General features: G+C 54.0%; 3 protein-coding genes and 1 long non-coding RNA gene across 5 annotated transcripts; 3 read left to right on the top strand and 1 right to left on the bottom strand.

The window, feature by feature from the left end:
• The first annotated feature begins 561 nt into the window (after positions 1 to 561).
• On the top strand, positions 562 to 4385 carry INAFM2 (InaF motif containing 2). The gene is made up of 2 exons (XM_058738202.1): positions 562 to 3161; positions 4071 to 4385. Exon 1 carries the CDS (start codon positions 1732 to 1734, stop codon positions 2188 to 2190), a length of 459 nt encoding a protein of 152 aa, XP_058594185.1. The 5' UTR covers positions 562 to 1731; the 3' UTR covers positions 2191 to 3161; positions 4071 to 4385.
• Positions 4386 to 10078: 5693 nt separating this feature from the next.
• Positions 10079 to 18442, bottom strand: CCDC9B (coiled-coil domain containing 9B). Of its 2 annotated transcripts, XM_058738200.1 has the most exons (11): positions 18290 to 18442; positions 17345 to 17458; positions 16966 to 17073; positions 16136 to 16288; positions 15919 to 16044; positions 15075 to 15274; positions 14739 to 14797; positions 14094 to 14147; positions 13894 to 13993; positions 13270 to 13312; positions 10079 to 13186 (listed from the first exon to the last, which is right to left on the bottom strand). In XM_058738200.1, exons 1-11 carry the CDS (start codon positions 18299 to 18301, stop codon positions 12647 to 12649), a joined length of 1509 nt encoding a protein of 502 aa, XP_058594183.1. In that variant the 5' UTR covers positions 18302 to 18442; the 3' UTR covers positions 10079 to 12646. The 2 variants fall into 2 exon arrangements, with proteins under 2 accessions (XP_058594183.1, XP_058594184.1); XM_058738201.1 differs by lacking the exon at positions 18290 to 18442 and having other exon boundaries at positions 16966 to 17131; positions 17345 to 17452.
• An 8805-nt stretch (positions 18443 to 27247) lies between these two features.
• LOC131516755 (uncharacterized) lies at positions 27248 to 33614 on the top strand. Its single transcript, XR_009264220.1, has 3 exons — positions 27248 to 27569; positions 30421 to 30468; positions 33284 to 33614. It is a non-coding gene; the product is annotated as an uncharacterized LOC131516755 (long non-coding RNA).
• Positions 33615 to 34836: 1222 nt separating this feature from the next.
• DISP2 (dispatched RND transporter family member 2) lies at positions 34837 to 51741 on the top strand. Its single transcript, XM_058738199.1, has 8 exons — positions 34837 to 35431; positions 40669 to 40998; positions 41268 to 41297; positions 41446 to 41569; positions 41833 to 41948; positions 42127 to 42254; positions 42615 to 42712; positions 44247 to 51741. Exons 1-8 carry the CDS (start codon positions 35319 to 35321, stop codon positions 47505 to 47507), a joined length of 4200 nt encoding a protein of 1399 aa, XP_058594182.1. The 5' UTR covers positions 34837 to 35318; the 3' UTR covers positions 47508 to 51741.
• The last annotated feature ends 4184 nt before the right edge of the window (positions 51742 to 55925 follow it).

The following is a 55925-nucleotide window of genomic DNA, read 5'->3' as shown; positions in this document are numbered from 1 at the left end:
GGGAGGAGGGAAAATGGGTAGGGCAAAGAGGGTCCTGCCCCACAGAGGCAGAAGCCAGGAGTCAGGTTCACACATGCTGGGGAGGGGGAGGTCACCCACAGGACCCCCGCCACCACCACAGTCCTCTGCCCACTCACCAGCACACAGGCACAGTCTCACATACCCATTAAGACACCCAAGCAGTTCGCTCACCCAGCTCTGGGAACACAGGAAGTAGAATTCAAGGAGGAGGGAAACAGAAATTCTGGAAATCCTTACCCAGAATGGGGGAAACAGAAGGCAAGAGAGGAAGACAGAAGGACGGGGAAGGCACAGGGGAAAGGGGCTACTGAGGGTCGAAGCTTGGCTAGGGGACGTTGGCACCGACCAGACCGTAGGGAGGACAAACCTCACAAGAGAACGGGCACGTTGCGGGGGCGGGGGGGGGGGGGGGGGGCGGCGAGAAGGGGACAACAGCCCAGACTCTGAGGCCCAGAGGGGATCAGAGAGGAGTAAAACTCTTGAGAGCCATACTCCAACGGGTTCAGTGCAGCCTCTTGAATCCAAATCAAGCCCAAAGCTGGGAATCGGGCACCCCAAAAAGCGGGATCTGGAACCTGTTGCAAACTTCAGGACTAAGGCGAGTCTGGAGAGCCCCGCTCAGCACGTGGTTCCCAGAAACTTCGAAAGGTCTCGCAGTCTGACTCCGGGCTCTAAGAGAATAAGAGAGGAAATCGGGAAGATTTCAGCACCGCTCCAAAGTCCAGCCCCGGCCGGGGGCTGGGGAGCAGGGAAGGGGCGCGACCAGCTGCGACCACAGTGAGTGTTCAGGGACGCTTAGCTGCCTGTGCAGGACGTGGGCCAGGTTCGCTAGGAGTGAAAGGGTTCAGGAAAACCGCCCGGAGGGCACGTGGAGCGGGACGCCGGCCGAGAGCATGAGCATGAGAGTGGTATCACCCCGACTTTGGGGGGTATACTGAGGCCTGGGGGCCGCAGCCTTTATTGCTGTTCCACCTGTCACTTCGGACACTGGGGAGCGAAGGACAGAGGCGCCAGAGTTGACAGCTCCGTGCTCTGACCACCCCTCCCCGCCCCCTTTCCAGTTCCGCTCCCCGCCCCAAACGGCGCCGTTCCCCTTTTAAAGAAGCGCCCGGGGCTCCCATCTTCTCCGCGCCAGTTCGCGCGGGGCTGCAGCGACGTTGCCCTTTTAAGAACCAGCCTCCTTTAACTCTCTCCTAACGGGGCGTCCCGGAGGGGCTTGCGGCGCCCAACACAAGCCCGCCTCCCCTCGCGGCACTTCCGGACCCCGGCGTCGCCCTTTTAAGAGGCAGCCCCCAGCAGCGCTCCCCCCGCCCCCTGTTGCCGGCGCGCGAGGTGGGGGAGCCGGGCTGGAGCGGAGCGCGCCGTCCGCGCGGCCACTGGAGACCGGGCGGCCGGCGGCCGAGCAGGCGGCGGCGGCGGATGGGGACGCGGAGCCGGGCGGCTGTGGCGGCTGTGGCTGTGGCGGCGGCAGGGAAGCAGCTGACGGGCCGGCGGCGGCGGCGGCGCTGGCGGCAGTGACTGGTCCAGGCCCCGGCGGCGGCTGCAGCGACGCGGTGGAGGGCTGCGGGCGAGCGGCGTGAGGAGCAGCGGAGGAGCGCGGAGCTGCCGAGAGCCGGGGGCGCCGGGCCGCCCCTTGTCCAGTCCTCGCAGGCCGCCAGGCCCCCTCCAGCCGGGGCCGTGGAGCACCGGGGCAAAGGCCGGGGCCCCCCCATGAAGGAGCGCGACGCGGCCCCGGCCGAGCGGGGCAAGCCGGCCACCTACACCGGGGACAAGAAGGCGAAGATGGCGGCCAAGACCAACAAGAAGTGGGTCCGGCTCGCCACCGTGTTTGCCTACGTGCTCTCCGTGTCGCTGGCCGCCATCGTGCTCGCCGTCTACTACAGCCTCATCTGGCAGCCGGTGGGCGCCGGGACCTCGGGGGGAGCCGCCGGCCCGCCCCCCGGCGGCTCCAACGCCACCGGCCCGTCCGGGACTTCGGGGGCGGCGGCCGGGCCCAATGCCACAGGGTCGTCCCGCCGCGAGGCACCGCGCGACGCGCCCCCGCTGCAGGCGGCGCGGCCCATGCCTCCGGAGCCCTCTGCAGACAGTCCCCCGGCCGGGCCGCTGGAGCGGCCGCGGGGACCGGAGGAGGACGAGGAGGAAGCGGCGGCGGCGCCCGGGAGTCGTTGAGCCCCTCCGCGCCAGGGGCGGCCGGGAACCATTCTCCCCTCCCCACGGCCGGAGGCAGGACTTTGCAGCAGGACGGGGCGGGGAGCCCGCGGGAGTGACCCCCACGGGAGTGAACGCCCTCTCTCCCCGCAACGATCGCCACCTCGCCCGGGGAGCCAGGGGCCTGCATCCCGATCTTCAAGCCAAGGGACCACGATTCGCCGGGGGCTCGGGGTTTGGTCTTCCCAGGACCGTGCTGCGCCAGGGCTCTGAGCCATAAAGGGAATGGGGGGAGGGGTGGGGAGATCCCAGCTCCGAACCCTTTTTCGCCGCTAGCTCTTGTGTATCCTACGTGCAGGAGTGACTCGGGCTTTCCCCCAAGACTCAGGGGAAGGAGGGAGCTGTAGGGGCTCTTTAATAAGCTGAAGCTCTCACAAGGAGGAGGGCACCAAAAGTAGTGGAGCTCAGGTACGTCAACCTAGTTGCAGTGGCCACAGATGCATTTAATTTATAGATCCCTGTATATAGATGTTGACATATGCACTAGAAGCTATAATTACACAGAACTATATGTATCCTCCCACAACCCTGGTTAGCTTCTGACCGATGGGGTCACGCAAGGGCTATTTGCTGGCCCCCAAAGTGCAGCTAACCAGAAGGGCACAAACACTGTTTTTTTTTTTCATCATCCACTCTCTCCTTTACCCCCTCCTATTTCAGAAAGATAGGTTTATGGCCCAAAAGAGTATAATCATTCTTAGACTTGAGAGGACAGTGGGAAACCTTAGAAGAAGTAGAAGCAATTTAGGGAGGGTGGAGAACAAACTAATCCCCTCCTCTTCCCACCCTAGTGCCCCCACGGAAGAGGCTTCCTGTTGCGGCCCTAAGTATCTGGATATGGGCCAGGGAAGAAGGAAGGGAAAGAGCAATGCCTCTGTGCTTCAATCCTTGGCCTTCTCCTCACAGAGTTCTTTTAGGAAGAGCAAGCTTTTGTAAGTAGAGTGGCTCACAAGTGTTTTTATTTTATTTTCTGCTCCTCAAGATCTTGTCTTGTTCCAGTAATCACCCTTGCCTTCTTCCCTCTTTGCTGAGCCTGTGACAATGTAGCCCTGCAATTAGGGCCAAATTTGTTGTGAAACCAGAGCGTTGAGCACGTTTTCTGGTTTTGACTTGTATTATAGAACCAGAAAGGCTAAAAAGTGAGCTTCAAACTCAGGATTGTGCTTTGATAGCCGGTTAATAGACCAGCCGTGGGAAGGTTACATTGGCTTGTCTTTACGTCTCCTGATAAACCTACTTATTTGCAGCCTATACTTTGAGATGAAAAACACCAAGAGAAATGACATCTGTATAGTTCTGGGACAGCAAGAATTCTACATACTCAATTTGGATTCCATTTCCTTCTGCCACTTGCTTTTAGGCAATTGAGTGTGGGTAGTGACAAGATATCAAACCCCTTAGTGTTTCCTTTTTGGGAAATGAGGCACTTTTTAAAAAACAAAAACAAAAACTTATCCACCTGAGTCCTGAAACAGTTGGTCTCTCCAGTTTTTTGGCCTCCACTCTAGTTAGCTCTGATCCAAGTTTACAGGACAACAAGCCTTGCTTTAAGCCATGTTCTGTTGTGGGCAGGATAACAGCAGCTGAGCTGTCATAGCCTGGGAGCAGGCTGGTCGCACCCCCAAGGTGTCTTGGCTGGAGGAGATTTCTGAGCAGCTGATGTGACTTTGGTCGTTAGGAAGCCTTTGAGGCCTTTTTAAATTTTCGGTGGGGTGTCTGGGGGTGGGGAAGAAACATAAAATGCCACTTTATAACTTCAATAATAGCCTGTAATTTATATTTATTGTGTGAATTTTTAGTCCTATATTTTAATAATTTGTAAATTGATCTCTTATTCCAAGAATCCTTTGAACTTGCCGGAGAACATCTGGGAATCCAGTCCCCTGTCCCCATCCCTGCATTTTGGACTGTTTAATCCACTTTGGGATGGATCAAAGAGTCTAGAGAGACCACTCATAGGTCCAGCTGCTGGCCTCCAGACTCTAAAGCCTTCACTGGAATTGGGACATTAGCTCCAGCTCTAGCTGTGAACATGACCAGAGACATTATTTATAATTCAGCCATTTAAGATATACCTGTACTCAAAAAGTCCTGTATATTTTTTAAAAGTTTTATTTTTCAGGTGAACAAAAATACATTCTAAGAACTCTACATAAGCCTGTGTAAGTTGACCATTTCTCTTTCGTACTCCTTGGGGAAGGAGTAGAGTTTGGAAGAAGACATGGTCTGAGATGTGGCGGACAGACGTTGATGAATAGGTGTCAGAGGAAAAAGCAATTGCCCTACTGTACTTTTGTGCCTGATGGCTTCACTGAATTGATTGGTTAAGCGTGGCAGGGATGCATCTTAGTCGGGAAGCAGTCATGGGGTCGGATGAACAGTGATACCTAGCTCAGCCGCCTTTTACCAACCTTAAAAAGGTTCAAAACAGTTCTGCTCTTAAGAGATTCTGAGCAGATACCTAGCTGAGGATGCTCAAGGACCAGTAAGCCAACATATTAAGAATTATGACAAACACTGAGCTGGCTGAGAGCTGCGGTGAGGATAGGCCACCTGACAGCACCACTGTTCTCACCTTTAAACCACTGGCCCCTAGATAGTTCGAAAAGTGCCAACACTGGGAAAGAGGTGCTGACACACCTGCAGTGGTTGGCCAGAGCTTTGTCCACAGGGGAGCAGGTGAGAGAGCCAAATGGCTCAGAGAAGGTGTAGGTTGCTTCAAAGGTGAGGCTTTTTCACGCCCTAAAGCAAACAATAAAAGACAGGTGGGTGAAAAGCAAAATAAAAGGGATTAGCAATGCTGCAAAATACACGGCACACAGTTGAACTCAGCTCATTATTAGACAATGCTGCCCAGTACAAAGTGGAGTGAGAAGCCGTGTTGGTGGGGCCCCCTGAGGCCTGCACTTCTCCAGAGCTGTTGGGGGTAGCTTCTGTGCTTTTACATCACCTTGTAGTCTGCAGGGGAGCATGGAAAAAGTCCGCCCTTCTTTTATTTCCCTCTTCAGCCTACACAATGGCTTTTTGTGAGAGGGCTTGGTAAGGCAGAGCAGAAGGGAAGTGAAAGAGTTTCCAAGGTTCTTCTAGTTGCCCCCCCACCTTTGTGTAGACGGTGACATGTGGCTTTTGCAGTTGCATACAGCTTCACGCATTAGGCACATACAGCGGAGTATGCGGCAAGAGCCTGCTGGCTGATAAGAAGGGCACTGTTCGGCCAGAACAGGGCTGGGTTGGTGGGGAGCAGTGGCCAAACAGCTTTATTTTCATAGGTTAGAAATCAGCTGCAAAAGTGCCCATCAGGAAGGAGAGGTCTGTGCAAAAGGGGGTTACTCTCCCTTAACTGCTTCCACCATTAGGGTGATTTCTAGGTGTTTACTTCTATTAGAAGTTATTGTGCACATTTATGCCCTGGCAGCCTGAGTTTGAAGGAGGAGATAATCCTCTTTTGAAAGTGAAGTTTTGGAGGGCGAAGGATCAGGAGTTTGCTAAGCTGTTCAGACTGAGTTTGTGTTGGAATCGTTTCTTTCCCCCATGATGCTGAGGTGCAGAAAAATGTGTCTCTGAAGTTTTAATCCTAAGAAAGACTTTTCTGCCTAACAGCTCTAGATTTCTGCACAGTATGAGAGCGCAGCTTTGGAAGCTCTTCGGTCTACCTTGTTTTCCAGTTTTCACTAGGGAATTCTAAGATGCTGTGTTCTTCAGTTGAGTATTTATATCCTGTTTTGAAAGGCTGGGTGGAGAGCATCTACTTGTTTCTACATGTTTCTTTAAGGGGAACCAAAAGGTCAGGTCCTGAGCTTTAGGGCTACCACAACTATTTAAAAGGGGTAATAATTGTCCTCCCCTTCCTGTCTGCAGAGAATGGAGGTATTTCTGGAATTGCAATGCAATAACAAAAGGGCCACAGCTGTATACTTTTTCCCTTTTTTTTTTTTTTTTTTTTTGTCTCTCAATGGAGGGCAGGACCACAATAGCTTTGGTCATTTCACTGGACCAGCGCTAAGCCCGGTGCCTGGCACATAGTAGGAAGTGCCTAGAGTTGGTTGATCATCTGGTTGATCACTGCGTTAGATAGAATTGGCCCTAGTATCAGTGTGGTGTCACTGTCATAATCCACTTGGATACCCACATCCACAGCCCATAATCTGGTTCGAGGGAGTAGAAGGCTAAAGAGAAGCCCTGCAAATCACAGCTGTACCAGCCATTCTGGCCACAGTTTCTTTACGTCCAAGTTAAAGGACATGGGCTCAGCCTGCCTCTTCTTTCCAGGCACAAGACATACACAGCTGTAGTCCATGTAGCAGTCAACAGACACAACATAGACTATGTGGCCCATTCGTTGCCCCCTCTGTCCCGACCCTATGGCCTAATGTTGAGCTATAAAAATACCTGCTTTATTGACAGTTTTGGGTCACATCTGTTTTAATTGCTGACCTAGCTTGTGGGTTTCTGCTGCCAGAAAACCTGTGTTATACTCTTTGTTCCCTCCAGTAGCTAGTTTAAAAAATAAAAAAACAAGGACTTTTTTTTTTTCACCACATGCGCAGGCTCTACCAGGCTCTCCATCCTAAGTGTACAAACAGCCGTGACTCCCAAAGTCATGCACTGTGTACGTGAGCCACCTGGTCAGTGGGGAGCACCTGGGCCAAACCAGCTCCATATAAACATTCTATAAACATTGGCCAAGATACTACTGAGGGACCAGAAAATTCCCACCGAATTCTGGTCCTCAAGAAATTTACAGACATGCCAATAAGAATCTACCCTTGTCACTGCCCTGTTTTCTTAACTTCAATAATCTGCTTTTAAAATAGTTTATCAGTTAACCAGCAGTATGATTTTAACTCCCTGTAGAATATTTTCCACAAATCACTACCATTAATTCAAGAACTATTTATTTAGTGCCTGCAGTGTGCCAAGACAGCCTCAAAAGTCCCCAAGCCAACGTGTCCAGAGAGGCAATTATGTTGATTACCAAGAAATTCCTTTTAAATATACCTCTCTCAAAAATAAATAAACAAGCAAACAAACCTCTCTCTGCTAACCTCAGTGTTTAGAGTCATGAGTTGAGGTTTCTGCCCAGCTTATGACCTAGAGGCCACCTGGCACCCCCCCGCCCCCAGCTCTCTACTGGTAGTTGGGGCAGTATTGTGTCATGGCAGTCGGCCTCTGTGCATGGGCAGCTCACAGCATCATGAGGACCTGGTGAGGGGAGGCAGTGTGTTCTTGGAAGGGACCCTGAACTGGAAAATAGGAACCTTGCGGACTCCATAATAGCACTGGTTAGGGCCTTGACCCTGCTTTTTCCTCCTAACCAAATAGGAATTCATGAGAGCAACTGGAGGTAACAGATGTGAGAGGGCTTGGAGATGTTGGGAATAAAAGTGCAGCATAGACATAGGAGGTAATATATTTTCTAGGGAGTGTCTGTCCCCTTGGGCATAAGTGATGCCTGGAAAGAAATGCAAAGGGGCAGGTGATAAACATCATAGCAGGGCCCAGACCATCAGCGTCAGCATCACCCGGGGCCTTGTTAGAAATGCCATGTCTTAGGCCCCATCCCAGGCCAACTGGGTGAGAGATTCAGAAGCTAGAGCCCGCCTTTGTGTTTTAACTAGCCTTCCAGGTGATTCTGACTCTAAAATCAAAACCATCGGCCCAGACTTTGCCTCCGATTCTGTAACTTAGGGTTTAGGTGTTTCTGTTTTGACAGATGGCTACAAGGTGACTTTTGACCTTTCTTCTCAGTTGAAGCCAGCTGCCCTGCGGGGAGAAAAGCAAACACTGTATCCCCAGAGTTTGTAAGAAAAAGGGGGAGAGCCTGCTGCATTACTGGTTATCTTTTGAAGGTGCCAGGAGAACTTGCCCTGGAGAACTGGTAAAGGAGGCAGGCCTGAAAGAGTCCTCCCTCCCCCTCCCACTGATGGTGTTTGCCTCACCTCCTGCCCTGGGGCCTGCTGCTCCTGAGTCAGACCTTAAAAGGAGCAGTGGGTGCCACACTTGTTCTTTCTGGTGCCAGGTCTGTGCTATTTCACTTCGTCGGCGTCAAGTGGATGCTTAATGAGGGACCATGACGTAGGCAGGCCGACTTGAGAGAAAGCAGCCTCAGTCTGTGCTTCTTGCCGCTCTTCTCCCTGCCTACCCCGCCTCGAGTCCAACCCTCAGTGAGGCCGTGGCCCCCCCTGCGTCAGCCCTTCCGAGTCCTCCCCTCAGTGAGGCCGTGGCCCCCCCTGCGTCAGCCCTTCCGCAAAAGCACCAGCAGTCCTCACTCAGAGCTGCTTGCTGGGTCTGTGGACACTGATAAGTGGCTGGAGAGGCAGAGTGAAGTGGTATCTTTAGTTTCTCCTATTCCTTTGACCACACCCCCCTTCCCAACTTAGTCCCCAGAATAAGAAGATATGGCCATGTGGGGATTTTTGCCATTTCCTTTGGGTTTTTTTTGGGGGGGGGGGATAGGAGAGGTTGTGCCATCTTTTCCTGTTATTCCTGTCCCTGAAGCCAGGGTTGGGACTGAAATTGACTGGTGGTCAAACTCTCCAAACTTGTGCCTTGTTAGATAGCTGGCTCTTCCTTGACTGTAAGAAAATACAGTCGTGCTGCTCCTTTGGGGGGGAAAAAACCCCTTAACTCCAGGAGATCTGAGGAAACCCCACAAGGGAGTTTGTTTCTGAGGAAAATATTAAGCAAAGACTGTGGCGGGAGTTCATGAGAGTGCCACTGATGGAAACAGAAGAGGGAATGCGCTGACCTGTGAAAGTCGGTGTGCAGAGGTAGGGGCAATGCTTAGGAATCTCGGTGACCCAGCTCGTGAGGCTCTGAACTCCAGTCAGCTCCTCCAGGACAGTAAAGGAAGCTCACAGTCCTGGAAGGCTGGGGAAACTTTACAAACCATCCCTTGTTTCCCTGAAGTGTTCTGATCCTAGTGAAGATGAGACTGGAAGAGAAGGTAAAGGAGAGGATAGGAAACAAAGTAGACAGAGATCAAACCAAATAGCTATCCATTTATTTAACACACAATGACTGAGTGCCAGGCTACTGATGATAGAGTGCCTGCTGTGGGCCGGGGATATTTTGCATTCTCTTTCATTTTCTTGACAACCCTTCAAGGTAGGTGTTACTGGCCCCATTTTTCAGATAAGAAAATCAAGGCCTTAGAGGTTTAACTTGACCAAGGTTACCCAGCTAGCTGATGACAGACCTAGCCCATGTCTTTTCCTACCCTGCTGCCTCTCCTCAAAAAACATACCTCCCTTGCAATATGGTCTGCTGCTCCCCTCTGCCCAGGTGACAGGGGCTCAGGATGGAGAGATATTCTGCCCCTTCTGCCCTCCGTGTTATGAGGCCCTAAGTAAAGCTGTCATTGCTCTACTATTCTGCAGGCACCTTCCTTCTCAGTTCCTCCAGCTCTGTGCCTGGGTTCCCAATAGTGCTGTCTCATGAAGAGGAAAATCTTGTCAGCTGGTTGGAGAGGAAAGAGGCATCTAAGAGGAAGTCTCCCAGCCAGGCCTTTAGACAAAGGAGCCAGGAATTGTTGCAGCCAGGCTCCCATGACCCTGAGGTTTATGGAGGGGTGTCTATGCTTCCCTCCTTCTCCACCGCTGGTTCCATCCCAGGGGAGGAGGGTTCTCGCCCCCTGAGCTGCTGCCCTGAAGAAGGCTCCCCCTTTGTTGAGAAAAGCTGTGATACTTTTCTGGCACTACAGTCTTCCTAGAGTGAAGACCGCCTGTGCTGGTCTCTGCACTCTCTAACCCCTAGTGACTCCCATGACATCCTTTCTCCTAATGTCCTTCTAGATGTTACCCTCAGAGAGAGAAACCCTATTTTTCCATAGCCCTTCTGCCCAGCTTTCTTTTCGTTTCTTTCTTTTTTTTTTTTTTAAGTTCATTTATTTCGAGAGAGGGCATGTGAGCACGGTAGGGGCACAGGGAGAGAAAGAGAGAGAAAGAGAATACCAAACAGGCTGTGCTCCAACTTGGGGCTTGATCCCACGAACCGCGAGATCATGACTTGAGCTAAAATCAAGAGTCGGACGCCCACCCGAGCCACCCAGGCGCCCCTTGCCCAGCTTTCTCTACTGCTTAGGTTCTGTTTGTAAGGGCCGAGCCAGATTTCTGCCTGAATTCTACATCCCCATCCCATAGTCAGACATACCTTGACATATACCCTCTAACGAAGGCCTGTCTATACGGTTGGTACCATGGAGGCGGGGTGGGGGGTGGCCGTTGGGAGCAGTTTGTGAATCTTAGAATTCAGATTCTTGATGATGATGGTGATGATAATGATGATTACTGTTATTATTATTTTGAGACATCTGAATTCAAGGGCTCTGCCTGAATCTGCTCTTCCCCACCTCTATCCTTTGGGAGTCATGGGTCAGGCCCAGGCCCCTGCTCCAAATACATATATGTATGACTGGAGAGAAAGAGGAAAACTTCAGTTGGAATCATTCGCCCTTACCTATTCATGTCTCAGAGGGGTCTTCCCACACGCATAAGAATATTCCCAAGCCTTTTCAAAATTCCACACCAACCTCTTCCATCCCCTTCACCTTATCCCATTCCCAACCAGCTAACCAGTCTCCTCACTCCCCGCTACAGGAAGTTGGCACCACCCACTCACTGGCCTCTCTGGCACCTTCCCAGGTGCCTCAGCTGCCCACCCAACTCTGAAGCCAGGAAGCTTGCACCCGGCCAGGGCGGCCCTCGCTGGGTCCCCGACATAGCCAGCAACAAGTCCTTAGAGTCTAGAGTCTGTCTTTGGCCCTAGCTCGCCATATCTCCCAGCCCAAACCCTTCCTACTCAACCCGCGGTCCAGGAAACAGCAGCACAGCTGTCACCTGGAGCCGATTAGAAATGCACATTGCCAGGCCCCCCACAGACCTACCAAATTAGGACCTGCAATACTCTGCGCCTTAACATGTGAGAAGCACTGCTCTAAACAATCTGATCTGCTGAAAAGACACCCCCTCCTCATGCTTCCTGCAGCCCTCCCTCCCTTCCACAGTGGAGAAACCCTGACCATGATCTGGACACTCCCTAGAGAACCCAGAGAGGCTGGTGAGTGAGGCCTGGGACCCTCAGCAGAGAGGAGCAGCCACCACCACAGGGCCAAAGAGGAGGGGAACAGAGGGGGCCACATGGGGAGATCCAGGCAGGAGCTTGGGGGGCAAAAGACACACGTGGTGAGAAAGGAAGGGGCACCTGCCTTTTCGAGCAGAAGTGAGATGGTTCCCTTTGGGCTCCTCCCACCATGTCAGGCTCTGGCAGCCAAGAATGGCTCCTGCTGTGCAGCCTGGGGCTGCTGGATGCCTGAGTTTCTCCCTCCCTCTTGCTGGCAAAGTCACCATCGCCCACCGGCTGCACTGCTGGTAGTGGGTGCTCAGGAAATGTTTGTTGAATTGAGAGGAAGCCACAGCTTGTGCGGAGTCTGAATAATTCACCAGCCGTGGGCCTCAGGGGAGGGGCAGGAACAGAGACTAAGTAGGAAAGACAAGTCCTGAAGTTGTACTTCACCAGAGTCGCTCTTTCTCTGTCCCTCGTCTGAGTCCTTGCTATTGCATGACCTTGGTGCAGGGAGGTGGTGGGGAAGAGGAAGTAGGAGATGGCAGGAAATGGCCCTGGGCTGCAGGGCTGCCCTCTTCCCTCCCCTTGGGGTACACTTGAAGTCTGACCTGGGTAGGGGGGAGGGAGGGTGTCCCTGCTGGTGAGCTTTCCCACCCTACTGTGGGGGGGGGCAGGGGGAGACCCTATTCTCTCACCACCCAACTCCACCCCATTTCAGAGAGGAGGCCTTTCCAGGAACCCTCTCTTTTGCAGAGGAGACCTGAGCTCCACTCTCCTGTCCCCAGCTCAGTCCCCACCTGCTGTGCCCTCCCTTTCTGGGCCTCAGCCTCCTCTTCCAGGAAGGCAGGAGGCTGCCAGCTGATGGCTGATGTTCCACTCGTTTGCCATCCTGTGAGTCTGGGGCTGTGAGTCACCTGGGTGCAAGGCAGAGGCATGGGAAAGGGCCCAGGCCTGGGCTGGTCCTGCCAGCTACTGAGGCTGCCTCCACCTCCAAAGCCACAGCTGGAAAGAGAAGCCAGGCCCTGGGGGGGTGATAGAGGCCAGGTGAGCCAGGTGCTGAGTGTTTCCAAGCCTCGCTTTCTTGCCAGCCTCAGAGACCAGGTGTGACATAGGAATACACCAGGAGCTTTACCTGCAGGTGAAAACACACCCGTACACAGGGATGTGCACCTGAGATACAAGGAAGGCCAGCTCCTTGCCCTCACGATGTCACCCCACTGGAAAGTTTGCCCAACTGCTCAGCTGGACTGCCACAAGCCACCAGCAACCAGACACCCACCACGCACAAGAGTCCTGACTGCATTCTTCCCTCCTCCTCTGCCCAGCCCGGCCCCTTTGCTCCCAGGGGCTTTGCTCAGCATCTTCCTGCGGGGCCTGGACCTCCTGTCCTGCTTCTCACACCTCCTGCGCCCCTTGCTCTTTGGCCCATTCCCCTGGTGGGCCTGCTTCGTTGTGCCAGGCCCTGCTGGGCCCCAGCCTTGCCAGACCTGTCTTCTCTGGGCTCTAAGGGCCCTGCTCCTCCTTGGGGCTTGGAGCAAGTCTGTACTTCCGGCTCAGCCTGGGGGTCATTCAACCCCGGGAGCTGCTCAGAACCATCTGGCCAGGACACAGGGTTCTCCTGGGCTCCAGGCCTTGGAGGGAGCACACACACACTGGCCCCGGGCCCAGGGCTACTGGCTCCTCCTAGAGAAAGGTCAAGGGGAACCAAGTCAGTGTTTTGTGGAGAGGCAGGTTCTGGACTGGCTATCGAGACTCCTGACTCCCTTTTTGGCCCCTCTGGGGATACTGGGGCTGGGCTGGTTGCTGGGGCACTTGTGGGTCTGCTCAGCTCCACCTCGCTCTGCTTCTGTGAGTGTTCCTCCTCGCTCCGACTCTTTCTGGTACTTTGGCTTCCCTGAAACAAGAGATTGGCCCTGCTGGCTGGCGAATTCAGAGCTCAGATCCCCAGCCCATCCCATCCTATTCCCAAATACCCACCTCCTGGCTCTCCAGCTCCTCCTTGCCTTCCTTCGTCTCCCACCTGTAGAAACACGACACGTGGCAGGGTCTACTCCTACCCATGCCCTTCACATCAGTTGCTCTGTAGCCAGGGGCCCATGTTCCCAGGGAGCACCTAGACCCCAAGGGTCTCAGAGGAGTGTCAGAGCCAGAACAAGGCTCCAGAATACTTCCCTTCCAACCCGACCTTGTTCCCCAAATCCTGCCATTTCCTCTGAAAGCCAGACACTTGAGCTCCATCCCAGGTGCCCAGCTGATGTTTATGGCCAGGCCTGGGGCACCCTGAGTTCCATGGAGACTCTGGACGTGTCCCTGCCTGCACCGCCTGGGAAAGGCATGCCTGACTTCCTGGGGGAAGGCAACTGCTGTAATTACTGCGGCCTCCCTGGGCACCAGGCTCTCGCTGCTGCTGCCTTTGCTGCTGGCCTCTTCTGGAACCTCATTAACCTGCCGCCAGGCAGCCGTCAGGCAGGAGGCAGCGGCCCTGAGGCCCGGAGCATGAAGCTGGACCAGTGCTGATCCTGACCTCCCAGGGGCAAGGGAGATCCAGGAAATTAGGAAGCCCAGGTGATTCCCCTGATTTTGCCCCCTGCCACCTGTTACCTGCGGGCCCTGCCAGTCAGCCTCTCTGTCCCCCGGGCTTTGCTTCGTGTGGCAGACACCACTGAGGATCTGCTGGGTTGCCCACCCCAAGTAGTACCACCTGCAAGAGATGGCCCACGAATCAAGCAGAGAAGAGGGCATGGCAGCCCAGCTCCTTCACCAGCTCATGCAACCCTGCTCCTCCTTTATTCCCAACTCACCTTTACCATCAGGGGACAAGGGTGGGGGTTGTAGCTTTCGGTGGCTCCTGGGACCTAAGTGGGGCAAAGGAATGGGGAAAGAGTGGGGTGATAAAGGATCCAAGGAAGCAACACCATTTTTCCAGGACCAGGAAGCTGTCTGTCTTTCTCCTAGTCCAGTTGTGGGTGTTCTGACTCCCCAAAAGAGCCCCGGTCTGGGGATCGAGAGAGCTGGGTGCCTGTGCTCACTTTGCCATTCCTGGCTAGGTAGCTGGCTGAGCCTCTCCAGCCCCAGCTTCCTCCTATGTGAAGTAAGGGGACCAGCAGTTCTAAGAGCTCTGTCCCTACAACAGGCCAGGGACAGGGAGACTGGAGCTTTCACCCGTGAGGGACCAACTTCAAAAGGATCCCAGTGCAGACTTCCTGTGAGCCTCCTCCCCGGAACTGCTGGGGTCAGAACCCAGGGTAGGAGCTGTGGGTTTGGAGGGAGGGAAGGTGCCCTGCTCTAATAGAAGGGAGAGGAAGGAAGATGTTCTTCCGTGCCTCCTCCTAGCTCCAGAAATAAGTGGCACACCAAGAGACAGAGAAAGGAGGGGAAACAGGGGGTGGGGGGAGGCTGTGATAAAAGCCAAGGAGGGGAAGGAGGTGAGGTGGGTATTGGCTCACCCCTGGTGCCGCCCGCCCTGGCCGGGCCCTCTTCTCGAGGCTTGCTGGAGTCCTGTAGCCTGTGGAGCCAGAGAGTCAGGCTGCTGTGGGATGGACACAAGCTAGGGCAAGCCTCACACAACCACTGCCTCCCCCAGCTGCAACCCCAGAACAGATGGGGGAAAGATGGGCGACCCGGTGCCCGCCCTGAGCCCAGGGCCCAACCAGAGGGCCCAGGAAGACTCTCAACCACCCTGGAGAGGGTCTCACCAGCCCTCCAAGAAGCACCCACAGTTAATCCTGCCCTAAGCCCCACAAGCATGTCAGTCCAACAAGCTGCCCAGCCCTGCCACCCACGTGGGCTTGGCCTTGTCCAGGTCCCACGGGCGGCGCCAGTCACCCTGTGCGTCTCTGTGCCTGGCCACACGGGCCAGGTCGATCTGTTCCCGCTCCTGCTTCCACTGGGCGTAGTCCCAGCCCACCTCCTGGGGTCCCCCCACTGGTCGGTGGGGAACCGGGCCTGGAACCAGGCATGGACTCTGGGGCTCCCGAGCACCCTGCAGGGAAAAGACACTCAGCACCATGGGGTAGAAGCAGGAAGGCCTGGGCTTGGAGTGGAAATCTGGATACTACTAACCCCTTCCTCTCCAGGTTTCCACGTCCCCGTCTAAAAATTAAATCCATTCCGTCTCTAACGTGTTGTTTGCCATAGATACGGTTTCCATCCACTTGTTAGCTGTGTCTTTTGGGCAAGTTACTTAACCTCTCTGTGTATCATTTTCTCATCTGTAAAATGGGGATAATAATAGCACCTATCCACGGGGTTATAGGGGAGGGAGGGTATGGACAGGCCCAGAGTGGAGAGGCATCTGGCAGCGGTCAGCAAGAGCCAGTACTAGGGGCTGCTGCCACCTAGAGGTCACACCTGGCACATGGCCAGTCCCCTGCAGCCTCCTGGCCCACCCCAAGGCCCGTCAGAGATCCAGTTAGGGTAAGGGGCTGACCTCTGACTTCTCCTGTCTCTCACTGCAAGGCCCGCCCAACGTGGAGACTGGCCAGAGAAAGGAAGAAGGGGTGGGAATTTTTGCTGATGCTACCTGGGCATGTCCCCATAGATGAGGGACATATGTGACTCAGCTTCTCCGCCTCCCCCAGATGAGCACTGCCACTTTCATGTCCCCATCCTCTCTTGAAGATGTACCTTCCGTGCCGAATCCGAGCTGACGGCCATCTGCATGGAGGGGGTCCGGCCCAAGCCCCCTCCAGGTGACCCTCCTGCCCCCCGGTTCTTTGCTCTGGTGGGCTTCTCACTTACGATCCGCTTGGCCTGGAGGAGGTGAGGATGGGTGGTGTGGCACAGCCAGGTAAGAAGAGGCCTTCGGCCTGGTGCCTGGGCTTCCCCCGCCCACCCTGCTTACCTCAGCTTTGTTCTCCATGGTCACAGCCAGCTCCACCCGGTCCCCCAGGCAGAAAGTACCGGTGTGATACTCCACCTCCTCGTCCTCAAGCATCGCACCGGCTGCTTCAGGTCCGAGGGATCTCATCCAGTTCCGGCTGACCACCCGCTTCTCCTGAGGAATGGATGCCATGCCCTCAGGCCACATGGGCAGGGCTGAGCAGAGCTGGGCACTGAGTCCTCTGGGAGGTTCCCCAAGGCTGGCTTCCAGCCCTGGACCTCCCTGGAATGCCCATAGAGGAGCTGATTCTATGGGGCATTCACATGCCAGTGGCATTAGGTTATCCAGGCCCTGGGGCCACCCTGGGGCCCAAGATGCCATAGCAGCCTGTCATCTCTGAGCTGGGAAATCCAAAGCACTCAGACAATGGGGCTTTGTCCCTCCGATACTGCTCCTGGCTTTCGGCCCCACTTCTCTGTCCCTGTAGGGTTTGGGTTTTAGGAGCAGCCTGTGGTTTACAGCACAGGTGCAGGGCTATGGGACTGGGAAAGGGTATGGGGAGGTTTCTATTCGGTGGCCTTTCAGCTGTGGCCCTTTGGGTGCAGGGGGACTGGGTGGGCTGGGCTGCAGAAGGCTGGGAACTGACGGGTGAGCCCCAGAACTGTGAGTGGAGGAAACAGAGGAGCAGGAGCGGTTGTCTTCCCCTGACGCAGGCTGGGCCTCCACCTCCTCGCAGGGCCGGGTCCCCAGGGCCTGGCATGGTGCCCTGTAAACTACAGACCCTCCCTCAGCACTCGCAGAGCAGCTACAGGAGTGAACAACCCACGCTGTCACCCCGGGGTGGGGCTTACGCCGGGAACCTGGCTGATAGTGACAGTGAGGCCATCAGGTCGGAGGAATTCCTGCGCGGTCACAGCCATGCCCCCCTGCTCCGCCTGCCGACGGTCTTCCTGGATCTCCTACGGGAGGGCCCGGGGTCAGCACAGGCCATGGCCCCCCAGATGCACACAGACAGGCCTACACAGAGAGACACCAGTGGGACACCAGGGGGCAGAGGCACGGCATCACGGAGTCCCCAAGGTCCTCGCAGAGTTTCTGAGATGAACCACATGGCCCTAACCCTGGCCCCAGGCCTAGAGCCTGCAGGGAGAGACCGCCATGCAGGGGTCTGCAGGACAGACAGGGAGTGCCCACCCAGCTGCCCTTCCCGGCCCATCACAGCCCGCTCACCTGGTACCTGCGGAGTAAGGCCTGGTTCTTCTTTCGAAGGGCCACTATCCTCCGATCCAGCTCTGCATCCTTCTCTTCCTGCCTGCTCAGGGGTGACTCAGCTCCGTGAGGCCCCTGCAGAGGGCAGGGGGCCCAAGCTCCTGACTGCCGGGCCCATCCCTTATCAGGCCCCTAACTTTCACATTCACCTGAGAACCATATTCTTACCACGAATGGAACCCAGCTCTCCGGAGCTAGGCTCACAAGGGGGGATGGCACATGGAAGGTCCCAAGTCCCCACCCTACTAGGCTTGTCTGCCCGGCTCTCTGCCTCCTCAGGGGTTCAGATCAGGGCCTCATACAGGGCCCTCGGCTCTCAGCAGTGGGCTGCCCCTCCCCCGGGCTCTCCAGGGAGCTCCACTGCCGAGAGAGCCTGCCGAGCAGGAATGAGAGTTATAAATGGCTCTGGCAGCGGAACCTGCCGTGACTGGGAAGTTGCCAGGGGATTCAGGAGGTCGAGGAGGGGAGCTGTTTGGCTCCCAGGCCCAGAACCACGGTAAAAAGAGAAGCCCCTGCTCTGTCCTGGGCTCCCAGGCCCCGGGCCCCACTCCCCAGGCTTGCAGCCCAGCCTGTGGGAAAGAGCCACCGTCGCGAGCCCAGCCTTTCCAGGCCTGAGCTTCTTTCCGGCAGTCGGGGCAGGAGAGAGCGAGCTCCATGGGCAGGCCCAGCAGAGGAGCCACCCTAAGCAAACCATGCCTCTGCCCCGAAATCCCCAGGTCTCTCCCTGTGTGGCTGCAGGGTCTCCCTTGTAGCCAAACGCCCCTGCCCAGCCCCCTGCAGGCCTAGGCACAGCCCTGTTCCTCCCAGGCCCAGCTGTCCCCAGCTGCCCCCAGAGTGTGGCTGCCTGGTGTCCCGGCCTCCTCCCAGCCCCCAGAAGCCCCCCACCAAAGGTGAGGTGCCACTCACAGCCGAGTGCATGGCAACAGTGGGCACTGAGAGAATTCCAGAGCAGCCCCAGGGGAGCCAGAGCCGGAGGGAAGCCGGAGCCGCCGAGCCACCACCGGAGCCGGGCCTCTGCTGGCCTCTCCCTGCCGGCTTCACTGCTCAGCACACGAGATCATGTTGTGATTACAAAAGACTCCTCTGGGCTCACAGCCAGGAATGCTGTCGCCGCCGCCCCCACCCATCCACTCTCAGAGGGCAAGGACCAGGGCACTGGCCCTGCCCAGCACCTCTCTCCCTGCCCCGCCCCAGCGTCCCCAGAGACAGGGCAAGAACCTTTCTCTGTCGGGTTGGCCCATGCAGGGGGCCTGGCTGCCCCAGGCCCTGCCTTCTCTGAGGCTCTATGCCCAGCAGAGCCCCAGCCTGGATGCACCTGCAGAGGGATGGGCAGCCAACAGAAGCCTCCATTCCTCCCAGGAGTAAAGAGCCTACAGGATGCAGCTGAGCCCATCAGGCATCCTAGTCGGAGGGCCCCCACCTCAAATGAGCCTCTCCCTATTTGTCCTCATCAGCTCTGGTTTCAGGAATTTGAAGGGACCAAGAAGCTCACCTCCCCTCGGCCACCAAATACTACTACATACCTGACATAACACCATTAGTCATTCCTTTAGGTTGAACAGTGTCTTCCCTGTGTTTTAAAGTACAGCCACTCCAGAGAGGCTCAGCTGCCCAAGTCTCCCCTCGGTATGGGGAGATGGGCCTTCCCGCAGGGCCCATGCCGCCGCAGCCCAGAGCCGGCCACTCAGGGTCCCAACTCTGGGCGTTTCCTGGCCTTGCTCTCCAGGACTGGCCTTTCATCCTCTCCCACCCTGAGAAAGGAGGCAGCCTTTCTCAGGAAAATCTCTCTCCAAATCTTCCCAGTATGGCTGAGGGAAGCTGCTTGCCTGGCAGTCCCACTCTTAGAGCCCCTGGGAGCTGAGGCTTGGGGTGCTGGGAGGAGGGGTGTCTCTCTGTATCAGGGGTACCTATGGTCTGTTTCAATAGCTACAGGGCCCTGACCTCCAAGACCTGATGGGAGGGAGAGGTCCCTGCATCCCCCACATTCCTGATGGAACAGGCCTCAGTTTCCCTAATCCCATGATCTGTCTCCAGAGCAGAAATCCTCGCTGCCCTTTCACTCCTCCCCAGACCAGCCCAGGCAGCCAGAGTTTCAAGCTCTACTCCCCTTGACCCATCCGTTCCTGCCCCCCTCCCATCCCTACCATGGTTAGCCTTTTTCCTGGCCAGGCCTTCACACAGCACCCCTGACCCACAGCCAATCTCCACAGCCCCAGAGTTCCCATCTTGCTTGGAAATGCCACCACAGTCTCTTCCTTTCCTGCCGGATGTTCCCACTGAGTCAGACTCTCAGCAATGGTGACGTACCCAGTCTCCTCTCCCTCTCTTTTTCTCTCTCTCTCCTCTCCCTCTCCTTCTCCCACCCTCTCTGTGTGCTACCTCACACAGGATGCTGAGTTTCATCCTAGCCCCCAAAGGCCCTGGTGGTCTGGCCCCCAAGCTTCCCACCACCTACCCCACACCGTGTTGTTGGACCTGGGAGGCCTGCACAGCACCAGCCTGAGATGGAGCGACGCAGCAGCTGAGACCTAATGTTCTCCATCATCTTTGGCTCTCAAACCAGGTCCGGGGCAGTGGGGTGTAGATACAGGAGGCTACAGGGGTGAGGCAAGGTCGGCTGTGCCCCTCACCCCTGTTTCCAGCCAGGGTCAGGGCAGGACAGCGGCAGGGAGACAGGAAGCACAGGTAGCAATCTGGCCATCCCATAGGGAGGGTGACAACCCCCCTCTTCTGGAAGGGCCTGCAGGGAGAGACCGCCTAACCTAGTGAAGGTCCCCAGGCCCATTGGGCTGCAGGTGCACATTTTCTAGGACAAACCAGTGATCAGATAGGGCCCCACGGTTGCTGGCCGTGTGCTTGCCAAATGTTACTCACACAATACGTCGTCCCTCAGAGCAGCCCCTACATTCTCCTATTTTCTCCAGAGTCTGAAGTTTGCTTGTCTGCTCCCCCAATGGACAGAGGCTCTCTGAGGGCAGAAATGGTATACTGAGTGCCTCCAGATCCCCCGGGCCCTGCATAGTGCCCTTATAAACTACAGACCCTCCCCAAGTGTTCGCAGAGCAGATACAGGAGGGAATAACCCGCGCTATCCTGTGCGTGGCTGTGGGTGTCCTATGTATGTGCTTTGACTGCCTTTCTCTCCACCCAGAAACACACCGCAGCGCTGAGTAGTGGTAAAGGCCCCTATGAGGGGTAAAGAAAGGACCCCTGTCTGGGGGAAGTGGGAGACACCATGTCTCTGTTACTCCATGCCACCACTAGGGGACAGCAGAGTCACAAATCCTGATGAGGTGTGGGCTCTCTTCCCCTTCTTCCCTCCAGCTCCCCAGCTCCTCTCCCTCAAGTCTCTGTAATCCCCAGACTAGGGAAATCCCAACTCCGCCATCTTAGAGAAACTATACAGTTGTAGAAGCCTTATTTTATTGATGAGAAGTGCCAGAGAGATAGCACCACCTGCCCAGGCCACACTGCCTTTTGTGTCACAGGTGAGACTAGGAGCCAAGGCGCCTGCCACCCAGCTGTGCACTTTCCTGCCCCTCACCCCCAGGTGGCCCCCAAAACATTGTTTCCACAGATTCTTCGCTCTGTGCCCTCCTCTTCCCTGCGCTGAGGCGGACCCATTGTCCTGGCACCTCAGCCATGGGTCCTGGTCAACAGCTCTTCCCTGGCTCCCTCTCAGGTGGCCTGCCAGCTGGGCCCGTGGCCACACACCTGGAGTGGGCTGTATTTGGGTGGTATTCGTGGTCCATGGTATACATACCCAGAGCCCATCCTGAGGACAAGATGGCTGCAAATCTGGGGATTGTCACTGAGGAGGAAAGAGGAGAGAGGCCTGCAAGGGAGGAAGGGACTCTCTGGACCACGCACCAAGACTGGGAGCCCAGATCTGACAGAGACCCCACTCCTGGGCCTCATTCACTGTTTCCAGAATGGCTGCCCCTGCCCAGGGCTGATTAATAAAACGTAAGCACTCCAGTCCTTGCCCTTCCTCAACCTTGACATAAGATGGGGCAGAGTGGGATGGGGGAGTCCAAATTAACTTCACTTTCATTGACTGTATGACTTTAGGGCAGTCCCTTATCGCTCTGGTCCTCATCTGTAAAATGAGGTGTACCTACTCCTCCAAGTCATTGGCAGATGAAAGGAAATGACACGTCTTATCTATATCTGGAACAACACGCCTCCCAGAGTCAAGCTCAACATAGTTTTCTTCTTGCCTCCGGGAACCGTGATAGCCACCTCGTAGATGCTACCACTACAGCATCCTTTGAGGGGCCCCAAAGGCTGCCTCCTGCCAGCCTGCTGGGATCTGAACACACTGAAGACTTCTGAAGTGTGAGGCCCACTTGTGACCTGATAGGGAGATCCTGAGGCACCCCCTCAGCATCCTCTCTGAGCCTCCCTTCATGATGACCCCTGCCCAGCAAATCCTGTAAGGCCAGGCTCCTGCCCCACCCCCTGCAGGGAGTTCACCTTGACTGCTCCCCTCCCTCATGCCTCGTCCCCTCTGAAGTCCCAGGCTCTGGCTGCCATCTCTGGCCAGCTAGCGCCGATGCTGCCAGAAGCAGTCCCCGTGCTTCACCTGCCTCTGGATCCCACCAGGCCCAGTTCCAGGCTCACATTCCAGTGTCTGGGATCCATTCCGGGCTGGGGCCAAACCTTAGAGATCACTGGGGCCACTTTCCCTACTCTGGGTGGGTGGTTGAGTATTGAGGAGGAGGGCGGGCAAGGCTGGATTACATGAGCACCCAGACAATAGGCAGGTGACCCTCCAAATAGGAAGAGTCAAGAGGGTGGCTTAAAGCCTCCTGGGTTTCCTTTCCTGCAAACCCACTCTCCATCAGGGCCATTCCTGGCCCAAGAAACTGCTTTCCTGCCTCCTCCTGACCTGAGATCTATGCAAGGCGATGCAAGCCTCTCAGGGCAGACCAGGCCCAGCCCTGGGTGGGGAGGACTCAGAGTACATGAAGTAGGGCCAGGACACGCTCTGGGCAGGCTGCAGCCACGGGGGCAGTCTGGGCCTCGCCTTTCCCCAGTACACGCATGCCACAGCAGGGTGGGGCTGAAGCCCTTTAAGGGATCAGGAGGCAAAAGGCTGATCTGGGGACCCACTCCTCCATTCTGCTTTCCAGGGCACACCCAAGGCTGGGACATCACATGCCTTCCAGCTCCTGGCCCAGCAGTGAGAGATGAAGCCCCGGGTTCTCCCTTGTTTGGGGCTCTCTTCTCCATGGCGGGTGCAAAGGTGACTCACAGTGTTCTCCCAGGACCCAGGACCCACCCCTACCCCCAACCCCTAGCCCAGAGCTGCCCACAACCAGAAGCTGAGTGCCACCCTGTCAAGAGCTAGCCCACAACGTTAACGTTAACGGGGTATCTACTGCGTACTTGACCTGGCCGAGGCAATGAGGGAATCGAGAGGCGAGGATCCAGACTCCACCTTACCGGCACTTGCCAACACCAGGCCATGTTAGCCTGAAGCCAGGGCAGTACAGGGCACGGGCCAACCGAGGAATTTTCCAGCTGAGCCTCAAGGGGATGAGGAAGACTCAGCAAGGGGGTGGTTGTGAGAGGGCATCCCGTGAATGCATGATGGCAAGCACAGTGGCACAAGCAGGGGGCTGTGTTCAGATCCCAGAGGGAGGGGTCTGGGCCAGACAGCAGTGGGAGTCCAGGGAAGAGTGAGCAAGGGAGCTTCAGGAGGCCTTAGAGCATCAGCATGGGGGAGGGGGCATGGAGTGGAGAGGGGAGGAGCCAAGACAGCATCCAGGACTCAGGCCTGGGGGCCCTCACGAATGTGGGGAACAGGCCAGACTTGCCTGCATGCACCCAGGGGGCTCTTTCCTCTGGGCAGGCAAATAGGTTGGAATGCTGGCATGGGACAGACAGGTTCTCCCCCCACTTGAAGCTCATCACAGGGGCCTCTCATGGGGGTGAGGTGTGGGTGGGGTCATACCCTCTAGGCATAAGGAAGAGGTCTGGCCCAGTTTTGAAGAATAGAAAGAAGGAAAGAAGCCCGACAGAAGGCAGAGGGCTTGTTGAGAGGTGACCTGTCCCACTGAGAAGAGGGAAGGTGCCTTTGGAATGGCCAGGGTAGACATGTCCCCTCTCCAGGTGGCATCACCCAACCTGGACGCTTCAAGGCAGGAGAGGACAACCTGGGTGAAAGCACGTTCAGGGGCGCCTGGGTGGCTCGGTCGGTTAAGCGGCCGACTTCGGCTCAGGTCAGGATCTCGCCGTCCGTGAGTTCGAGCCTCACGTCGGGCTCTGTGCTGACAGCTCAGAGCCTGGAGCCTGTTTCAGATTCTGTGTCTCCCTCTCTCTGACCCTCCCCTGTTCATACTCTGTCTCTTCCTATCTCAAAAATAAATAAAACGTTAAAAAAAAAAATAAAAAAAAAAAAAATAAAAGAAAGCATGTTCCATGGTCACCACAGGGAAGAGGAAGCAGCCACAGGCTGGAGAGAGAAGTACAGTGACCAGTTTTCCCAGCTTGCCAGGAACTGACTCCATTTTAGCACCAGAAGTCTTGAGTCCAGAACACCCCTCAGTCTTAGGCAAACCTGGAAGTTTGGTCACCTTAGGGGGAAGGAGGGCATTGGAAGAAGCTGGGGCTGGGGGGAAATGTCTCAGGAGGCTCTCAGTAAAATACTCAGTGATGCCAGAAGCCAAAAGTGGTGATATGTCCTGCAGAAAGATCTCAGTGTGCGCATGGGCAGGAATGATGAGGCCAGGAAGTCAATAGCTCATCAGTGTTAATACTGACAATGATGAGAACACCACGCACTTACAAACAGCACTGCCAAAGGCCTCACACCTGTGATGTCATTTGATCTCACTGAGCCTTGAAATCTGTGAATTAGCCAGGGCAGGTGTTATTAGCTTCTTTTTGGAGATCAGGGTCAGTGACTTGCCCAGAAGTCTCCGTGGTAGGGTGGGGTCTCCCCACTGCACCTGTGCTGAATCACTGAGGCCGATGCCCAGCCCTGCACACTCTCTCCAGCCCGTGCCCAAGACCAGCCACCTTTGCCCTGTTGCCGTGAGAAACCTGTCCACCCAAACTGTATAAAGAAAGATGCCTGGTTCTCCTGCCTCCCTCCCCACCCTACAGAGCAGCCCGGGAGCAGGGTGCCTTGCTGGCTCTGCTGACAGGCATGAAGGGTCATAGAGAGTGATATCCTGTCTTCATTGCCAGTCAGCACCCTCCCCAAGACCCCCCACCCACAGCTTCTACCACTATGGGAGACTCCCTTTGGTCTCTCCTCTCCTCAAGGCCAGAAGCTCCCCCCGGAAATGTCTCTTCTTGCTCCTCAGAGTCCTTTCCTCTATACTCGTGACTTTCTGGCAAGGAAGACCACCTCTCTCAGCCAGACAGTTCATCTAATCACTTGGTGGGCGGTCACTATCTCTAAGGCACAGTACCCAAGGAAAGAGGGGACACACCCACAGTTGAGGCTCTGCTCACCTACACCTTAGGGTTGGGAAGGGGAGAAGCCACAAACAGCATCCTCTGCTGTAAATTCGCTCTGCCTTGTCCACCACTGCTATGCACATCCTCCCCTACGGCAGGCCTCCTGTCACCCCAGACCGCTCAGCCTATCCTAGCTTCTGTGTCCACCCCTTCAAAACAGGCCTACCTCCTCTGCCCGAGCAAGGCCTCCTTGCCTCCTACCACCTGCCGGTAGGACCTGGATCCCAAGCTCAGACCCTGACTCCGGAGATGGTGAGAACTGAAACTGGAGCCCAGGGCATTGGGCCCCCACTGCCCTCCTCAGCCCTGCAGCCCCACTGTCCCTTTGGAGGTCCTTGAGGATGCAGGCCTCTCCTTTCAGTTTGCTGCCAAAGACTGGGGGTGGAGGTGGGGAAGTCATGCCACCAGGGTTCCCAAGAGGGAAAAGGAGGATTCCCAGAAGAGGAAGGCTTGCAGGGTGGCCAAGGCCGGGCGCAGGGGTGAATGCAGGTAGTGCCGTTCCCGAAGTGTGGGCTGGAGGGTGGGACGCTGCAGGCACCACACCTCTGTAAACTTCCCAGGACTCTGGCTGCCCTCTGTGCCCTGGAGCCCTGAAGGCGCACAGTTGTGTGCATGAACCCCACCTTCCCATGAACCAAAGCCCTTTGCCCATAATGTTACCAGAGCAGGCTGGATATTTTCAGAAGAGCATTCCTGAAAGGAAAGACAATGTAGAGAGAAGAGGCCCAGGCGCTAGATGGGGTGGTCCTGATTAGGACTAACTACAACCTGGCTGGGTGACCTCAGGCAAGTTTCTTAACCTCTCTGAGTCCCGGCTTTTTTTTAATCTACAAAAGAGGGAGGGTGGGGGGAATAATAACACTTTTCTCCAAGAGCTGATACGAGATCACTGATAGTGTAAAAGAACCTGACACAGAAATACTTTCCTTTCCACCATGGAAATAAAGGAGAATCACTTTTTCCTTCCCTCCATGTCTCAAATCATTTTCTGATGTGGTTATGTTACTTCTGTTTTTACAGCTTTTAACAGAGACCAAATCAACATACCATAAACTGCACAAACTGTGCGATTTGTTATGTGCCCCATGTACACTCCATGAAACCATCACCACAATCAAGATAATGAACATATCCATCAAAACCAACTATCCGAGTGTCCCTTCTAATGCTTCTCCTAACCTCCCCCCAGTTCCCACCACATTGTCCCCAGGCAACCACTGATCTGCTGTCATTAGTTCACATTATCTAGAATTTTACAAAATTTTAGCATTTTCTAGACGGAACTGCACACCGTGTCTCCTTCACATCCCACGTCCTGCACTCAGTGGAATGGTTTTGAGATGCAGGCGTGTTTTGGCGTGTATCAGCAGTTCGTCCCTTTTGACTGCTGAGTGGTATTCCATTGACTGCGGGCACCGTGGTCTGTTCAGCCATTCATTCTATTGACAGACATTTGAGAAATCCCCAGTTTTTAGCTACTACAAAGCTGCCGTGAACATTCAAGTATAATCCTTCGTGAGGACCTGTTTGCATTTCCCTTTGGCATGTTACTTTTTAAAAATGAGTTTTAATGGGGCGCCCAGATGGCTCAGTCGGCTGAGCGATTTCAGCTCAGGTCAGGGTCTCACGGTTCGTGAGATGGAGCCCTGTGTGAGGCTCTGAGCTGGTAGCACAGAGCCTACTTGGGATTCTTCCTCTCGCTCTCTCTCTCTCTCTCTGTCCCCCCCCCCCCCCCGTTCTCACTCTCTCTCTTCAAAATAAAGAAATAAAAAATTTTTTTAAAGGTGAATTTAGGGGCGCCTGGGTGGCGCAGTCGGTTAAGCGTCCGACTTCAGCCAGGTCACGATCTCGCGGTCCGTGAGTTCGAGCCCCGCGTCAGGCTCTGGGCTGATGGCTCGGAGCCTGGAGCCTGTTTCCGATTCTGTGTCTCCCTTTCTCTCTGCCCCTCCCCCGTTCATGCTCTGTCTCTCTCTGTCCCAAAAATAAATAAAAAATGTTGAAAAAAAAATTTAAAAAAAAAAAAAAATAAAGGTGAATTTAGGGGCGCCTTGGTGGCTCAGTCGATTAGGCATCTGACTCTTGATTTCGGCCGAGGTCACTATCGCACCGTTTGTGAGTCCGCGCTGACATTGTGGAACGTGCTTAGGATTCTCTCTCTCTGCCCCTCCCGCCCCCAAAGTAAATAAACTTTTTGAAAAAATGACTTTAATGCAGTTCAGGTGCAGCCAGTTCATCCAGGCCCTTTACAGGAAGGCCTGGCAACAGTGGCTGTTTTAACTCCTGCTTCCTCTTGCATACTTCCGATTCCACGTGGTTCTTGTTCTCCTTGATTGAAATGGCCAACCGAGCCCTTTCATCTAGCTGGGGGCGGGAGTGTTAGCATGCTTCAGTTCGGCCAACGTTGTGAGCCTAAGGGCTGCCAAGGTTTGGGACTTTCCTTGGTGCTATGGCATCTCCTTACCAGACTGATGGGGTAAAGTTTCCATCCTCCCCACCAGCCCCCACCTACACACCCATACCCACACTCACACATCCTGCTTCCACCTGCTCTTTGCCCAGATAAAGATTAGCCCATCCTCCCTCATTCCTCCACACCCTCTGCCTCTGATCCTCCCAGTGTCCCTGGCCCGTCCGGCCTCCCCACCCTATACAAATACACCTGAGGTTAGAAGGAGCCTCAGACTTATTCCCTCTCCTTGCTCTCTGCTCTCAGGTAAGGATCTGCTGGCTGTGGACCGGGGACAGGAGGGGCTCTCTGTGAGAGTGTGTTGTGGGTCTGTGTGGCTGTGCTTTTTCTGAGGATGTGTGCATGTGTACTCAATTGGTATCTGTGCCTCTGTTTCTGTCTGCGTGGGTGTCGTCCATCTGTGTGTGTAGGTCTGTGTCTCTCATGAGCACAATGTGGGTCTATGTGTCATGTGTCGGTGTATCTGCATACGTGCCTGCCCACCTGCCCTGCGGCCACTGCAGGCCCAGCTCCCGTGCCTCCGTCATGCCAGGCAGAGGGGTTTCACTGAGGGCTGAAGGGATTGCATTTGTTTCCTTTCAGAGGAACTTACACACCAAACTCCTGTCCTTCAAGCATCGTGGCCTGAATCGGGGAGAGAAAGTCTAAGTCTTGTCTTGTTTTTCTTAATTGAAGTTTATTTTATTTCTTTTTTTTTTTTTAACATTTATTTATTTTTGAGAGACAGAGAGCATGAGCTGGAGAGAGGCAGAGAGAGGGAGACACAGAATCCGAAGCGGGCTCCAGGCTCTGAGCTGTCAGCACAGAGCCCGACGCGGGGCTCAAACTCACAAACCGCGAGACCATGACCTGAGCAGAAGTCGGACGCTTAACCGACTGAGCCACCCAGACGCCCCTCTAATCAAAGTTTAATTGACATAGCATTATATTAGTTTCAGGTGTACAACAGTTTGTACCTTTTGGCCCTCTGCACCCACTTTGCACTTCCCCCCCCCCACCCCCTCCACCCGACTGCCACCAACCACCAGGTAGTTGTCTGTGTCTATGAGCTCTGGGGTTTTTGAGGACTTTTGGTTTTGGCTTTGGTTTTGGCCTTTGTTTTTTTTAGATTCCACGTATCAGTGAGATCGTATGGTATTTGTCTTTCTCGGACTTATTTCACTTAGCATAACGCCCTTAAGGTCCATCCAACCTGTTGCAAATGGCAGCATTTCTTTCTTTTTTATGGCAGAATAATATAACACTATACATGCACATTTTCTTTATCCATCTATGGACACTTAGGGTGCTTCCGTGTCTGGCTACTGTAAATAATGCTGCTACAAACATGGGGTGCAGATATCTTTCCCAGCTAGTGTCTTCATTTTCTTTGGATAAATACCCAGAAGTGCAATTTTTGGATCTTGTGGTAATTCTATTTTTAATTTTTTGAGGAACCTCCATACTATTTTCCACATTGGCTGCACCAATTCACATTCCCACCAATAGTACCTGACAGTTTCCTTCTCTCCACATTCTTGCCAACACTTGTTATTTCTTATCTTCTTGATAATAGCCCTTCTGACAGGTGTGAGGTGATAGCTCATTGTGGTTTTGAGTTGCATTTCCCTGATGATTAGTGACGTTGGGCATCTTTTCACGTATGCGTTGACCACCTGTATGTCTTCTTTGGAAAAATGTCTATTCAGATCTGCTCCCATTTTTTTTTTTAAATTTTTTTTTCAACGTTTTATATTTTTTTATTTTTGGGACAGAGAGAGACAGAGCATGAACGGGGGAGGGGCAGAGAGAGAGGGAGACACAGGATCGGAAACAGGCTCCAGGCTCCGAGCCATCAGCCCAGAGCCTGATGCGGGGCTTGAACTCACAGACCGCGAGATCGTGACCTGGCTGAAGTCGGACGCTTAACCGACTGCGCCACCCAGGCGCCCCAATCTGCTCCCATTTTTTAACAGGATTGGTTTTGTTTCCTCCAAGGCCTGTCTTTTCTCCTTCTTCCAACCTAGCTGGCCCTAAGGTTGTCCTTATCACTCCCTTCCCTAACCCCAACCTCATGAATCGCTTCCAGACTCATTGTTTGCCAAGGGGAAGGATCAAGGGTAAGGAATAACCTTGGGCATAGCTCAGAGGCTGACATCTGCTGAACATTGGTGGTATAAGTAGAAGCCAACAAAAGCAGATGACTCAAGAGGTGCAAGGGGCTGGGGCTGTTGAATTAGGGGTGCGTGTGCGTGCGTGTGTGTGTGTGTGTGTGTGTGAACATTTGTATTTGCATGTTCACCAACTATATGAGTACCAGAGAGCCCTGGTGTTAGGTATTTGATCCTTTTGTCCTATACTATAGTCTGGCTTGTGGGTCAGAAAAAAAATGAATGTATTGTGTGTGCACAGGGTCCAGTCTGGGGTTGTCCCTTGTGACCTGTGTGCCCAAGCAAGATGAAGCCAGGCACCAGGGCACATCAGCAGCTCCATCCAATGAGAGTGCACTTGCTGGACAATGGCTAACTGGCTCAGACCCCAAGCCTCCCACCAACTTCCAACCCTGATGGGAGGAGGTAGAAACAAGCAGCTAGGGCCCTGGAAGGCTTTCCATTCCCTTGTGCTGAATCCCCCAGAGGCCCCTACAACCCCATCCTGCTCTTCTCTGGGACCACACTGCTCTCATCAAGCCTCCCTCTCCCACCTTTATGCCAGGTGTCTATACAGGGACAAGAATCTATAGGGACTGGGTACCATGGCCTGACACATGGAAGACACACACGCATAACATGACTGACCTCGACCAAGTAGAATCAAATTAATACAGGATTGTGAGTCTGGGGTGGTTCTGGGGTCATATGTGAGGGTGTGGGGTTTAGGGACCAGTGCATGATACTTTGATGTCTCTGTCTATCCACCATGTGACTGAACCCGTTGGGTCCATTCAACACCAATGCCTGGCACCTACTCAGTGCCCAACTCCATAGTGGGTACGAAGCTATGTCAGTGGGAACAGTTTTATCCTTTGAAAGGGTTGTGTGTATACATTCCTGGGAGGGAAGAAGGAGAGACTGAGATTTGGATTACAGCAAACTAAACTTGACTTGTTGAAACACAGGTGTTCCTTTTGTCACTCCCTGTGCTTGCTGTATAAGGATGGAGTCAGGTAAGTGGCTGGGAGGCTGTGGGGTGAAGAAGGAAGGAGAGTGGTGAAGGCAGAGGCCATCAGTCAACCGTATCTACTGCATGCCAAGAATTTGTGTTTGCATGAAAGTGGTGGAGGGTTCCAAAATGAAAACAATTTCTTATATTTTGTAGAATACTTTACAGTTTAAGAAACATGCTCCTACATCCTTCATCTCACTAGATCTTGAACCTCAGGGGTAAAACAGACAGGTGCTTTTCCCGTTGTACACACAAGGCCCAGGGAAATTAGGGATCATGCTCAGGCTGAGCTCGTGGAGATATGGAGGGTCTGGAGCCAAGAACTCAGCTCATGGCAGCTGTGCCCTTGGCTCTTCTCAAAAGGAACAAAAGACTATCCTGGCCCTAAGAAATAGGAATCTCATGGAGCAGATGATTCCCACCAATGGAGCACTTCAGAACACTCAGGACCTCTCAGTTTGGTCACTGCAGAATGAGCCCTCTGGACCCAAAGTGGGCATACAGGGCAGGGTCAGGATGGCCCAGTATTAGCATACTTCCCACAGGAAGGCACAGAAAATCAAGCAAGAAGGATTTCCAAGTGGGAGGAGACATGAGCAAAGGCTAAGCGCTGGGACCAGAAGGTCAAAGCAGGAATACACCAACAACCAAGGGTCTGAGTGGAGATTTGGTTGGGGAAAATAGGATTTGGGGGAGGGGATGGATGGGGAGACAAGGTAGGTCCTGTCGGGAGGTGGAAGCAAAAGATTCAGGATTTGTCATTGTGAAGTGCCTCCCTTAGTGTCGTGGAATTTGGCCCGGGTTGAGAGGGCAGACAGCTGACAGACTGGGGCTAAGAACACACACTTCCTGACTTCACCAACCGCTGGAGGACTCGGCCAGCTCTCGAGCAAACGGGGACACACAACTGAGCTTTGTTCTGATTTTCAATATATCTGTATCTGTTGTTGAGAGAAGGAGGGATGGTCAGGCAAGTGACCAAGTCTGAGGAGCCTTTTTGGGGCTGGGGGGTGGTGACCACAAAATCAGCACCAGGGAAAGGACAGGTATCTCACTGCAGAACCAAATGACCAAAGCTGCTGCTTTTTCTCCTTTCCTCTCCCACAGGTCCGAAGGTAGGAAATCTCTCCAGCTGTCTCTCCTTTCTCCTCCTCGCTGCTATGTCCTCCAGACCTCCAGCCCCCTTCCTAGACCTTCAGGGGACAACCATGACCTTCCTGAAATGAAGAGTAGGGAGCAGGCTCAGCCATCAGCCCCGCTGGCAAGCAGGCAGGGGCACTGCGGTGTTCCTCCACCCCCTGCCGGCTGCAGCCTTCTCCTCGGCTCCTCTCCTGTTTTCCCATCTGTCTCTTCTGCTTCCTCACATCCCCTCCCCATCTCAGCCTCTCTCCTGCTGCTTCCCCGCCTGTTCCATGTTTCTCTGCTTTCCTGACTACCCCCACAGCCTCATTGGGTGGCTGGCTTGCTCCCAAACCCCAACCACACTGCAGGGCCCCAATGACCTGCCTCTGCCAGAGAAGAGAGGCTGCCCACCCCCCACCCTCCACTGGCTACCACCAGCGGACAGGGCTCCTAGGCCTGGAACTGGCCCCACTGCAAGGAGAGCCATAGAAGGGAAGGCAGGCGGGGTGGGAAGTGGCTGTTTCCAGACATTGCTGAGCCTGGAGGAGGAAGGGGCTGCTCTAACATGGTCACAGGAAGGCCCCTGGCCCTGGAGCCTGCATCTTCCTTGCCCGTGCCAAGCCTTTATTTGGGCCTCAGAGAAAGAAGCAGATTAGGGATAGGGGCAGAGCCCCACCCCTACCCCCTCAGGGCTCCAGGCCCCCCAGTGCTCCAGCACCAGAAGCAAGGTGGTTGGTGTCTCTCTTCTCTTCCCTGGGCCTGTGGCAAGAGGCAAAGAAACTCCTCTGGCCCTGGAGCCTCAGGAGTGGTTCCAGCAAAGACAGAAAGTTAAGTCACACTCTTTCCGGCCTCTTCTGGCTGAGGCAATAAAGCCTTGATTTTACTATTTTTATTCTTCCTGGTTTCTTGAGTCTGGCACCTACTCAGGGACAGGCATGGGCTCACACACGCACCCACTGTCATGCACACACAACCATGCACATGCACCCATATGCACGTATCTGTGTGCACAGCAGGCATGTGTATGTACCCACCCATGCACATGTACACAGATATAACTATTTGCACGTAAACGGAGAACACACCATTGTACCTACACATAGACACACACACACTGTACTTACATAGAGAACGTGTACACCCTCACTTTGCTCCCTCCCACTTTTGGTCTCCTCCCACCCTCCCACCCTCCAGACAGCTACCCTTGTCTTGCTCCTCAAATCCTGCATCTCCCCTAACCCTGCCTTTTGTTGCCTCTTTGTCCCTGGCCCTCAGTGTAAGCTCCTTTATAGCCCCACACTTACTTGTCAGTAGTCATTCTGCAGTTCCTAGCCTGGCAAAATCTCTGATCACTCTGTAAGGGTTCCTGGGTGAGAGAAGGGAGAAGATGAGATAATTCTGCTTCTTACATACAGATGAAAGAAACCAAGGTCCAGGGAGTGGGAGTCATATCTTGACTCAAGGAATAGAAACGACTGAATCTAGGTTCCTCCGCTTTTGTCTGCTTAGTGCTCTGGCTTCATCCCTTGCAGTCCCTGCCTTCCAGCCCTCCACCGCGATCCCCTGCTAGTGCCCAGGAACCCAGAGTTCTCTACAACAGAGGATGAAGGGAAGGGCAGGGAAGAGGGAAGTTGATCTTGGGAAAGACTGGCACTGACCTCTGATTCTAACATTGTTCATTTGGCTTTCCACAGGGGCACTGCCATGGTGGTGGCCATGGCCCTGGGCCCTGTTGTGGGGAAAGGCACCCCCCTGGCCATGGTCCTGGGCACTGTCCTGGGGGGAGCCACTGCCCAGGGCCCTGTGGGCACCCCCCTGGCCATGGTCCAGGGCACTGTCCTGGGGGAAGCCACCCCCCAGGGCCCTGTGGGCCCCAACCTGGTCCACCTCACTAAGGAAGCAAAAGAAAGAGGATACAAGAATGGGGAGTGTGAGTGGGTTGCCCTGCTGACCTGGCATGGAGCCTGAACCAGAATCTCCTCTTTCTAATAAACAGCCTCCCAGAAGCCATGTTTTACTCTTAAAGAGTCTGTCTTCCTTCATATCCAACTTGGTACCCAAGTGGCCTTGTGGCCTCTAGTTATACAAGTGAGCACCCAGCCAGGCACTCTCAGAAGCTTGGTTCCCATGGTGCCCATAGCATATGCTTGTATAAGTCCACCCCTCCTTTCCTTTTCACTCTGGCCCTCTCCCATCAAACAGTCTCAACTGTGTCCTCATCATTTAACCCCATCATATACATTGACCTGGACCTGACGGACCTTCCAAGGTTCCATCTAGATGTCTCACTGTACAGATCAAAAGCCCTCAACAGATCCCTACTGTCCAGATGTATTTCTCACCATTCTCTGAAAAGACATTGAACTCTCCAGCCTCCTTAACTTTACCTATTTCATCACCACCACCCCTTCCCACTCCCAGTTCAAGAATACCTTCCCTCTCAGACAGGTGAAACTCCAGCATCAACATGAAGCCTTCCCTAAAGCCCATTAGGAAGAGAGAGGTCCTCTTTGTACACTGTCCCCTTCTGTGCAGCTTATACCATCACATGGGCCTGACCACACCCTACCCACTTAGCACCAACTTATGATCTGGCTTTTTATATCTCCAGCCAAACTGTAAGCTATTCAAGGCAGGCCCACCACTTCTACATATACCTCTAGATTCTCCCACTCCATCTGCTAGTGACCTATGCCTTGCATAGAGTGGCATTTGCACATAACTTAGGGACATCTATATTCTAAATGCTGGTAGGTTCTGACTCTCTCCCAAGGCCCATTCCTCAGCCACGGCACCTCCCTGCATATACAGCCAGCCTGCTTGGTGTGAAACACTTTCTGTCCATCCAAATCCCACATCTGGGACTCCCTCCAATCCCCAACTCCCAGACCTCTCACACCACCCATATCTATTACTAGCCCTCTACTCAGGCCTGTCCCAGGCCCATCATGCCTCCCCTCCCTGACAGTCATTCCCTGATGATAGAGGCAGCAAGTGTCCTAAAGTGAGTGGCTATTGAGTACCTTCCAGGCCGGAAAGGGGGTGATTATAAGAAAAAGAGCTGCGAATTCTCTCTCTTCTCCCTCTTCCCACACCCCACACTCAGCACTTGAATAACAGAAGCCGGGCTCCACGCCTGAGGGGTGCAAACTCAGGTCCAGGTCCAGAGAAACGTGAAGAAAGACCCAACTTGAATAGTGCTAATCCCATTGGGGAGGAGGGGGTGGTTGCTGAGCAAAGCCGAGAGAAATGTGGAACTTAAACCGCCAGACCTCTCAATCCTTCGGCTTCCTGCACAATGAAGTGCGGGTGTGGAAGCTTCTCCCTCTTTTCGGCTGTAAGAGTGCGTGTCAAGTTGTGAGGCTCTCTGCACGGTGCCTGAAGTCGCGCTTCCTGGTCCCTTACGGGAAGACCGATGTCCCCCTGGGAAAGGCCAATGTGCAGACTACAGCCAGACAGCTGGGCCCCTCTAACAGCAGCCCTCAGACTTGGCCTGGGTAGAGGGGCCCACCACTACCAGTCCCGGGGTGTTAAAAGACTGCAAAGCCTCCAGCGCCAGGCAGCCGCGCGGGGAGAAGCCTCTGTCCCCACCCCCGGTGCCGCGCCCATTGGCTGGGCTCTGGTCGGCCCCGCCCACCGATCGGTCCGCCTGGCGCTGACGCATGCGCGGGAGCCCGCCACCGCCGCCGCTTCAGCACCAGCTCCCGGACAGCGGCGCCGCCCACGGGCATGGACGCTGATAGCGGCAGCAGCAGCAGCGGTCCGGCTCCCGGCCCGGGTCCGGATGAGGAGCAGCAGCCCAAGGAGGAACCCTTGGCCCCAGACGGCAGCTCCCCGGACAGGTAGGGCGGACCGCTCCGCAGACCCGGCTCCCAGACCTTCCCAGCACCCCCGCCTCAGGTATCCCTGTAGCCGCCATAAGTCTCCTTCATTCATTCCCCACCCCCTCCCAGAACCCCTTCCACCGCCCCGAGCTACCGGGCCCCTGGCCACGCCCTCATTCTGCCGGGTCAATTTTCTCTCTCCCTGATACCCCCTACTGTCAGTCCCCGTCGCCCTCATTGCTTAATACCTGCCCCACCCACTGTTCCTACCTTACCTCTAAGGCCGGGGGTTCCTCCGCCCCTCCAGCCCTCTGAGCCCCTCCGTCTAGGCCCTGCCCCCGCATCTTCTCAGTAAGCTCCAAGCCCGCAGCCCGCAGTCCGGGTTCTAGCATGTCAGTGTACTCGAAGGTGCGTGTGCAGGGTAGACAGGAGGATCCCCAAGGTGTGTGTCCTGGGGAGAGCAGACACTCGCCGCCACGCCAAGGACTGTCTTTGTACATCACCGTCAGTCTCCAGTCTGCCCTGTATGGCCGGCTGCGCACATGTGGGCTTGAGTGCCCGAGTGTGGCAGCCACCGACAGGCCCTGGAGACGCTAGGGTGGGCAGGCTCTAAGGCTCAGGCCGCGGTCAGTACTATCCCTGAAGGAGCCCTAGGCCGGTGGGACAAGAGGAACACCTTCTCTCTGAGGACCCAGATCTTGGTGCCTCTCCTCCACCTTCCTCCACCATATGTGTGAGGGAACAGCCCAGCCAGGTAGCAATATGGCGCAATTTCTGTGCCCTGCCTGGTCTGCTACCCTCAGAATTCCTCCCCTGACATGATACTGCCTGTCTCTCTCTTGCCTGGACTGAAATAAGAGGTATTATTTGGGGGCAAAAAACAGAGATGGACATATGTCTACACTGCACCAGTTAAAATGTACGTTCTGTACCTCAGAGCAAAGGGGAGGCCCCACAAGTGGAGAAAAATGTTCTCTTCCCTCTATTGTCAACACATCAGCCTGGATAGATTTAGCCACCTTTCACTCTGAAAGGCACAGAGCTTTCTTCAAGGAGGTGAAATAGGATAGATGTGTTCCCTGGACCAGGGGTGTACCTGGGACTATGGCCTGACCAAGGAGCTAGGGACGGACATGACAGGAGCAGGACACAGCAGGGCAGGGGCCTGGGACCAGGAGCATCCCTAGAAGTGGCTGGAGGGTCATTTGCTGCCTTGGATATTTCTTTTACCAAGGATAAACCCTATCGAGTCTAATCACTTTCCCTGCACATGAGGATCATTCCTGGGCACAGGAACCACTTGCTCTCCTTCAGCAACTCCCTGGGACCTCTGGCCTCTCTCAGCACTTCCCCAGAGACCCTGGGCACTAAGCAGGTGAAGGGACACAGTTCAATTCAAGAAACACAAATGTGTTCCTGCTGAGCTAAGGACTACTCTAGGGTTAGATACACAGTGAATAAAACTGCACGTGTGTAAGCACACACAGTCCTTTACTAATGCATTAACTACAGAGCAATTTGAAATAGTTCATTCTCTGTTTCTTTTTTTAATTACCTTTTTATTTTCCTAGTGGCATGAATTGCTCCCTCATCTGTCTAGGCCTGTCTGCGGGATCACATGGATGTCCATATGGCTATGTGTCTGTGGGCCTGGGGGTGCTGTTGATGCACATGTACATTTATCTCTTATGAGTCTTCCATGTGGGGGCTCTGTGTCTGGGGCCCTGTCAGCCAGGCCATGGCTGCTTTAGCCTTGGCCTCTTGATGAAGCCTGTGTCACCACTTTCCATCCCCCTGCCTGCCTGCCCCAGTCACTTGGGTTGCAGGCCAGCCTAGGAAGTTGCTCACCCTCGTCAGAGTGATGGAACTGAGGGGGTAAGAATAAAAGCTGCCTGGGGAGGCAAGGCCTGGGATGTTTAACTTGTATTATCACTAGGTATCCTGGGAACAGAGGGCAGCAGGAGCTGGCAGGCGAAATCTTTTTTTCTCAAAAGAGTTTGGTTCTTCTTCTTGGGAGGGTTGAGTCTGGAATGTGGAGGGTTTCAAATTTTGCCACACTGACAATGATGGGCACTGTCAAGAAAGATGGGATTTAGAACCAGCTGATCTTAGGTCCTTGGATAGGGATAAGGGGGGTGTAAAAGAAGGGGCTGGGGCCAGGGAGACCCCCGTAGAAGCAAACCAATGGTAGAGGCTGGAATCCCCCCTTGAACAAAGCCAGTTAAAGAACGATGCAGGCTTACGAGCTTTGGCAGACTGGTTAAGGGAGAGTGTTTCCTTTCTCCTCCAGTACCTCCAAAGTGCTTCCCTTCTTGAAGAAAAAACAAAACAAAACAAAACAAAACCAGACACTCCAAGTGGAAGGGCCTGGCTCCTAGGAAAAGCCCAGTGCTCAGCGAGTGCTCTAAGGCCATGAGCAGCTGGAAAGGCCCCCTGGCTGCCCCCCCACCACCGACCCTTAGAAGGCAGGCTTTGATGTAAAGAGGGTGACCAGGGAGCACCTGGCTGGCTCAGTCAGTGGAGCATGCAACTCTTATCTTGGAATTGTGAGTTCGAGCCCCACATTGAGTATAGAGGTTACTTTAAAAAATAAAATCTTAAAAAAATAATAATAAATAAAGAGGGACACCAAGACTAATGGGTCATATTCATGCCTTCAGGATTTAACCCAGACCAAAAACAGTGCCCAGCATGTGGTAGGTGCTAAAAAAAAGACCTGCAGGAAAAAAAAAACACCTTAAAGAAGTACATGTCCACACTTATGCACATAAACCTGGCCATTTATCCAGCCTCCCTTTGGCCCATGGGGAGGGGTCAATAAGGTCTTTTATCTGCCAGGACGCTGGCTGCTATATCAATTCTATGGGTCATCTGAGGTCTTCTTTTAGAACATCTTTGGTCAAATTCCTATTTTTCTAAAGGTTGCGTTAGTTTAAAAATAAGTATCAGTGATTTTTTAAAGTTTATTTGTTTATTTTGGGGGGGGGAGAGAGAGAGAAGGAGAGAGCCAGTGGGGGAGGGCAGAGAGAGAGAGGGTGGGGGAGAGAGAGAATCCCAAGCAGGCTCCACACTGTCAGTGCAGAGCCTAATGCAGGCTCAAACCCACGAACTGTGAGATCATGACCCAAGCCGAAGTCAAGGGTCGGACACTTAATGGACTGAGCCACCCTGGTGCCCCAATAAGTATCAGTGATTTAAACCATGAGATCAAATTCTGATGTAGCTTTTAGATAACAAAAAGGAAAGTATTTATAATTATATATGTAATGAGATTCTCAAGGTACGGGAAGTTCTAAAATGGAGATACATTATCTGAGGTGCATAAAGAGGTCAAACTGTAAACATAAATATACTTCTTAAATTATATGCTTCCCGAAGAACTCAGTGTGGGAAGGGGCAGGAAAGCAAATGTATCTTCCACATGCCAGGCTCCATGGCAGGCACCTCACATATGTTGTATCAGTTAATTCCCACACCCAACGGAGAGGGGGCATTATCAACATACTCTCACTCAATAGGCAAGGATGCCAGCACTCCAAGAATTGTGTCTTTCCCAAGGCCCCAGAGCTAAAGGATGATGGAGCCAGGAGCCCACTTCCAGTGCTCCCCCATTTTGCTCTCAGCATGGGGCTCATCCTTTCCCAGACTGCTATGCCAGCCAGTCATCCTTCTGGGTGGAGGAGGAAGAGCTTACCTATTCTATCCACTTCCTCTACTTGGTCTCTGGGCAGAAGCCAGCCTCCCTGGGCAATGTCTACTTGCCACCATGGCTGGGACTCTGGCATATAACCCCTTCAGCAGTGCAGCAGGCAGGGCCGGAAGCCAGGGTTGGCTCAGCGTAAACGACACAACTATACAAGTTCTGGCCAGCCAGGTGAGTCAGTGAATGGGGAGAGAAGACAGAACTCTGCCAGGGCTTCCCAGTCCGAAGCCCCTCTGGAAACCCTCCATAGCCCTCAGCTACTCTGTTCTGTGGACATCTTCTCTCGTCTTAGGTCTGGCAATCCTGCCACTGGGTGGGACTCCACCTCCCCCTGCACCCAAGGAGTGGGGCTGCGTCCACGCACTGAGAGCTGCTCTCATGAGTAATTTTGAAAGAAGAATCTATTGCCGATTCTTCCTTAGCAAGTTCCTTGGGGGTCCCAACTCCCTCTCCCAACTGTGCACACTCTTACAAAGCAAACCTTCTGCCCCATGGCCCAAGGCTGGTGGAAGGGCAGCACTTGCCTCTGCCAAACCTTCCCTGAGGTTTGGCATACCCTAAACCTCACACCCCTATCAAAGCTGGGCCTTCCTCTGGGCTCCTTCAGCCCTCTGACTTCCTCTCTCACAGCACCCAACATGTTGGACTGTTGTCAACATCTCCTGCCTACCATGAGTGCCTAGAGGCCAAAGGCCCTATTCATCCCAGGACCACTATTAGCAGCCTATCTAGTGCTCAGTAGTCATTCAGCAAACATTCCCTGGACACCTTCTGAGTGCAAGTCACTCTTCAAGGCACGAGGGCTGCAGAGATGAACAAATGCACCAGACCCTGCTCTCCTGGAGTTCACATTCCATTTGCAAGCCAGGCAATAAACATGACAACACTATAAGGTCTGGTGGGGCAAATGCTGTGAAGAAATATAAAGCGGGGTAAGGGGATAGAGAGCTGACAGGTGATTATTTAGAAAGGGTGATCAGAGAAGGCTTCTCTAAGAGGGTAATAGTTGAACAGAGACTAAAGAGGGGCTATGAGCCATGCAGTTATCTGGGGGAGGAGCACCCCAAGCTGAAGGAGGAGAAAGTTCACAGGCTCTAAGGTGGGACCAAGATTGCAGCAGGTGCTCAATAAATGTCCGACAAGAGAATGAACAGATGACTGCAGCCGGAAGAGCACAGGACTGCGAGTCAGACCTGGGTTTAAGGCCCAGCGCTTCATGGCTCACTGAACCTATTTTCAAATCTATAAAACAAGGAAAGTATCTCCCCTGTAGGGTTTTTGTGAGGAATACAGGACACCATATATGTAAAAGCACAGTGTTCAGCATGTGCCAGGCTCTGCCAATAACGTTTTTTGAGCGTGTGGACAGATGAGTGAATGAGATAGCAGACCCAAGAGGTAGGCTGGGGAGTAGCCTGCACCCTCCTCACCTCTCCCCCAGGACTAGTAATAGAACAACCCCAAGCCCCCGGCTCCTTGCCTCCGACTCCTGAACAATGATGGGGCATGGGATGACCCCTGCCCCCATCACCCTTGTCTCCTCTCTCAACAGGTCTCAAAGCAAGGCTGTGGCCCCTGAGGCAAGCCCAGAGAAGAGCTGCTCTCTCCACAGCTGCCCCCTTGAGGAACCTTCCAGTTCTTCAGGACCCCCACCAACAACTTCCACCCTCCAGCCTGGGGGCCCGTCCAGCCCCTTGGCCCCTGCACACTTCACCTATCCCAAGGCACCACAGGAATACCGGGGGGACAGTTCCCTGCCAGGGCTTGGGGACCGGGCAGCTCTATGCTCCCATGGCTCTAGCCTCAGCCCTTCTCCAGCCCCCTCACAGCGAGATGGGGCCTGGAAGCCACCATCTGTGCAGCACCATGTGGTCAGTGTCAGGTAAGGAGGGGTTCAGCAGCCTGCAAGCTGCCACTGGAAGGTGGGGCAAGGCTTAAAAGTGGAGTGAGCCCCTGGGGCTCAGGACTCCTTCATTAGGAGGCAGCCCAGGATGTCTCCTGCCTCTGATGGAGGAGGCAGCCTGGATGGAGGAGGAAGTAAGGGTTGGAGCTTGGGAGTAGAACAGCCTGTATGGGTTAGTACCATCTTCCTCTACCTCCCACCCTGCAAGAGGGCTCTGACAAGCAAGTATCTTTTCTTCTCTTCCACAGGCAGGAACGGGCCTTCCAGATGCCAAAGAGGTAGGCCTGGGCCTTCTCTGGCCCCCTAAGGGTGACTAGGCTGGTGCCAAGTTTGGCCCCACCACCCCTTCTTGTTGACTCCTAAGCTCACCACACCCTGCTGCCTTACCCAACACCAATTCCTGTGGGTTCTCTTCCTCTTTCCCAGCTATTCCCAGCTGATTGCCGAGTGGCCGGTGGCCATGCTGCTGCTGTGTCTGGCTGTCATCCTCCTCTGCACCCTGGCTGGACTGTTGGGGGACCGGCTGCCCGACTTCTCCAAGCCCTTGCTGGTAAGAAAGGGCGGGACGGGGAAGGGATAGGGGCCCCAAGGCCTGGCCACCTCGACTCTGTCTGGGGCAGAAAGTTGGACGGCACAGCTGGAGTGGGGTGGCAGTGCACGTTGGGGAAATGATACAGAGGCGATACTCTCATCCAACAATCCAGACAGGTGGACTGGCCTTTTCTGCTCCAGGGATGCAAAGGGGCAGAGCCAAGAAGGGCCAGACGGAGCACCCCTCCTCCTGCCTGACCTTCTCTGTCCTCCTTCCTGCAGGGTTTTGAGCCTCGAGACACAGACATTGGACGCAAGCTAGTGGTCTGGAGAGCACTGCAAGCCCTCACAGGCCCCAGGAAGCTGCTTTCTCTTTCCCCAGACTTTGAGCTGAACAGGTAGTGGGTTCCCACCTTTCCACTGTTGAAGCAAATGGGGGAAAGAGAGGGGGCATTGGGTGACCTCCCCAAATGCAGGTCAGAGGGACTTGCTGGGATCCCCTGGGGAGTGGTATCTGGCCTCCTCTGAGCCCCTACCCCTTGATGGTGCCTGGCATAGATTTTCTCTCTACCTCAGCTCAAACTCCCACACCACTCTGAGCCCCACACCCTGGAGCAGTGCCCAGGAGGGCTTGGTCCGGCCTCGAAGGATGGTGGAACCCCTGGAAGACAGAGGGCAGGAGGACTTCTTTTGTGGTCCCCCTGGTAAGCTGCAGCCTAGCCAGTTCTTGCCTTTCATGGTGGTCCCCTTCCTACCTACTAGAACAGGAGGGCTCAGGAGAACAAATGTGGGCAGACAGAAAAGGAAGGAGGTTGGTTGGCCATGTTCAAGTCAAGGAAGTTGGGTTACAGCTGGGAGGCTGAGGCAGGTCTCGGGTACTCCAGCCACACAGGGTCAAGCTGGGTGGGGGTGGAGCACCGGATCAGGCAGCCTGGCACAGGTTTCAGACTCCTGAGACTCTGAACCTCATATGGCCCTGGGTAAGCGTCTTCCCTCTGGTGGGCCCAGGACCTGATGCCAAAGAGCTGAGCTCTGGAAGGGGCGGGGGGTGGGGTGTGTTGCAGAGAAGAGCTATGCACAGCTGGTGTTCATGTCGACCTCAGCGGGCAGCCTGTGGAACCTGCACGCCATCCATTCCATGTGTCGCATGGAACGGGACCAGGTGAGCAGACTGGGGAGGTGCCAGGGGTTGGGGGGTGTGGGGGTGGGGCAGGGACATCAGGGACCTGATCTCAAGGAAATACAGCTGAGCCAGGACTGCCAGGGTGGACAAGGGAAGAATATTCCCTGCTTAGAAAATTATTCCAACCCTGTTGAGAGGCTCCAGGTCGGGGTGGAGAAAGAAGAGTCAACTTTTTATAAGAGCCAAGACACAGACTATGTGGAGCCTGGGGATTTTCAAAAGGTCCCGAAGAAAAGCTTCAAGAGCTGTTGAGGAGGACCCAGCCCAAGGCCCCCAGCCTCCATCAACCCAAGCAGTGCCAATCCAACCATGCCAACTGGAAAGCCATATACCATAACACCTGAAGAAAGATTTGCTGCTAAAAACAGTGTGAACACCACTGAGTAGCCCAAGGCACTCCATACAAGTGAATTCAAAGTACCAAAAGACTCCTTAACATGCGCCCTGGAGTCAGATGCCTAAATTCAAGGCCAGTTCTAATACTCCCTAGCTGTGTGACTGCAGGCATGTTTCTTAACCTCTCAGTGCCTCAGGCTTTGCATACATAAAATGGAGAAAATAATGGTACTTGTCTCATAGGGATGTTGTGACAGTTAAACAAGATAGAATTTGTCATAGTGATTGGCAATAGAAATCTCTTTTTTTTTTTAATTTTTTTTTCTTTAACGTTTATTTATTTTTGAGACAGGGAGAGACAGAGCATGAACGGGAGAGGGTCTGAGAGAGAGGGAGACACAGAATCTGAAACAGGCTCCAGGCTCTGAGCTGTCAGCACAGAGCCCGACGCAGGGCTCGAACCCACGGACCGCGAGATCATGACTTGAGCCGAAGTCGGCCGCCCTACCGACTGAGCCACCCAGGCGCCCCAGAAATCTCTTAATAAATGTTACTGTTGTCACCACGATCTCAGGCCCAAGGCCGTACAGTACAGTCAGTTGGTGACAAAATGGGGCCTCTGATTCCCCAGGCCAGTGCCCTCCCAAACTACACCAGCTGTTGTGATGTGTTGTGTCAACAGCAGGGGGGAGAGAAAAGGAGACATGGGGTCTGTAAAAGAAACAGCCCTGGCCCTAAGAGGGTTTAAGCAGACCTGTGGACAGAGGTGGGGGGCTAAGGCTTGGCACTGACCCTGATCCTGGAATGTTTTGGCCTCACTTTTCCCATCATTTGCTTCCAGTTCCCTGGACCCTTGACCCCTCTGTGGCTGGCACTCCACTGGCACTCCTGGCTCAGGCAGTGAAGAGCTGGGGTGTGTGACCTGCAGGGGTCCTCAGGGCAGGACCTCTCAGGCTGAGGCCTCGGGCAGCATCCCTGAGGCTCCTCTTTGATGGAGTCAAGATGTAGTCCGGAGCCAAGTGCAGCTCTGAGACAAGCCACTTCTACTGGGCTGGGGAGATACCTCTCTGCCTCTGCCCTATAGCCTGAAAGGAGGTGAGGGGGCCTTGGATAGGGCTGGGGAAACCTGGGCCCCTGCGTTGCTCCTGAGCTCTCTCCCGCTGTGTGTGCTGTACAGATCCGCTCCCATACCCGCTTTGGGGCTCTGTGCCAGCGAACGGAAGCCAACAAGTGCTGTCCCAGCTGGTCCCTGGGCAACTATGTGGCCGTGCTCTCCAACCGCTCCTCCTGCCTGGACACGACCCAAGCGGATGCAGCCCGAACACTGGCCCTTCTGCGGGCCTGTGCCATCTACTACCACCGCGGTGCCCTGGTGCCCTCTTGTCTGGGCCCCGGGCAGGACAAGCCCCCGCACTGCGCCCAGGTTCCCACCAAGTGCTCTCGGAGCAGTGCCGTCTACCAACTCCTCCACTTTCTGCTGGACAGGGACTTCCTGAGCCCCCAGACTGCTGACTACCAGGTGCCCTCCCTCAAGTACAGCCTGCTCTTCCTGCCCACTCCAAAGGGTGCCTCTATGATGGGCATCTACCTGGACCGCCTAGCCACCCCCTGGGGGCTCTCTGACAACTACACATCCATCACTGGCATGGACCTGGGCCTCAAGCAGGAGCTGCTGAGGCACTACCTGGTCCAGGACACGGTGTATCCCTTGCTGGCCCTGGCTGCCATCTTCCTCAGCATCGCCCTCTACTTGCGCTCCCTCTTCCTCACACTCATGGTGCTGCTGGGGGTGCTGGGCTCGCTACTGGTTGCCTTCTTTCTTTACCGTGTGGCCTTCCGCATGGCCTACTTTCCCTTCGTCAATCTGGCAGCCTTCGTCCTGCTCAGCAGCGTCTGTGCCAACCACACCCTCATCTTCTTTGACCTGTGGCGCCTCAGCAAGAGCCAGCTGCCCTCCGGGGGGCTGGCACAGCGCGTGGGCCGCACCATGCACCATTTCGGCTACCTGCTGCTGGTCTCGGGCCTCACCACGGCCGCGGCCTTTTATGCCAGCTACCTGAGCCGTCTGCCGGCCGTACGCTGCTTCGCCCTCTACATGGGCACGTCCGTGCTGGCGCACCTGGCGCTCACGCTGGCCTGGCTGCCCTCCGCCGCCGTGCTCCACGAGCGCTACCTGGCCCGCGGCTGTGCGTCCCGGGCGCAGGGCCCGTGGGGCGGCAGTGCGCCCCGGCGGCTGGCGCTGGCGCTGCACCGGCGGCTCCGCGGCCTTCGGAGGGCGGCGGCCAGCACCTCGCGCCTGCTCTTCCAGCGCCTGCTGCCCTGTGGGGTCATTAAGTTCCGCTACATCTGGATCTGCTGGTTCGCCGCGCTGGCGGCAGGGGGCGCCTACATCGCCGGCGTTAGCCCCCGTCTGCGGCTGCCCACTCTGCCGCCGCCCCGCGGCCAGGTCTTCCGGCCTAGCCACCCCTTCGAGCGCTTCGACGCGGAGTACCGCCAGCAGTTCCTGTTTGAGCGGCTGCCTCAGGGCGAGGGCGGCCACATGCCTGTGGTTTTGGTGTGGGGCATCCTGCCCGTGGACACTGGCGACCCGCTGGACCCTCGCAGCAACAGCTCACTGGTGAGTGACCCTGCCTTCTCTGCCAGCGGTCCCGAGGCCCAGCGCTGGCTGCTGGCACTCTGCCACGAAGCTCGGAATCAGAGCTTCTTTGGTGTCCAGCCCGAGGGCTGGCCCACGCTGTGCTTCATGGAGGCCCTCCAGCGCTGGGTGGAGAGTCCTGCTTGTGCCCGCCTGGGGCCTGGCCTCTGCTGTGGCCACTCAGGCTTCCCTTGGGCACCCCAGCTTTTCCTGCACTGCCTCAAGATGATGGCTCTGGAGCAAGGCCCCAACAGCACCCGTGACCTAGGACCCCGCTTCAATAGCCAGGGCGGCTTGGCTGCCCTGGTTCTGCAGTTCCAGACTAACTTCCAGTACAGTACAGATTACAGCCAAGCACACCACTTCTATGCTGAAGTCAGCCACTGGCTGGCAGGGGAGCTGGGCAGAGCACCTCCCGGCCTCCACCGGGGTTGGTTTACCAGCCATCTGGAGCTGTACAGCCTGCAACACAGCCTGAGCACAGAACCTGCTGTGGTGCTGGGCCTGGCTCTGGCGCTGGCGTTTGCCACACTGCTGCTAGGCACCTGGAACGTTCCGCTTAGCCTGTTCTCCGTGGCAGCGGTGGCAGGCACCGTACTGCTCACCGTGGGGCTCCTGGTTCTACTCGAATGGCAGCTCAACACTGCTGAAGCCCTCTTTCTCTCTGCTTCCGTGGGCCTCTCAGTAGACTTCACTGTCAACTACTGCATCTCCTATCACCTGTGCCCACACCCCGACCGCCTGAGCCGCGTGGCCTTCTCGCTGCGCCAGACCAGCTGTGCCACAGCTGTGGGGGCTGCGGCCCTGTTTGCGGCCGGTGTGCTCATGCTGCCTGCCACGGTGCTGCTCTATCGCAAGCTGGGCATTGTCCTCATGATGGTCAAGTGCGTCAGCTGTGGCTTTGCCAGCTTCTTCTTCCAATCTCTGTGCTGTTTCTTTGGACCAGAGAAGAACTGTGGGCAGATCCTCTGGCCTTGTGCCCACCTGCCATGGGATGCTGGGAATGGGGAGCCTAGTGGGGAAAAGGCAGGCCGCCCAAGATCAGGGCCAGTGGGAAAGGCACCCGGATCCTGCTCGGAACAATACGAGCTACAGCCCCTGGCACGGCGCCGGAGTCCCAGCTTTGACACCAGCACAGCCACTAGCAAACTGTCCCACCGGCCCTCGGTGCTCTCTGAGGATCTACAGCTGCATGATGGCCCCTGCTGCCCCCGGCCCCTACCGGCCCCTGCCTCCCCAAGAGAGCTGTTCCTGGACCACCAGGCAGTCTTCAGCCAGTGCCCGGCCCTGCAGACCTCCTCCCCCTATAAGCAGGCTGGCCCCAGCCCCAAAACCCAAGCCAGGCAGGACTCCCAAGGGCAGAAGGCTGAGCCCGTGCAGGCCTCACCAGAAGCCTCGGCCCACCCTCCCAAGCCCAAGGCCGTGGAGCCTCCTGATTGCCTCTGCTCCTCAGCTAGCACCCTGGAGGGGCTCAGCGTCTCTGACGAGACCTGCCTAAGCACCTCTGAGCCCAGTGCCCGAGTGCCAGATTCTGTGGGTGCCTCCCCAGAGGACCTGGACGAAACAGAGCAAACGGTACCTGAGCGGGGCCAGCTGAATGAGAAGCGAGACACCCTATGGCTGGCACTGAGGGAGACCGTGTATGATCCGTCGCTGCCTGCCTCCCACCAGAGCAGCTCCTCCTGGAAGGGCCGTGGGGCACCAGGGGATGGCAGCCCTGTGGTGCTGCCCAACAGCCAGCCAGATCTGCCAGATGTTTGGCTACGCAGGCCCAGCACCCACACTTCAGGCTACAGTAGCTGAGGGAGGCCCAGGAAGGCAGGACTGGGGCACAGAGCCTGTCAGAGGTGACAGGAAGGGGGCAGCCCCAGACTGGAGCCTGATAGTGTCTGCCCGCATCAGCATGGAGAGGTCTCACCCTCCAGCTGTGGATTTTAAACCCTGCCAGATGTTTCAGCCTTGGTCCAGACTGCTACTTACTCCCCACATCTGGAGGATTCAGTGGAGAGGGTCTTTGGAGAGAAATGTCAAGCTCTCCTTGTAACTTGCTGAGGTCTCATTTGTCCCCATATGCCAACCAGGACCTCTGGAAGGGGGAGGGCCAGATGTGTAGCTCCAGGTATCAGGGCGAGGCTGACCCAGCCCCCAAGCCAAGTGGGACGAAGGGACTCAGTCCGTGGAATCCTGCCAGGGCACCTCACCAACCAGAAGAGCCCTAGGGAGCCTCAGCAGCCTCCAGGGCCTCACACCTTTCAGGGGCTCTTCAGCAGGACACTTCCTTCTCTTTGGAGAGCTTCTCTGGGCCGGAATTAAGCGACTCTTTCCTGAACAGCCCTACCCCCTCACACTCCCCGGGCTGACCAGATATTTGCCAGGGCCTGGCAGAGACAGCTGCTGGGAATGAAGCAGGAGGAGGAGGGCTGGTCAGCCTCAGAGTGTCTCTCAGTTACAGGACGGTCCCTCGTGAGGAGCTGCTCTGGTACACGAAGCGTGCTCTCCCCTGTGAACAAACAATAAGAATCCTTTACATCCTGCATCTCTTAGTTTACAGAACACTTGCACACCCACTTTCTCCTTAGTCTCACCATGTCACTATGGGGAAGGCTGCGGTTAGCCAGGTCCTTCTGCCCCCGATTTATAGGTAAAGTCATTGAGAGTAAGTAAGCTTAAGCGATTGACCCACAGTCACAGAACTAGTACAGGGGGAAGCAACTTCCCTGGCTCACTCCCCCCTGAAACTTCCACTCTCCTGGCTCCCTGCCCCAGGGACATTGGCTTGTGGCTAACTTGACCCTTCACCTCTAGCACCCTCTTACGACCTGCCTTCACAGGTGTCTCTAAGTGCAACACTCCCTTCCTTCCTCTCTTTAGACCTCTGTCTCCAGAGAGAGCTATACTCTGAGCTGGCTGCAAGTTGCTCTGCATCTGCCCAGTGCTTCCCTTCAGATCCACTGAGAACCTATCGGCTATGGGGCATCCTGGCTGATCTGCTTCCCAGGTTCAGGGGCATGCTTCTTCCATGGCCACGGTGTATGGAGAGCCCCTGTCAGGAGAGGCGCTGAGAGTAGTAGAGGTTGAACGGAATTCAGTTAAGGCAGGACCCCAGGCCTGCCCCCTTTTGGGAGTGCGTGAGTCTAAAGCTATTCCCCACGTCAGGGTCCCCAGCTTCCTAAGGACATGTCGTTCTGGGGGTTCTCAGCAGACCAAAAGGTGACTCCTCCTCCCCAAAGCAGAGTCTCTCTGCAAGGTTTTTGAGCCCACGTGAGAGCGATGGCACTTGGAGCACATTTACTTGAACACCTACTCTCCTACGGTACTTCGGGGAGACGGAGGCATGGAAGGAAAATCGAACATCTGCCCTCAAGGAGCCCGCCCTCTAGCTGGGGAAACAGCTCACATAGACACACAGGAGCGATGGGTCACTGACAGCACCATGCAGGGCATGCTGAGGGCCAAATGCCTGTCACCATTAGTATCGCTGGAGGTCAAGTACCCAGGACTGGGTAACCAGGAAGGCTTCCAGGAGGGAAACAACTCAAGCTGGGCTTCAGAAGTGCAAGTATCTCAGACTGGAAGGGACCTTAATGATCATTTATTCCAGCAGTTTTCTTTTCTTTTTTTTTTTTTTTTAAGTTTATTTATTTTTGAAAGAGAGAGAACACAAGGGGGGAGGGACAGAGAGAGAGGGAGACACAGAATCTGAAGCAGGCTCCAGGCTCTGAGCTGTCCGCACAGAGCCCCACGCAGGGCTCGAATCCACAGACTGCAAGACTGTGACCTGAGCTGAAGTCGGTCGCTTAACCGACTGAGCCTCCCAGGCGCCCTAATTCCAACAGTTTTCAAGCTCTGTAGCCTCAGGACCCTTTCTTCAAAGAATCCTTGTGTGAAAACACAGCATATAAAACATAACAAGCAGTGACTCTAGTGGGTTCTGGGTGGGGTATACAGAGCGAGCTGAGCTCCCCTTTTTACTGTGCCTCTCAGACAGGCCCTGGGGAACCCCTCAAGTTCCTGGCAGCTCCACAGAATGTAGCATGAAAACCACTGATCCAGGCCATCTTACAGATGAGTATCACAGACAGGAAGGGACTTTTCTAGGGCCAAACAGTCTGTGACCACGCTGGAGGCAAATCAAAGGGCATTTTTGATTTTGTGTTTTCTTTATATCGTTGAGACCTACCTCCCACCCCAAGTAGCCCAGAAGGGGAGCAGGAACCCGAATGACAACAGGAGTTGTGGAAGAGAGAGAAGACCGTGGGCAGGAATTACGGGATATGTCGGCTCCTTTGCAAAATAAGAAAATCAAATCCACTTGACCCCTGACATCAGGAGGAGGAGGAGGCAGTGACTAGGACCTAACTTGGACCTGTCCCCCCGGGAGGTCTGCTGGGACCACTCTGTCTTCATGTCCAAGTGAAATTCCACCTGTCTGGCCTGTGGCTGTTCATCAGGGTCTTGGCTTCTCTACACCATGGACGTGTCCTCCTGTTGCCACACATCCAGGCCGAGAGAGCCCTGGTCTCATCTGGCACAATCAGCCAGGGGGAGGACAAGGTGAGCCCTTCCTCCTGAGCATAAGCAGAAGTCTGGCCTTGATTCAAAAGAGAGACCAGCATTTTAGTTGCTTCTGAGCAGCTCACCAAGGCTCTTCTGCCCTGTATTGTGGGAGGGCAGCAGGGATCCAGACCAAAAGAACCTGTTCCCCCACACCCTCTCTTGTGTCTTGCAAGAAGAGACATGGTGTCTAGGACTGGAGCTTCAAAGCTTTTTCTGACTCTGTTAGAATACGGAGGGGTGGGTGGGGCAGGCATCGAGGATTTGGGCACACCTGAGGACCCTACTCGGGGATTTCTGGGTCCCATTCTTGCAGGCCACAGCCACAAAACCCTACAGGAAGGCAAACAAGCCAGAGTAGTTAAGGTACCAACTGGATCTGTTCTTTCTACCGCCGGGCCCAAAAGACTGGAAGAACCCAGTGGTGACCTAAAACATCACCTTACACCTAGAGGGGCCCATACCAACAGCAGGCAATCCACATTAGTGAGTAACCCAGCTTGCCTCTCCAGCCCCAACTGTGGAAAGCAAGATGTAAAGCATTTCCAATTTCCTTTGAGTTTCAGCAGACCTATTCACTTTATTAATATTATCAGTGGTTACAATGAGTATATGGCTTAGAAGCATGCTGTGAAGCAGAGGAAAACCAGTTAAAGCATTTATGTTTGCTCTGAAAAATTCAAGAAACGGTTTCTTAACACGGAGACACTCTAAAATAGAACTATGTTGATACCCATTTGGGATTTAAGGTCATTTCTCCTATTTGTGCTACAGATCCTTGAACTCACACTCAGAGTATGAGTATGCGTGCTGTATGTTTTTAAAATGTAACTTGATATACTTTGTTACTATGGAAAAACCCATCCTTCCATGGCTCTGGTGCTTTGTTGACAATGTTAGAGATTGATTTGACCGGCAGAATCTTAGATTTTACTGGCACATGGCGTAACTGATACCATGATATTTAGGCAATATCCCAACTTGAGCCCGATTCTGAAAGAGACATCTCACAAGAGATTTATAAGCCAAACTTCCTCAGCCCCCTCTAACTCGTTCCTTTCTTCTCCCAGTGCATGAAAGGGCTGGGAGGGGTCTCGGGAAAGAAGATTCATTTGGTTTACAACCTTCACCCGTTTGTCCAGAGAGTTTCTGATCTTTCCTTCCATGGTGGCCTTATCTCAGCCCTTGATAATACACGCAGGCAACAACAAGCTCTCTGACACCCATGCCATCCATCAAGATTTCATTTACTTGGGGAGAAAAAAACAGGCATTCCTCACCCTTTCTACCCACACCCTTGTTCCCAGGGAAGACTATACCTCAAGGTCTGTAGGTGTTTATGCTTAGGAGAAGAAATTGTAACTCAGTTCAGTGGAAAGATGAGAAACAAAAGAAAGCCACCATGTGCTATGTGAATGGTTGGTTGTCCTAAAGCCACTCTGTGCTGAAAAGCCCTGGAAGGACCTTAAAGTTATAATCATTATCAGGTCTCTGTGTGATTATTCACATTATACCTCAACATAGGAAAAAGATCAGGATTTTACCAGATTCACAAACATCTAATAAGAACTTCAGTACTGCTAAAGAAAATCATGCAGCTGGGCAGATTGGTGTAGATTTGAACTCGTGACCACCAGACTTTACTGGACCCTCAGCTCTGCCTACCTTGTTTCCATTCTAGTTACTGGTTTCCATTCTTTGTAATGACCATTTAACACTTTCTCTTGCTTCCTCCAACATCTGAGACAGAGAATTCTGGAGATCTGCAAAGGACCCCCTCGAGTAGTCAGCATAGCACTACTCATTGTGTAAATGTGAGGAAACTACTTGAGACTAAGGAAAGAACCATTCAAAATGATTAGAGGGAACAGAGGCCAATAGTCATAGAGGACTGGAATAGTGCCTGTTCCCATCAGCCAGACTTGAAAACATCATAATTTATGGAGCATTGGTTGGAGTTCTCAGAAGGGTCTTGCCTCAATAGTGGGGATTCAATTAGCCCTAGTTTATTTATTTTTTTATTAGCCCTAGTTTAAACACTGCTCACCCCATCTAATAATTGTTTCCCATCTAATAAATTTTAAAGCAAGACCTGAAGGGATGAAACTGTTTCTAAGTAATGTAACTGTATCCCAAAACAAACATCAAGAATATTCACATGAATACAAAAATAACCAGCCACCAAAACCAAAATTTACAGTGTGTGAGGCCTAATAAAAAAAAATTACTTATCACGTGAAGAAGCAGAAAAATATGACCCATAGTGAGGAGGAAAATCAATTGACACCGACCTAAAACTAACATCTATGTGAAAATCAGCAAAGACATTGTTATAGTTGTATTCCCTTTATTCATATAACTACGTAGAGACTTGGAATATGGTTTTAAAAATATACAAATTGAACTTCCACAGCTGTCTGAGATGAAAAAAATCACTGGATGGAATTAACAATAGTTTAGACACTGCAGAAAGAAGACTGGTGAACTTGAAGACATGGCAATAGTAATTGTCCAAAATGAAACACCAAAAGGAAAGATTTGTAGAAATGAACAAAGAGCAGGGGCACCTGGGTGGCTCAGTCAGTGAAGCATCCAACTCTTGATCTCACCTCAGGTCTTGATCCCAGGGTCATGAGTTCAAGCCCTGCACTGGGCTCTGTGCTGGGCGTGAAGCCTACTATTAAAAAAAAGAAAAAAAGAAATTAATAAAGAGCTACAAGGCATGTAATAGGAAGAAAGTTGGTCCTTTACAAATATCTAAAATTATGAAAAAAATGTAGGCGTCAACTAAAAATGGGTGAGAGGGCACATTGGTTTTAGTTTTTGGTTTTTTTTAATTATTTGTGGAGGTGGGTGAACAACAACAAAAAAGATTTTGAAAATGCTGCTCCAGATTCCATCTTCCTTCCCCTTTTCTGTATGACTTTTCTCCTTTGATCATCCCCTCTCCCTCTGAAGCATCCTTCTCTTCCTGCCAGCCTGCTTGTTCCCATGGGCACATGTATCCACTAGTAGCTGCATCTTTAAGAAAACCCTTCCTAGGGGCGCCTGGGTGGCGCAGTCGGTTAAGCGTCCGACTTCAGCCAGGTCACGATCTCGCGGTCCGTGAGTTCGAGCCCCGCGTCAGGCTCTGGGCTGATGGCTCGGAGCCTGGAGCCTGTTTCCGATTCTGTGTCTCCCTCTCTCTCTGCCCCTTCCCCGTTCATGCTCTGTCTCTCTCTGTCCCAAAAAAATAAATAAATAAATAAATAATGTTGAAAAAAAAATTTAAAAAAAAAAAAAAAAAAAGAAAACCCTTCCTTGACCCCCACAACCCACCTCCAGTTATTGCCCAATTGCTCTACTCCATTCACAGATTCTTTAATGTCTACACCTGCCATCCCTGCTTCCTCATCTCTCATGTACCCCTTAACCCACCTTGATGTGGCTTCGCTCAGACCTACCTCTCCACCAGAGTTCCTTTTGCTATACTTGCCAATGACTTCTTTACCAGTTATTCTCCATAGTTTGCCACTCCCTCCTTCGGCAGTTTAAGACTTCCTCCTCCTGGCTTCTAAAACACCACCCTCTTTTTGTTGTCTTGTCACCTCTGTGGCACCTCTTTATCGGGTTTCTTGGTTGGCACCTTATCATTGCCACTTCTAAATGCTGCTATCCCTATCCTTGGCCCTAAGGCTCTCTGTATACTCCTTCCCTTGGAGATCCCATTCAGCTTTTATTTTATTTTTTTTAATGTTTATTTATTTTTAAGAGACAGAGCGTGAGCGAGGGAGGGGCAGGGAGAGAGGGAGACACAGAATCTGAAGCAGGTTCCAGGCTCCAAGCTGTCAGCACAGAACCTGACTCGGGGTCAAACTCATGATCCTCCAGATAGTGACCTGACTGAAGTCAGACGCTCAACCAACTGAGCCACCCAGGCACCCCCCTGGCTTCCCCCCTCCCCAAATATATCCATAAACCCATGACTCCTAAGAGTCTATCTCCAAGCCAGACTCTCCTCTGGGCTGAAAGCCTATTTCAAACTGCCTACTTGACAACTCCACTTGAGTGTCTGAGAGGCATTTCAAGTTTACCTTGTTCAAAAAAGCTCTCAATCTCCCAGGAACACAAAATAGTGACTCTATCCACAGTTATTCAAGCCTGGGAGTTATCCTTAAGATCTCCCTCTCCCCTGCCCCTCCTTCTCCCATATCCAGTCCAACACGGAGTCCTGAAATCCTACCCTCCAAAAGCTGTCTTAAATGTGTCTGCTTCTTTTCCATCACTGTGGTGTCTGAATGGGGTCTCTGATTGGATGGGGGCCCCCAAATGTGGGGCCAGTGGCATGGGCAGTGAAAGTGATGAAGTTTAGGGTGATGGGGGGTTCGTGGGGTCCGGAGCCGTTGGCCAAGAAAGAGTTCTGGAAGATGTCTTTGGTGCAAAAAGGTGATTTTATTAAAGCACAGGACAGGACCCATGGGCAGGAAGAGCTGCACTGGGGTCCTGACGGGTCACTCACTATATACCCTCAGGTCAGAATTAGAGTAAGTATCTAAGGAATTTTGGAAGCAAGGTTTCCAGCACCTTGAAGGACTAGCTGTTGCTAGGGAAATGCCATTTATTACCATTTAATAAAACCTCAGTCATGAGACCCTTCTGATGTATATCAGGGGGCCATGAGCTTGGAGTATGATTGCCAGCGTATATCTTGGGGCGTTGAGATAAAGGAAGTCGACTTACAGGGTCCTCTAGGTTGGGATAATGTTAAGCTAAGGTTCTCTTTGTTCCCAGCAAAGTGTCATCCTTGAGGCAGCTGAGCTCCTAGAGGGAGGTCACTCTGCCGATTTCAAGGACTTGACAGTGGGCTGTAGGCAGTAAGGGAATTTAATTTTTCATTTGCCTCAGTTTCCCACCTTACCATGGCAAGCACTTAAGCCCCTTTCCTTTGTTCTTGGGTAGCTGGGACTGTCCAAGGAACATCACACATATTCCACCTGGGGGGCAGGTGTGCTGGCCTGTATTTTACCCTCAACCTACCTCATGCTCCCTCATCAAAAGGATTCACCTGAGGCAGAACGAAGGCGATAGAAGGTGATGGAATACACCGCAAAGGAGCAGTGGGCAGGACAGCAGAGGGGCTGTCTGAAACAAGGCAGTGGGTGGGGGCTGTTTTTAAAGGCAGAAGGTGAGGAGGTGTATGGACTATGGAATTTTCCCTGCTTTGGTAACCGTGCCTAGTTGTATGGTTACATTGGGTAGTTAGGGCCTATGGATATTTTGAGGTGGGTGGCCTGACGGGCCGATCAGGTGGTTGCTCTGGGCCCTTTCCACATTCTGTCTCTCAAGGCTGTTTGCCTAGAAGCGGTCTCTACAATCCTCACTGCTACCACCAGTTTTGCGGCCAGGCCACCATCATCTCTCATTTGAACGATTACAGTAGCCTCCCAGCCATCTCCCTAGTTTTGCCCTTGCCCCCCTTCAATCCATTCTCCATGAAGTAGCCAGAGTGAGCTTTTTTTTTTTTAATTTTTTTAACGTTTATTTATTTTTGAGACAGAGAGAGACAGAGCATGAACGGGGGAGGGGCAGAGAGAGGGAGACACAGAATCTGAAACAGGCTCCAGTCTCTGAGCCATCAGCCCAGAGCCCGACGCGGGGCTTGAACTCACGGACCGTGAGATCGTGACC

The sequence above is a fragment of the Neofelis nebulosa genome, chromosome 7 (genome assembly GCF_028018385.1).
Source record: "Neofelis nebulosa isolate mNeoNeb1 chromosome 7, mNeoNeb1.pri, whole genome shotgun sequence".
NCBI lineage: Eukaryota > Metazoa > Chordata > Mammalia > Carnivora > Felidae > Neofelis > Neofelis nebulosa.
The sequence above is the reverse complement of the archived record's forward strand: the minus strand, read 5'-3'. Positions and strand labels throughout refer to the sequence as shown.

Coding starts and splice junctions, on each gene's coding strand:
- CCDC9B (XM_058738200.1), bottom strand. Junction 16,289..16,965: donor CTATCAGCCAGGTTCCCGGC/GTAAGCCCCACC, acceptor TCCATTCCTCAG/GAGAAGCGGGTGGTCAGCCG. Junction 13,187..13,269: donor AGGAGCTGGAGAGCCAGGAG/GTGGGTATTTGG, acceptor CTCTTGTTTCAG/GGAAGCCAAAGTACCAGAAA.
- INAFM2 (XM_058738202.1), top strand. CDS start 1,732: ATGAAGGAGCGCGACGCGGCCCCGGCCGAGCGGGGCAAGCCGGCCACC.
- DISP2 (XM_058738199.1), top strand. CDS start 35,319: ATGGACGCTGATAGCGGCAGCAGCAGCAGCGGTCCGGCTCCCGGCCCG. Junction 35,432..40,668: donor GACGGCAGCTCCCCGGACAG/GTAGGGCGGACC, acceptor CTCTCTCAACAG/GTCTCAAAGCAAGGCTGTGG. Junction 42,255..42,614: donor CTTCTTTTGTGGTCCCCCTG/GTAAGCTGCAGC, acceptor GGTGTGTTGCAG/AGAAGAGCTATGCACAGCTG.